This window comes from Thunnus albacares, chromosome 16, assembly GCF_914725855.1.
Source record: "Thunnus albacares chromosome 16, fThuAlb1.1, whole genome shotgun sequence".
Classification (NCBI taxonomy): Eukaryota; Metazoa; Chordata; class Actinopteri; order Scombriformes; family Scombridae; genus Thunnus; species Thunnus albacares.
Genome location: NC_058121.1, coordinates 985164 through 1057252, shown reverse-complemented (window position 1 = coordinate 1057252; position 72089 = coordinate 985164). Strand labels below are relative to the sequence as shown.

The 72089-nt window shown below is 39.9% G+C and overlaps 2 protein-coding genes across 3 annotated transcripts; both read right to left on the bottom strand.

Moving 5' to 3' along the window:
• Window positions 1-13569: 13569 nt before the first annotated feature.
• Window positions 13570-40996, bottom strand: LOC122965601 (potassium channel subfamily K member 10-like). The gene is made up of 7 exons (XM_044329755.1): window positions 40906-40996; window positions 28264-28340; window positions 27320-27491; window positions 26570-26730; window positions 25738-25930; window positions 19243-19385; window positions 13570-17700 (listed from the first exon to the last, which is right to left on the bottom strand). The coding sequence occupies exons 1-7, from the start codon at window positions 40994-40996 to the stop codon at window positions 17023-17025; spliced, it is 1515 nt and encodes a 504-aa protein (XP_044185690.1). The 3' UTR covers window positions 13570-17022.
• Window positions 40997-52411: 11415 nt separating this feature from the next.
• On the bottom strand, window positions 52412-71508 carry LOC122965762 (potassium channel subfamily K member 10-like). 2 transcript variants are annotated; one of them, XM_044329960.1, is made up of 3 exons: window positions 69872-71508; window positions 59258-59643; window positions 52412-53127 (listed from the first exon to the last, which is right to left on the bottom strand). In XM_044329960.1, exons 1-3 carry the CDS (start codon window positions 69924-69926, stop codon window positions 53119-53121), a joined length of 450 nt encoding a protein of 149 aa, XP_044185895.1. In that variant the 5' UTR covers window positions 69927-71508; the 3' UTR covers window positions 52412-53118. The 2 variants fall into 2 exon arrangements, with proteins under 2 accessions (XP_044185895.1, XP_044185894.1); XM_044329959.1 differs by lacking the exon at window positions 52412-53127 and having other exon boundaries at window positions 58775-59643.
• Between the last annotated feature and the right edge of the window lie 581 nt (window positions 71509-72089).

Here is a 72089-nt window from a genome sequence, read left to right as displayed (position 1 = left end):
GCTTAATGTTTATATAACGCCAAAATTTGGGATTTATATTGCAACTATGTGTCCACTAAGCTACACAGGATTAGTGTTACCATTACCACTGAAATTTCATTCACAAAGTGATGTCTGTTCTCTGCTTGCATAATCTTAAAATCTGTTAGTCATGGTTCAGACTTGGACAGCTCAGCTTCTCTGGCAGCTGGTTGGATGGATGGACTTTCCATGCCTCTCTCCGCTGGTCTGTTATGAACCTTTTCCATCCATCTTCCCATATCATTGCTATGGGCCAGTGGTTATTGGCTCTCATCCTAAACCTTCCCTCATCCTACTGACTGCATGCCTTTGAAGGTTTTTTTTAAAATGTCAATTCACTGACGGCTAAAACAGCTTACAACAAAGAGGAGCTCCTCTGTTTATCCCCAGAACAGAATGAACTATCCCCTCTCTTCATTCATCACTATTCATGGGAAGTGTGTCACATGCTTCCACTTCACGCTGCAGCTTCCCAGATCAAAGGGCTGCTGTACATCTTAGAACTCTATTCACATGCTCTTGTTGGGCTATTCGAGGGATTACACGGTATAAAGATGAAGTATGCAGGCTGTTTACATGTGGGGCATGGAGAGGGCCACTGGAATAATTATAGACTGTTCAAGTGGTCAGTTGTTAAATTAATTGATGCTGTAAAAAAAGGTATATAAGGTTAGATACTGTATGTCTTTTATAGCGAAAAGCAGCTGTGGTCAGTTTACATTTATGTGGTTACAATTGATCTCAGTAGTGATCAAGTAGTACTTCCTGCATGTGTATGCCCATAATGCTAATCATGTTTCAAACAGGTTTTTTTTTTGCCAAAAATGGCTCAATACACTGCTTCCATGCCACCTTTCATTCTCCTGGAGACAGAGCAAAGGCAGAAAAGGTCTAAGATTAACACTCTTGGCACCTCTTATCTGTTTCCCTTGTGAATAGAAAGATTGATTGTCTAGTGTAGTCAGTCCTCACTCCAAGTCTCCATGGTACAAGGTGACTTTGTGATAGCTCATAGCAGCTCATACCAAAGTCTTTTTATTTATAGAGCTACTTCATTCACTTTAACATTCTATTTGCAGCTCTTTTAACTTAATAAGCTCAAAGACATAACAACATATAATATATTTTGTCTATGTATTCTCTGTTACATGTGTCCATTTTTCTTTTTTTTTAGACGCCTTTAGCTTGAACATCTAAGGAGAGAGGGAGTTCTATGCTGAGTCTTCTGGGACAAATGTGTCTTGGGCTATATAAATAAACCTGACAAGGTGTGATGCAACTATTCATGCTGTCAAACAGATCTGAAATGTTTTACTATTTTTGTTTGTACTTGCTGTGGGCTTAGTGTGCATGTCTGCTTTATTATTTAGGAAAATATTAAATGTAAATTGTAACTAAAATGGTAGAATGTGGAGTTTTTTGTAAACAAATCAAAGTTATGGTTAAATTCAGTGTTTCACAGAAACACATTAGGTGTGTAATTGAGCTCTAATAAACATGTTAAATGGATTTCGTTCTTATAAAACATTTGCATCACCGATTTATGGAATATTTTAAATTGTGCATTGTTTACATCCAAGTTGCTTTCTTGCGGTGTTCTTTTTCACTGCCTTTGTTGGCACCTTAACACCACCAGCTGTCAATCAGCGGAATAGTGTGAAGTAGATTGCAAGATGTTTCATGCTGCCCCCGTACTTGTGTGTGTGTATGTGCAACAGAACAGGAACCCAAATATAAAAACACTGCTTCATAGCTTTTTGCTCCTGGTGGTCAAAAACACAATAGGGCACCTTAATTCCAGGCTGGAAATCAGTGTTTCACTGCCCTCTTCTAGTCGAATGTTTCAAGTATATTCTAACCTGCAATCACACCCTGCAGTGACGTCACGGTGTACTGACACACCCTGGAGTACACCTGTACATCACTGCAGCAAGGTAAGAAGTTAAACCACTGGAGGTCAGCAAACACAAGGTTTTCATCTGCCATAATAAGTAAGCATAAAGTCTTCATTATTATCAAAGCACACGACAGCCTAGTTCTGAAGAATAAATATGAGGTGATCTTTAAAAAATCCAGATGGGAGTTTGACAAATAATTAAATTAATTATTGTGACAGGTGAGGAAACAGGGCAACAGTTCTAAATGTATTTAATTAATTTAATCGAAAATAATTGCAAATATCGTTCCAATTTTCGGGCCTAGAAATGTGAAGTGTGTTACAATTTTTCTCATGAGAAAGGAGAAAAGAATGTTTTTCATGAAGATAGCCATTTGTCTTTATTATTATTCTGTTTAATTTGATACAGACAGTATTATCACCACATTAATATTTTTCTTCCAAAATTACGCTAATAAATAAAACAACCTCACATAGAAATTAATTTGTCCGAGTGATTCCAACTGTGAAAATAGTGTACTATCTTTCAGGCATCTTTTTCTGATCTGGAGAGTCTTATTCTCTCTTAAGTCTTATTAACTGACATCAATTTCATGACTAGATGGGACTGTGGATTCTGGAAATGCTTTCGGAATCAGGGTAAGTGTGGTAAAAACCCTGGAATCTGGATTTTTGAAATGTTGCCTTGTGTACTTCAGAAAAGGCTATGTTTAGCTCTGTGACTCAAATGTAATGTAATACATGAGAGACACAAACTGGGGCTAACTCCAGCCTTCACATTTACATAAACAATTTTCAGTTTTCAGTTTCTGGAAATTCTTAAAGATTACAGATTGTGCTTTAAAACTTTCCCATTGTATAATTAATTTATTCATTTATCTCATCTTCTCCATTTGAGACAGACATTCATTTAACAAAATAGTAAAATTTAGTTATCTGCATACTTTTGGTCTTTTGGCAATAAAATTAGACATGTTCATATCAGACATACATGATATCTCATTTCAGCATGGGAGGAAAGGGGGGGCAGTCCTGAATTTATTTAAACCCAGCATGGACTGACACTCAGCAGACCTAATTGGCTGAGATTAACATGAGGAGATATTACACAGATAAATGTTTCCATGGAAACTACACAGCACCTCATATCATGTCATTTGCTACATCTCCTTAAGGACTTGTTTGTGTGTATGAATTTGTGTGTGTATATGTCAATGTGTGTGTGTGTGTGTTTATGTGTGTCAACGAGGGTTCCTCATAAATTATAAACTTTAAAGAATATATACAGACATGGCTGAAATTATTGGTACCCTTTCATTTTATTAAAATAATGCACCAATTACCCCCTGAGCAGTGTTGAAATTAAAAGATATTTTATCATCAATGCATGTCTATGTTTGCTTTGCAGTGGAACAAAACACAAAAGTAGTGAAAATAACTGAATTCATGCTTATTCTACAGAGACATTGTAAAGTAGACTGGACAAAATTATTGTTACCCTTTAGAAGTTGTAAGAAATAATTGATTTGTAGTGATACTTTAAGCAGACTATTGTACTATTGTATTTAATTAGTATCGCACATTTTTTAAAAATCTTATAATCACTCATGCAACCAGTTTAAAAGGAGAAAATGACTCACTCTGTTGTTTTGTGCCACTGTGTGCATCACATTGAACATGGAAAACAGAAGGAAAATTAGGGAGTGGTCTGAAGACATTAGAAAAAAGGTAATAGCCATGCATGGTCAATGAAAAGGTTACAAGACCATCTCCAAAGAGCTTGATGTTCCTGTGACCACTGTTGCCAATATTATTAAGAGGTTTAAGGCCCATGGAACTGTAGCCAACATCTCTGGATGTGGTCACAAGAGGAAAATTGGCCCAAGATTGAACAGAAGGATTGCTTGAATGGTCCAGAAAGAACCAAGGAAAACTTCAATACAGATCCAAGCTGATCTTCAAGTTCAAGGTACAATAGTTTCAAGTCACACCATTCGTCACTGTCTGAGTAAAAATGGGCTCCATGGTAGAAGACCCAGGAAGTCCCACTTTTAATAGGGAGACACAAAAAAATGAAGCCTTCAAAGAAAAGAAAACCATGCCTACTGTGAAACATGGAGGAGGCTCAGTGATGTTTTGGGGTTGATTTGCTGCCTCAGGCACTGGGTGCCTTGAATCTGTGCAGCACAATGAAATCAGAAGACTATCAAAGCATTGTAGAATTGAAACATACATCCCAGTGTCAGAAAGCTGTGTCTTAGTCGCAGGTCATGGGTCTTCGAGCAGGAAAATGACCCAAAACACACATCAAAAAGCACCCGAGTGGATGAGAAGGAAACGTTGGACCGTTCTGAAGTGGCCTGCTATGAGTCCTGATCTGAATCCTATTGAACATCTGTGGAAAGAACTGAAATTTGCAGTTGGGAGATGGCACCCATCAAACCTGAGAGAACTGGAGCAGTTTGCTCAAGAAGAGTACCAGTGGAGAAGTGTAGAAACCTTATTCAGAGTTACAGAAAGTGCTTGACTGCAGTTATTACCTCCAAAGGCTGTGCTACAAAATATTAAGTTAAGGGTTTCAATATTTTTGGCCATGCCATTTTCATTTGTTTTATTGTATTAAATAATATGTTAAGTTGTAAATCAAAAGCAAAGTTTCAGTTATATTCACTGTGAAATAAAGAATGCTGGATACCATATACTTCTGTCAATTTCAACTTAATACATAGAAAATTTAGTTCTTTTTAAAACAAAAAAGGTGGAAGGGTACCAATATTTACGGCCACGTCTGTATGCAAAATATGGCATGTTCTTTGTTTAATACTACAAAAAAGGGTTTTTTAAAGTAAATAAACATTTTAAAATCTTTTCTTTTCTTGTTGTTTTAATTGGCTACAAGCTCGTCATCTGGCCCCGGCACCCTGGGTCCAGGCTGTAAACATGATGAATCATTGGTCATTGTAAAAACCTGAAGCGTCAGTGGAATCTGAGTCCTGTGGTGACCATATGGCTGAGTAGCCAATCACAGTAGGTCATCAGCCCGTCTGGACAGCTCCAGTCAGTGAGATGGATATAAGGAGGGTAGGCTGAAGGAAAAAGCCAAGGTTGGCTCCAAATCATCTTCTAACTGCAGCAGATCACACTGACAGGCTACACTTTCCTCTCACGTTACAGCACAGGAGAACAGTCTTTGGTGTTTCATCACCTCTGATGCTGTTAATTATGAGGCACACTGCACAACTTTACAGGTACCTGTCAAGCTGTCAGCTGAGACTAAAATGTGTTAATTTGATTCCTCTGGTTGTATCCTCAAAAGTTTTATCTTGTGAAACTTAAGTCAAAATAACAAACATTTTGCATCTGTAATACATGGATATGCATTTACACTATTTAATTTGAAACTCAAGAGGAAGTACACCTTCTATTTCTGCCATGCATGGTGTTATGTGTGGTGTAATGACTCAGGGGGTTTGGAGACATTGGATGACTGCAAACCACTCAGTGTTTACACTATGTGGGCACTTGTGTTGTTGTCTTTACTTCGAGGGAGGCTCTCCTGATGTGTGTGAGCACCAGTACATAGTCATACCCTGCTGTTCAGAGTAGTCAACTCAGCCCTAACGGTCAAGAGAAGCCCATGATATAACAACACAGGTACGTGTTTGTTTTTTACTCCCAGTAAAGAGAGATACACCTTTGTCCATATACAGTGGCATCTCTTCACCAGGCCTCTGTGGAGGTGTTTTACCAGCTATGAGCCTCAGGCCCATTTTTTCAAATTTGCAATATGCAAGCTGCAACTTGCAACATGAGATACTTTCAAAAATACATAAGCACGCTAGAGCTCTGTTGGATTCACTTGCTTTATCTGCAATATCCAATCATTGCAATTATTTGTGAAATGTGATGCTCAGGCAGTATTCATTGAATGCTGCCTGAGGATGAGCGCCAAGCTATCCAGAGTAGCTGCTGATCCAAGCCTTTTCTGTGTTCTTCATGCCATTCAGTGCCTGTATTCATGCACATATTGAGCATATTAATTTCTCTCAGTTTTTTACATCTGACAGCTCCCTTCCTTTTTTCCCCAAGTATTTTCACAAACCCATTATGTGCATGTGAGCAGCACCCACAGATTGCTTTTATGAAACTGGTCCCAGGCTGTTACCAGCTAACCAGAATAAATTAGTTTAAAAAGTAATTGGCAATGCCCTTCATCAGTCTGCTAAATACTAAGCATATCCCTGGACCCCCACAGTATATTTGACACACCCTGGAGCTGACTTTGGCATCTGACATTGATCATATTACAAACATTATTATTGGTGTAGTTTACAGTTCCACGCAATGTAACAATGCAGCTGTCTAATAATAACTCAGAACGAACTACAGTACTTTGCTACTGAACAATTTGGCAATCAGCTACAGTACAAAAATCAGTTCATATAATTGCAGTCTCACGGCCAACACAAACAAATGAGAGCTGTCACTAATTCAAGCTGTAAAAAAACAAACAAACAAAAAAAGACAATACAGGAATAAATAGAAACTTTGAGGACAGATGGTATCACCTGTACTTTAGTAGCACACATGGGAATTCAACATTTCCACAGCACTAATTCCAACAGAAAAACAACAGTCATAATCTCTCTTTTTAACACAAATGCATTTTTATTTATTAATTAATCTCAAATCGCGTCATCTGTTTTTACAATTGCTGCTAACTTACTGTCAATAAAGCTCAACGCTTCCTGCATAATTTTTAAATAAAAAGCCTACCAGAGAATGTAAGGGATTCATTACAACAGTTGTGTCAGGTAATAGTTTATTCAACTAAAAATGATATTAAGCCAAAGAAATTATTACATCGAATAAAATCAAAAACTCTAAGCTAGACGAGGACTTCATTTCACTACCTAAAGCACCACAGTTATTAGATTGCTGGGACCTATGTATATCTTTTATAAATATAAATATGAAATAGAATACTAATGAATCATTTATTTTTTATAAACAAACAGTCTTAAAGCTTTTATTTGTTGTTTTTTGAATTTCGCTTAATGAATGAAATAGTTCATGTATTAATCCTGTTTCATTCAAGCAGTAAATTCTCTTCGCCTAAGAGGAGATAACGCACTCTAATTTTGATCTATATCTAATTCAATTTTAATAGAGTGCAGTAAAGATGGGCTGCAGAGTCTATCTGCTGCTCACAGTTCAATAACACAAGCTGCTGCCAGCACAGATATTGGAGCTGTGTTTTGTTGTGGCCAAGTAACTGAACTGATGACGCCTGTCCCATTGACAACTGATAATGGCCATTTAATGGGCAGCCTGGTCGCCAGAATAAAACACCGGCAGTTTATGTTTCTGCAAACCACAGAAACATTGAATATCTATGTTTCAACACGTGTAATACGTAGCATATTAACATTTCAACAAAACGTATCATATCAACATTTCTATAAGACATATCATCTCAGCATTTCTACAAGACGTATCATATCAAAATGTCAACAAAACGTATCATTATATCAATATTTCCAAAATACATATCATCTCAACATTTCTAAAGTGACGTAGTTCACATATGATCTATATGAGTTGATCTTTCCTATTAGGAAGAGGAGGGGCAGGTGGATGGTTAGTAAGTTTCATGGCAGCAAGTTGGAAATCAGCAGAGAGTACGGTTCGAGACCACCTCAAAACCAATGTCCGATTCCCCTTTCAACCGACAAAAGCGTTTGTTTTTAGTGAGATGTCAGGACATTTGCAGCCATTTTTCTGGCGAGAAAACCTGGTGTTTTTAGTGATACATCGGTCGGTTTTATTTAATTTTTAATTTTTATTTTAACCCAAACCATGATCTTTGCCTAACCCTAACCAAGTGGTCTTTGGGCTTACACCTAACCAGACCTTAACCACAGCGTTGTCACACCATAAAACATTGTTATTCAATGGCTCGAAATGCTAATATGCTACCTTTGTAACTGCAAACGTTTTATTCTGGCGACCAGGCTGTGCTTTGTCTAAGTCAAACCATAGACTTCATTTTAAGGTAAGATTTCCATAGCTCAAATTATTTAATTAATTTCTATATGTTTAAACTTTTCACCATGCATGATCTTGTGAAGACCACACAAACAAATGTAATATTGTGTAACTACATTTAAATAGAGTCACAGTTCACTTTTCACTTCAGAAAGAGATTAATGATCATCTGACAAACTGAAGAGGCTAATGCACTGCATGTCATGTAACTAAAGTTATATTCTATTTCATGATTTATAAAGGTATCTTCATCATACATCTAGTTCAGCTGCAGTTCAGCTCAACCTGGGCTCATTTTGACACAGCAGTCAGGTTGAGCTTAACACACAGCCAGAGCCAGAATGTGTTCTTTTTGACCCCTGCTATTAATACTGCAGGTTGTGACATCAGCTATTAGTGCATTAATTATGCATTGCTGCATCGTGTTTTATCTAACTGCACTCTGTGTTGTATGTCGGTACAGTGTAACAGAAGGAACAAACTTAGGCGCAAATTAATGAATAGCCAGTCTTCAGCTAACTCAAGCACACACATGCATGTAATGCTGGTTTAGGCCCTCAAATGAAAAACACAGCAGCCTCCTTTTATGGCTAAACATATTTTTCCTATTATTACCACATTATCAAATGTAGTTATTGGTTTGTTATAGGAAGGCACCTGCTATTATTAATTAAGCTCTCTGCCGGCTGCTCCAGGAACAATTATTTGCTGCTGCTATTTACATAATAAACAAAAAGAATAAAAAGAATCGAGTCAGACCTTTTTTTTATCCATGCTGTAAGCTGGAAACAGTGGTAGTATAATGGTATAAAATTCAGTGTTGGGAAAATGTGAATGTGAATGATAAATGTTCTCCACTCAACTATTGCCAACTTTCCTTTATAGGGACAATCTGTGATAATAGTCACAATGGTACCCCCACCAAAAAATGTAGAACACAAGAAAGCAGCATATTTACTGACATGCCTTTTTATAATAAACTGACTCACACCAGACAAAGGTTACAATATCGTAACCCTCGTTCTATAAACACAGGCTAAGCCTTCTACTGGGCTCTATGGGTAATACTCCCCTCTAATCACGCGCAAGAAATCGCCAACTGAAATTTGCATGTATGTAGCTGGCCAATCACGACATGCCTACTGGTTACATGTGTCTCACACACTATATAAGCAGTGTTTCACTGCCATTCACTATCCAGAACCACTTCAGCAGACGGCGCAGGAGCAGCAGGGTCCACAGGTAGAAGGCATTGCCTGTGCTTATAGAACTAGAGTTACAATATCATAACCTTCGTTCTATCCCACACAGGCTCTGCCTTCTACTGGACTCTATGGGTACAGTAGGTGGAGCCCAATGAATGTTCGCCACAACATTTCATCAGACTGCCTCACTGAGCCTGACTGGCTGTAGGTTAGTCGCAGCGGCCCTCCTACTACTTTATAATCCCAGCCGCTTAATTGGAGCAGTAGGGGGCCCAACCCTGTCCAGTTAACATGGACATGAACTGGGTGAAGACATGGCCTAATCTCACAGGGGTCACAGGTCATATACCAGACACCCCATTCCCCAAGTCATCTTGGATCATCTTGGAGTATAATTACCCTGAGGTGGGGTCAGGTGTACGACAGCCATTGAACAAAGCCGGAGATGCTGCTACACCATGTGTGCAATGCACTCGGGTCACAGTGGGGGGGGTCCTTACCTGCCTGCCTGTAAGCTTAGGAGATGCACTCAAAAAGCCAACTAGCCAAGCAGCAAACAGCTGTGGTGAACCAACAGGGTGCACAATTCGCTCAGCTGTCGCAAAGCTGTCTTGAATGACAACACCTTCAGAGAGGAGTACTCAAGAGGGTTATAGGGATCGCTCACTAGGGCCTCAAGCACTGACAGTTCCCGGCCATTGTCTCCTAATCCCCTGTAAGAGACGTTTCACGAGGGGGTGGGGGAAGACAGGTCTGTCACCAAAGCCCTCATGACAGGAGGAAACAGCTGCTGCATACACTTTAACAGTGGAATGAGACAGCCCCTTTTCCACCAGATGTTGTAGAAAGGAGAGAATCTCTCCCACTGCACATGTCAGGGGGTCCAGTCTCCTTTCCTCACACCAGCGTTGGTATCCCAACCACTCTACTTTGTAGCTAGCAATGGTGGATCCTGCTCTCGCTGCTTGGATGGTCTGCACCACCTGTGCAGACAGTCCAGTCCTGTCACTTTCAGGAGCCAAGCCTCCTTGGCCATGGTGCAAATGTGGATCGTCCTGGGGCGTCAGGGAGAACTGGAATGGGCAGTGGGTGTTGTTTTGACTGCTGGTCCACTTCTGCTCTCCTAAACCAGTTCTAAATCTGATGCACCACCTTTGGGTGCAGCACCCATTTGTCTGCCAGAGGCCACCTCTTGACATGGGGCCGGTTCCCTTGTTCTCCAGACCCTGAATGTGGAGGGCTCTCAGAGACAGGAGGTGTTCTGAGGCCCATATCAACAGGTTGTCCGCCATCTTCAACAGGGTAGCGGACCGGACTCCACCCTACCTGTTGATGTAGGCAACTGTGGTGTGGTTGTCTGTTCTCACCAACATGTGTCTCCCCTGAGCCAGAGTAAGGAACTGTTGGAGAACCAAGAGCACTGCCTGAAATTTGAGGAGGTTGATGTGTCATTCATCCCCTAAAGGCCACACACCACCTATTGCTCTCCCCAGGCAGGTGCCCCCCCACCCCATCAGGGATGCATCTGTGAACAGCACTATGTAGGAGGTCTCTCAACCCAGTGGTGTCCCCATCAACAGACTCTTGGGATCCGAGCGCAGGCTGGTGAACCACCTTTGCAGGCAATGCATGTGCAGGAGCCCCAGTGGATCCACTGGATGGCCCGCCACCATGAATCCCAACACCTGCATGACAGTCAAAGCTGTCACAGCTGCTCCCCGCCGCAGTCTAAGAACTGCCTGCCATCTGTCTGAGGGGCCGTCTGTCTGATCCATTAGAATGGCCTGCAGACTGACCGAGTAAAACACGACTCCCAGATACTCTGCCTATTGGCTTGGCTGGGGAGTGCTCTTTTTCCAGTTGATGGTGAAACCTAAGTGGGTTAGATGTAACATCATCTTGGCTGTATGGAAAACTGCCCATTCCTTAGACCTGGCCGTAACAATCTGGTCGTCTAAGTAGAAGGATATCCTCATGCTCTGGTCGCACAGTGGTTGCAGAACCATGTTCACACACTTGCTGGATGTGCTGGGAGCCAGGGATTGCCAAATGGGTTAGCCTGTGTACTCGTAGGTTATCCCCTGAAAAGCGAAATGCAGGAAATAGCTGTGTTTTGGTGCCACCTCAACATGAAAATATGCATCTTTTAGGTTGATGGCACCCACTCTGTCAATACACACTCATGTCACCACATCTTGCAAACTTGCGTCAGGAAGCGAGCCAAGCCCATGGGGCTCCCCATACATGTTTGCTGCCCCTCCATATCTGCTTTTACAGATGAATTTATTAACCTCTTTGAGTCTTTTAATCTTAAACAGTCAGTTAATAGTCCAACTCATAATAAGGGACATACCCTTGACTGTGCTATCTTGTGGTGTTTTCTTTAAATAATATAAATTTGGTAGATTTTAATGTCTCTGATCACAAGGCTGACTTTCCATACTTTGCTCCTGCTTCTTGCCTATTAAAATTCTTTAATTCGCTCTTTGTCTTTTAATTCTAAGTCAGCCAGTAGTTTCTGTGATAGATTCTTTGCTGCCTCTGTACATAATACCTAGGGTTGGGCATCAAGAACCGGTTCCAAATTAGAACTGGTTCCAAAATTCCGATTCCAAAGGAATTGTTAAGAAATTTTAAGCAAGTTGCAAGTATGTTATTCAGTGCTGTTACATCGGGTGAGGTGTGCTTTCTGACAGCATCAGGTCGATCATAACATGTACGACCTGGCACAGCACCGTGATGTCTCTGGACATCACAGCCTAGGCTGGCACTAGTGTTGTCCAACAATGGTTAGCCATGACACGCTGTGTGATTTATTCAGTACCGTTATATTGGGTGTATTTACTAACAGCATCACACCGACCAGAATGGACATGCATCGGCACAGCGCTGTGATGTCTCTGGACATCATTGCCTAAACTAGCATGAGTGCCCCAGAACTCCACCTCGTTTGTGAGAGGCGGGGTGGGGGCAACATCTGTGTGTGTGCTGTACAACACTGGACAGACATAACACATGGAAATGGAATGAACCAAATTCACCTTGGCCACATGGAGAATTGAGGAGAGTGCTGAACTTGCTCTTATTTATTTAAACTCTTCAACTTTAATTCCAGTAAGTGACGAGCTGAGACAAAATACATCATGATGTTGGGTGCACTATCGTTAAGCGTGCATAATGCTGCCCAGTATCCCTAGAGATGACTTTCATATTGGCAAATGCTGCAGCACGCAATCATATCCTGTGTCGATGTTCAATGCCAATGTAAGTAGAAAGTTAAAGAGGTTGTTTTTTTTTAACTTTTCCTAACTTCAAAGTGACTATAATCAATATTTTATAATAAAATTTATAAACAGGGTTTAATGCAGTGGCTCGTAGTATTGAGAATTATCAGCGACTCTGCACCTCCCCTTGGCTTTATGGAGCTTTATTGCAAGTTTCAGCTCATTGTTTAGCTGTTCGACTGCAACTATACTGTTTTGGTTCACTCTCAGCACTCTCATAGCGTTATTTCAGCTGCAGCAGGCAGTTGTTTTCAGAAAAAACGCTCTAAAAAGACACAGTTAGCTGTAGACTAGCTGGTGAACATAGTGCAGCATTTATCAGTTGGTAGAGACCAAAAACTAAGCTAAAAGAGAATGAATATTGGACTCAAGGTTTTGATATTATCATGCAATATCAAAGTTCTGACAAGTGGAAGGGTCTGAATAATGCTACAGGCATAAAGCCGCATAACATATTTATACTGTGCTTTTTGGGGCTACAGTGCACACACAGTACATGTATATACATAAAGCACTTTTGTTTTAATAGCACAAAATGAATCTGCATAGATTTGTGCCATGCAACTTGAGCAAACAACATATGCTGTGGTTCATGATCAGGGCCATGCACAGGGCCATGTTCGTACGTCTCACCAATTTTGCAACTGCTCATACCAGATTAGATGATATTTAAATGCTTGGCTACACAAGACTCTTCAATCTACTACCTTGATGAGTCACCAAGGTACATGTAAAAAAAAAAAAAAGAACAAATGAAAAGCTCTTTTTCAAAGTTCAAACTGAATTCTGATACAATTTTGTTTCATAACCTTGCTCGTCTAAATGCTGTTGACCTGCTCCAAACATAGAGGTGTCTTAATTTGACACCGTCAGGAAGTACATCTGAAGATGATACAGTTCTTCAAATGGTGTCCCAGGAGTTTTCAGAGGTAGAAACATGAAAGAACAGCCAAAACCTGGAATTTATTACAATGCTGGAGAGGTCACAGGCAGTCACTGTGAAACTGATCCATCCTCTCTCCTTCCTGATAACAGCGGCTGATAGTAGGGGTAAATGAGACTGAAAACCACCCAGAAGACCTTGCAATGCACTGAACACACTCAGAAATAGCACTTCATTCAGTGATATTTATTTCTAAAAGGCAATCACTACATTTAATGTAATGGTTGCACAAGAGATACTGTGAGCAACGTCCAAGTACAGAGCACGGCTTGTGCCTCTTAACACAGGCAGTTGAAAAAAACAAAATGCTATGATAAGCATCATCCTCTTGAAGCATGTGGTGGTATACAATCAACACCATACACTGTACATTGTAATATAATTTTGCAATATAGCATGCCTTTTTTGTCTTGTCTTGGTTTTCTTTTTAAGCTTTGACATTTTTGTAGTTCTTAGAAGCGTTTTTGAAACACATGTAGTCCTTGCTTTTGCTGCATTCACACTAGCCTAGAGCTTCACTTAGTGACGTGAACAGTAGGATCAGACCAATAGTGTGCATACACAGTTAGTGAGTATGTTCACATAAGGCTGGGGAGTGTCTGTGAAAAAGACAATGTGAGCATTATAATATTAGTGTAGTACAGTCAGTGGCACAGATCACATTTTTTATGCATGTGGTGTCATTGCTCTCAAAGGTACACAGCGAGTATGAAAATGAACTTTGTCAGCATAATGTACACTCAAGAGGCCACCACCACGACTGACAGCTGCTGCAGCCGATGCAGTGATGTTTTAAAATGCAGTTCCACTAATGGCCACTAGATGCTGGCTGCAAAAAATATCCAGCTGCATAGAATTCCATAGAAGTCCCCACTTCTCTGTAGAGATGCAGTTTTTTTCCACATGACGTTTGGTTCTCTATAGCTAAAAACTTACTTAATGTCACTTTACATCATTGGGTTTGAGAGTCCGTCAAGGAAGTATTAAGGCTTCTAGAGAAGAATGTTTTGGAGCATGTTCGCTTGACTGACAGCTGTCTCAGCCTATCAAGGGTGTGTCAGCCGTGGTGGTTACCGCTTACTTGTCCCAGCTCAGTTCTATTCAGGATCCTTTGTTTAAATTTGGATTCTCCAAGCTGTGGCTGAAGCGTAAACCCAGATCCAAGCTCCAAAATGTCCCATCAGTTAGCTTATGGGTGAGATCATGAAGCGTACATCGCCTTTTGACAGTCTGTGGATATGCTTGAGCCAAAAACAACAAGTAGTACACAATGCACTCTCACAATAACAGCAGCGCGCTTTCTAATCTCAAACTTGCCCATCATTTCACGGTGTTCTGTGTATAGTATGAGTCAGTCCCTCCCCTTGCAGTATGGCTTATCTTCCATTCTGGTGTCATTCATTTTCAAAAAGCGCAGGTACAGTCAGTGTCCCTCATCTTTTTCAAAGTGTGAATGCAGCACTTGTCAGACAATGTCAACAACAAACATTAGGACAACAAGCCCTGAGATAGTGTTCAAAGAGGTCATGATTTAGGTAGCATTTTTGAACATTGCACTGAGACAACAGCTTAGCTTGGGGACCATGCACAGACGACATGTTCTGAATCATTTCCATTCACATTTAAATGCACATTTTTCATAATTTAGTTTCAATAGGCAACATGAAAAACAGCACAAACACATAGTGTAAGTGTTACATGTAAAATGAGCGTCTGTGATGTGTTACTATTCTACTGGTCCACAGCAGCTTTTTTGGCTGATTTTTGTTGTTGTTGTTGTTCATCATTGTTATTTTTGTGTATTCAATACTTATGTTCTAACTTGAGCCACACATTCAGTCACAGCACCTTGTTGGAGGTCCATGTGCACATGTTAGACCTCATTTAAAACATTTCAAATCATATCATAAGTGGCCATTAAAGCTGACACTTTAGGAAATAGGATTTTTGTCACATCAGCAGCAATATCTCTATCTGATTTCAATTCACTATACTAAGTTTTTGTTTTAAATGGATTTGCAAATTTCTTTTATTCTGCATTGTCTGCTATATTCAAGCCCTACACCTCAGACCAGTGTGAATCTGGTCTTTCCTAGCTGATAGTTACACATGTAACACATCTGATTTGGACTTGGATGTGACCATCAGCTTCCTTTTCCATGTTTAAGGATAATTTTGTTTCATTACAAGTAGTGTCTTACTGTCATAGTCATCATTCCTATTAGTGATTGCAACATTGTACTCACCAAGTTAATTTCTAAGATCTTGGAACACAGTGATATTGCTACAACATCAGGCCAGCTTGACTACTTCATCTGAAAGGAACCTGTTGCCTCACCCGTTAGTCATGCTCCTATTTGTATTCTGAAGTGCAGACATTTTGCCTGTAAGTTTTGCAAAACTGCTAACGTGAAAAAGTTATTCGTCTTGCAGGTGTCAAATAGCTTCAGGTGCATTACCCCCACCCATTTCCATGAAGCACAGGAAAACCAAGATAGACTGCAATCAGACTTGTGAACTGGCCAACAGAGATGTAGCTATATATGTAACTAAGTTTAAACAAAAGTGTATTAAGGACTTTATCCAGATACAAGACACCTGAAATGACAGTTGTAAATGGGGCCTAGAGCATGGATAGCAGACAAACATGCAGCTCTGCTGATACTACATCAGGTGTCTGCAAAGGCAGACATGTTCGTAAATGTTTGCCAACACGTACATTTTGGGCTACATGTAAGCAGTACCTGCAGGCTCTCATGGTCAGTGTACATGACAGATTTTATATCATGCAGATCCTTGTGGCTATGTGGACCTGGAAAGTATATTTTGTGCTAAAATTAACAATAGCAGTCACACTGGCAGGTTGATCGAGTAATACACATGTGACTCACTGGATAGTGTGACTCAAACAGACAGTCTCTTACTTGTGAATCAGAGATGAGTTCATGGCGCTCAGAGAATACAGAACTGACCCAAAACTTGGAGAGGGCTTGTGAGCCACCCACAGCTGTTATGTTCATGGTACATCGGTGTGTATGCTAACATGAAGCAGAAGGTGTTGATGTGAGTGCTACACATCCAGTATGGCTCAGAGTTGGGAACACTGAATACTGGGTGAATAAATATTGAGGCAACAAAGTAGCTTTCTTTCAGAAGTTGGAGGAACTAATGATGCCTGCTCAATTACAGTTATTTAGGGGGACAAATGTACATTTTTCATATATTAGGGGAGAAATGACTCATGGAGATTATGCACAAGTACTTTGGTTGAGTACAATGTTATCATAACTCATAGAAACGATGGCTAAAGCTACAAATATAGACCCAAGTTGTCGTCCTTCAACCACCTATTAGGAGACAACTTTGTTTTAATGTGACCATCATTTGGCATAGCAGAATAACAAAAACCCTAACAGGTCTTGCATCCATACAGTGGACAGTGATGAAGCCAACACAATGTGAGTCCATCAGATCCATTGGGCACAGTGAATATTATATGTGATCATTACAGTATATAGCACAGAGGGACAGGTGTTGCCCCAGCTTAAGCAAACACAGGAATAAGGGAGACCTAAGGCACTAATGGTGTTTTTTAAAAGCCCCTGTTTTAGGAGCACAGTCTGTCTATGGGCCCATCTCAATATGCAGCTCTTTTGTTTCAAGTGTTTTCTCACTCTCATTCTCTTTGGTTTTCTCTGGAATGAACCCATTCTGTGGCTTGCAAGCTTCCACAAACAATGGAAAATCAGACAAGCTAGTGTTGCACTCCTTGTCCTCATTCTCATCCTCTCCCTCATCCTTCCTCTTCCCTTCATCCATAGTGGGTGTCCTACAGTCAAAAGTGGGCGTGCTGCAGCCGTAGGCTTCACTGTGAGGCCGCCGAGCCTCGTCTGGGATGTTCTTCTTCAGGTCCCGATTCCTGTTGCGCTTGGCCAGCTTGGTGACGGAGCCCAGGCGGTTGAAAATGTTGTCCTCAGACGTGGTTTGGTGGTTGGAGCGACGGTCGCACTGTTCGGCCCCCCGCAGCCGAAGGTTATTCAGCTTTGTGTCAATGCTTTCCTGGGAGGAGGTTTTGTAGCTGTTGGTGTCCAGACTGTTGAACATGGCCCGTCGCTCTGGAGAAAGCATATCCAGGGACACTGCACGCTGGTCCAGGCCCAGCTGGCGTCTCTCCATACTGCGGATGGTGGCAGCTCGCTGCAGCTTGTCATGGACCTCGACACTCATACGCCGACGCGTCTCCCGGAGCTCTGCTCGCACATTAGCTTTCCACTCCGCTGCATGAGCCTTGATCTCTCCAACCTTGGCAAAACACAGTTATTACTTTAATCAGAGATGAAGGAGCACTCTAGTGATCTATAAAGTTTTCACCAAACAACAGTCAATGCACAACTGATAATAAGTTAAATCCATAAAAATAGTGGCTGTCAGAATGGGAAACTGACAAAACTGACCTCACATTGTTAATAGTGCTTAGACTGTTTCAGATACAAAGACATGAAATGTCTACTTTGGGTTATTAAGCCGGAGTTTGTTTTTTTTTTAAATCAACACACAGCATTTCTGTAGCCTAACTGGTTGCATATCTATGTTATATTATTCCAGAAGAATCAACCCAGGAACCATGTCTTCAGCCCACTTCGTCAGGACACAATAATGTTCTCTTAGACCCCATCTCCATTAACATTTGATCTGTATTGAGTTATGTTATCTGGATAATAATATCTGATTATAAGCCTTTGCTTCTAGTCTCTGCTATTAATACAAATTGTCATTATTTTCACTCCGCCTGCAGTGATGCAAGATTGTCTCCAGGGCTGCTATTATGTACAAGATGAGGGTAAGATGACAGACAGAGATAGCTGAAGACATCAGTAACAAACTACTACTTGCTAAGTAGGCTAATGTTACTTAAAACACCAGGGCAAATGGGGATAAATGTCAAAAAATTCCTGGAACTTTGGGGGTTGATAGTAGTCTGTTGATGATTTTGACATAAAAAGGCTAAATAATTAATTGGTTCATACAAGGTTGTCATTTCCACTGGGGATGGGAGGGACATTTATAGTGTCAGGTTGATTTTCTTACTGACTATCTATGTAAAGAATGTGCTCTCACTGTCCAGCCAACAAAATCCATATGAAAGAAGATCTAAAGAGTTTAAAAATTTAATATGCTCATCTGAGTCACCTTCAATTACTACCGTGCACACACAGCGAGAAAGTTAACAAGCAGCAGACTGTGGTGCAGTGAGTGCAAAGCAGACATTTTTTCCCTGAGTTTGACCTCTCAGGCTACATACAGTATATGCCCTTACTTATTGCTGGAGGTTGTTGGGGCTGTATGCAGCCTACAAAGGAAGAATGTAGACACTGCAGAGGGCTGAAAAAGTGTTGAACTTTCTCTGTATGTTTTTGGGATAAAAAACATTTTTGTTCAATATTTATTTATACCATTTAATATTTAACTAAAAAGACACAAGAATCAAGCATCAATCATACATTACCTCAGCTCTATGCTCTTTGTAGTAAAAATGCTATTGCCTCATTGGTTGGGGGTGCACTTCAGAAAACAAACCCTTGACTTCATTAACATCATAATCTATAAATGATGTGCAATGAAAATGATTACTGTAGTAGCCTTATTTGGTAAGTGATAAATCAGAAGATGCCAAGTGCTGCCAGTTTCATGAGTAATGTTATAATGTTCAGCCTGGTTCTAAATAATCTAAACAGACACAGTCTGGAATGAAGGCTGATTATCAGGTCATTATACAGTATATCTTATTTTTCATTATCAATATCAAATCAGCATTCACCCTTCCTTATGTATACAGGAGCATACCTCTTCTTTGGTCTTTTTGGAGAGAACCCTCAGCCAGTCGCCAATCATGTTCAGTACTGCAGCAAAGTAGGCCAGACCACCCAGGATCCAGAACCACACGAGTGGTCTGTACCACTTACGGTACTCAATCCTCCGATCTCCCCCTGAATGGAAAACAAAACACACATGAATGAATGAAGAAATGTGCATCTCTGTGCTGCTACTGGAATCTCAACCTGAACATTTCAAAGAATGAAGTTGGAGAGATTACACTGCGAGATGAGAGATTGTTTTTTGTTCCACAGTCACAGTCAGAGATCAATCAATCAATCAATGTGAAGACACTGTCGATGAGTTATGGAATAAACAAAGACTGCTTTTCACATTAACTGAATGTCACAACATCACGGGGAGGTCCTCATCCATCACACATAAACCTGTCCTCCATGGAGACATCTAATGAGAATGAAAGAGAGTACACACCATGCCTGAGATCAGCTGTTTTACTAAATGAGAGCATTGCTATTAGGTTGTTATCTTGCATTAGATCTGGAATAAACATTGTGTGTAGCAGCTGATATGCAGAGGAGAGTGATTCCAAACCACTGAGGTGATACTCTAGCAAGACTGGAATAGTTATTAACAGCACTATGGTCCAAATGATCTCAAACACAAATAGCTTAATTTCCATTGAATTTGCAATAGATGTTCATTGTAATCTGAAGATGAATCGTAAGGCTTTAGAATCCTCTGAGCGCCCGTGTCAGATTACATTTTCCATTTAAACAGTAAATGCAGCTTTGTGTTAGTTCAGGTAGGCATGCTCATTTATCAGTCACACTAATTCATGCTCAATGAGAGTGGGCAACATGGGTAAAATCCTCTATCATGGATATATAATCTTATAGTACATGTTTTGGAAAATCATTGAGGAACCTTTTATAACTTTTTTGGATAATATGTGACCAGACAGTCTGTTTTGGCTAATCCAGCAGAAATAAACACCTGACAAATAAAGCTACTTCACTTCACTGATGCAAAACTCCAATGTTACCATAAACCAGTGCTGCTCATTGATTTGTAAGCCCACAATGGTTTAATGTAACCACCGATATTAAAAGGGATGGATACCACATTATAAACAGTATGGCAACATCTCTGAGGTAGCAAATTTATATTGTCTCACAGTATATATAATCATATTGCAAAACCCTATTGCTCAGTATCACTGGCTTATTGTGCATCACCTGATTTGTTTACCAGGTACCTAGAAACATGAAAATCATATTCATATAATGTGCTGGGAAGCCTTTATAAGCTGTCAGCTCTCATTCTTACTCAGCTGGTTCCTTACACTCCCCCCCTCCTTCCATCTAACCCCATCACATCCCAACTTCATCCTTATGTGATTCCCCCCCCACCAGCTAAATTCTTTGCACTGTCCTTGCAAAGTAGTTGGCGTTGGTAGCTTGGTGACGTATTGACTATTTGCACTTTAATTCAGTATTTGCACTGTTCACTCTTATCTCACTGCTGCAGACCATGGCTCTTTTGTGCCATGGTTTATACTCTGGCAGAGCAGGGTTATATAAAACTGGATGGTGTGACAGCTAGTATGAGAGCTTTCTCGTCACACTTTACTTTAAAATCCCCCTATTTAGCATTAATGAGATGTATATAAATATTGGACCTCATACGCCATATGCTGGAGACAAAGGCAGGCCTGCCTGATGACAAAGAAAGGAGCAAAGTCAAACAAAAGGACTCTAAACAGACTTCAACTTCCATCATGCTCTGCTCAACTTACACCTAGATGTGAAATCTGGCAGAGTCAAACTCTCGGCTCTCATTGGATGAGACCTGCTGGAAATGCCCAAGGATTTCCTCTTCCTGGCCGTGACATCACCGAAGGTATAAACACTCCACTCGCTGAACTATGCTTCCCACGTCTCACAGGCTAATGTAAGGTATGTACTGTAATGTACATGACTGTAACTGTGCCAAACAATCTCAACCTCAGATGAGTGGAGATTTCTCTGTGTTCTTCTGAGCACTGATCCAAAGAAGACCGCTGTGCAAACCAGTGCTCTTCCACCTTTCCTGCAGAAAAAGGCGAAGGATAACTTCTATGCCCTGCTCACCTTTAACTGAGTCGACTCTGTTTTCTCTGCAATGCCACTGAGGATACGAATTCGAGGATACAAATACAAATAATTTTGCTGCCTCAACAAATATAGATACAAATTTATACAACACGTAGTTCCGACCAAGCAATCTGATTTGTCAACTAGACATTTAGAACGTGCTCAAATCAGCATGACAGCTCACCTAGCCATGCTCAAATGAAAAAACCCTCATCACTAAAAATATTATTCCACCATTCATTAGAACTACAGACTGTGACGTTGCGCTAACAACAACAGTCATTTCTGGGTAGACGACTGGTGGTTAATTTGAATTGCGGAGATATGTGAACTTGGCAACTTTTTCTGTTGTCATTTTCAGCCGTAACTGTAGTGTTTGAAAATATATAGTTAAACACGGTGGTCCGATCTATCAGACGTTTCTGTAGGCTTTATTTTATGTACTGTGTTGCTTTGCTAGTGTCTTTCCTTTGTTTCGTTTTGTTTTGTGGGGGGATCTGCGGTGGAAACCCGGTGCGGAGTTTTGAGTTGTCTTTCTTTTATGTTTGTGAAACTGGATTGAACTGAACTGATCAGGGGTTGTGGGGAAAACAAAACAGACCTTTTGCTGAGTGGATTGAACTCAGACTGTGGGACAAGTTACACACGCACACACTCACACACACATACACACACAAAACCCAAACCCTTCTTCCCTCTTCATCATTATCTGGCACTCGCATACACAGCAAAACTTAACCATTTTCCCTTCAGTTTAAAGTATATCTCAACTTCCACGCCAACATCCTCCATCAGCTGTGCTGGTGCTATGGCACTACTAGCTTAAAAATGTCTGTGAAGTTTGCGGACAAAGTAGCTAAATCTGTCCATGGAAAAAAAAAATTTCCTCAGCGGATATCTTAGTTACAACGAGATTGAGCTAGCAAAGGAGTTTTGTGTTTATATGTGAAGTATTTATTCAGTTTGGGAAATGTCGCGATCTCCAGAAAGCATTAGCTGAAGTTGGCTGGCTGAGTCAGCAGGGACTAGAAATCATCTCTGTTGCTAGGTCGTTATCAAGGGTCAACCTACTTTCTGGAGTAGTTAACTAGGTTTTATTACATAGGATTTTACTGACGTGAGTGATGGTTTTCCAGGTATTAGTCATACCCCGTGTATTTCGATGGAAATGGAGATAACACAAGCAAAAAGTTTTTTATTTTTAGAGCGAACTGCCTCACAATATGAATAAATTTTGTTTATATCTTTTATTTTGTTGGTAAATGTTGTATAATCACAATATCACAATATTGCTAAAATAAATACTGGTCTCTGCACATCCCCAGTTTGCACACCACATGTCTGAGTAAATAGAAGCAACCACCACTTCTCCTGGCAATCACTGAGATCTTTTGTTCTTTGGTATTTTCACCCTCTCCTCTTTACTAACCCACTTGCATGTACACTCATACGCATCTCGACACTCAGACACATGTTGCTAGGCAACACAGATGCTCAGCTCTGTCTGACACCATTATAGTAATCAGAGGCACGTCATTGAGTGGCGGTTGCCATTTAACCACAGCCTCTGTTCAAATCTTGTGGTCACATTCGCCATCTCGACCGGCACTCTCGCCTGACGTAACCCCAAGTTGTTCACATCCGTCATCTTGTTCCTCCTCCTTACTCTAACACTCTTCTCTTCCCCCTAATTAATCATTATCTTTGATAATGATTAATTGCCGATAGCCAAAAGTACTCCTACTAAGTCCCAACATAAACATTTAATGAATGTTTTTTATATGGACCTTTTTAAGTGTTTATTCATGTACAATATTTGTCAACAATTATAACTTCTATGAGGAAATATATTATTAAAACTGTGTTTTTGTCATTCATTATCTGTTTTTAAGCATCTACTTATGGGTACCCACAGGTGCAGTTATAGTGGTTGACACATGCTGTACATACACAAACACACTTATATCTTCTTACAACTACATTATAGAGTGTTATAGAGAGAACCAAGTTAAAAAAATGTGAAGTGTTAGCTTTTTGTATTTTGGACTTTATTGGGCCCCTTAACATCAGCACTTTGTGGCTTACAACTGGTACACACTAAACTCACCCAAAGTTCACCAGTCTTCACCTCTGCCAGTATACATACATACATACATATATATATAAACCCTCTCTCACCCCCCTCCCATGGGGGGTGGTGGTGTGTCTTCCTCAAGCTCAGGTCTCTCTACCAGAAGCCTGAGATTTTGAGGGTTCTATGCAGTATCTTAGCTGTTTCCAGGACTGCGCTCTTCTGGACAGAGACCTCAGATGTTGTACCTGGAATCTGTTTGTGGGTTACAGCCCCCAGTGCTCCAATACCACTGGCACCACTGTTGCCTTTACTCCCCACATCTTTTCTAGCTCCTCTTTCAGCCCTTGGTATTTTTCAAGCTTCTCGTGTTCCTTCTTCCTGATGTTGCTGTTGCTTGGGATTGCTACGTCTGTCACCCCTGCCTTCTTCTGTTGTTCGTCGATCAACACGATGTCCGGTTGGTTAGCCATAACCAGCTTGTCAGTCTGGATCAGGAAGCCCATAGGATCTTGGCTTGGTCATTCTCAACCACCTTAGGAGGTGTCTTCCATTCTGACCTTGGGACTTCCAACCCATATGTAGCATCTTACACCCTGCTATTATGTGCTGAACTGTCTCAGGAGCACCTTTGCACAGCCTGCACCTGCAGTCCTGTCTGGTGTGGTAGATCCCCGCCTCTATTAATCTTGTACTAAGTTCCTGTTCTTGTGCTGCCATGATTAGTGCTTCTGTGCTGTCTTTCAGACCAGCCTTTTACAGCCACTGGTAGGATTTCTTGATATCAGCCACTTCTTCTATCTGTCGTTGGTACATACTGTGTAGGGGCTTGTCTCTCCATGATGGTTCCTCCTCCTCCTCTGCATCATCGGGTTCTGCTGCCTGAGGTATTCACTTAGCAGTTCATCTTTAGGGGCCATCTTCCTGATGTATTCCTGGATCTTGGTTGTTTCATCCTGGACAGTGGCTCTGACGCTCACCAGTCCTCGGCCTCCCTCGTTCCACTTAGTGTACAGTCTCAGGGTGCTGGACTTGGGATGAAACCCTCCATGCATTGCGAGGAGCTTCCTTGTCTTGATATGAGTGGCCTCTATCTCCTCCTTTGGCCAGCTTATTATACCAGCGGGGTATCTAATGACTGGCAGGGCGTACGTGTTGATGGCTCGTATCTTGTTCTTCCCATTCAGCCGACTTTTCAGGACCTGCCTTACTCTGTGCAGGTATTTGGCTGTGGCTGACTTCCTTGCGGCCTCCTCATGGTTCCCATTTGCCTGGGGGATCCCAAGGTATTGCTGTCCTGAAAATCTGCAATGCTGCCTTCTTGTAGTTCAACCCCCTCGGTTCTGATTATCTTCCCTCTCTTCGATACCATCCGACCACACTTATCTAGTCCGAATGACATTCCGATGTCGTTGCTGTAGATCCTGGTGATGTGGATCAGTGAGTCGATGTCTCGCTCATTCCTGGCATACAGCTTGATGTCATCCATGTAGAGGAGGTATATATAAAAAAGAATCCCTCTCTCACCTACCTCCCATGGGGGTTAGTGGTGTGTCTTCCTCAAGATCAGGTCCTCTACCAGAGGCCTGGGAGTTTGAGTGTTCTGCGCAGTATCTTAGCTATTCCTGGGACTGCGCTCTTCTGGACAGAGTCCTCAGATGTTGTACCTGGAATCTGCTGGAGCCACTCTCCCAGTTTGTGGGTTACAGCCCCCAGTGCTCCAGTTGGTTAGCCATCACCAGCTTGTCAGTCTGGATCTGGAAGTCCCACGGGATCTTAGCTTGTTCATTCTCAACCACCTCAGGAGGTGTCTTCCATTCTGACCTTGGGACTTTCTGCCTGCATCTTACACCCTGCTATTATGTGCTGAACTGTCTCAGGAACACCTTTGCACAGCCTACACCTGGGGTCCTGTCTGGTGTGGTAAATCCCCACCTCTATTGATCTTGTACTAAGTGCCTGTTCTTGTGCTGCCATGATTAGTGCTTCTGTGCTGTCTTTCAGTCCAGCCTTTTCCAGCCACTGGTAGGATTTCTTGATATCAGCCACTTCTATCTGTCGGTGGTATACATACATATATATATATATATATATATATATATATATATATATATATATATATATATATACACACACACATATACAGAGAGAGCAAGCGATAGATAGATAGATAGATAGATAGATAGATAGATAGATAGATAGATAGATACAACCTTTGATAGTTGTTCTGCATGATTTATTTATTGGTGATTAATAATATTTAAGAAACAAATCAGATCAGGCATTCCTGTTTATCATTACCTGCCACATAGTCGCCTATTCCAACAGTTGTCAGAGTAATGACGACAAAATATGTTGACTCCAACGCTGTCCAGCCTTCAATGTGTTTGAAGATCACAGCTGGGATGGTGACAAACAGGATGCAGCCAGCCAGGATGAAGAGAAGGGTGGAGGCCACACGGATTTTAGTCTGACTGATCTGGTTGTGTTTATTCTGTGAGAGGAAGTCACACACACACACACACACACACACACACACACAGTGTAAGCCATAATACCCACGGTGGTTTCAGCAGAGTGCTGATTGTGTTTGGACTCGTTGGCAGCACCCCACAGAGTGTGAGAGAGGACTTTGATGACTCAGTCATGGAGGGGTTATTATCTCATCAGCGTTACCACTGATTATGATGAGCACAGAATACTCTATTCCCTATGTGGCGAGTGAAGTTGACCTGGAAGTTCGTTAGTTCAACAAGGTGCAGTCATCCCTGCAGTTTGTTTCCTTTCCCCTGTTCCCCAGGGGAAAATATACTGCGGGGGAAATATACTGTTTTCTGTTCAAGTTTTAGTTAGTCTTTATTCTCTCTTAAAAGAGCTTTAAATTTTTGTGTGAAAAACTGAACTAACATGTTTGCAGCTCTGCAGGATCACATCCCTTAAACACCTGAACCCTAAATAAAAACTCAAGACACTAAACCCAAAAATAGGATTATCACTTGCCTGCAAACATCTGTACACAGTTTGCCTATAGTGTATTTGCCTATTGACCACACTGAAAGCCAAATCATTTCATAACCACATCATTTCCAAAAAGCTGATTCATAGATGATAGGAAATTTACACTGTGACTCACCCGAAACATCTTCTCCACCTTGGCAATGCTTTTGACGAATATGGTACCAAGCTGGTCCCCGACACCTGCTAGGAGGAATCCAAACAGCGGGATGCCAAATATTGCATACAGGATGCAGAAAATCTTCCCTCCCTCAGTGCTTGGGGCAATGTTACCATACCCTGGAAGCGAAAAGAGACAAAATAGGTAATTCTACGGGTCTTAATGGGATTTAATTATACATTATAATTGATAACGTTTCAGGTCTGTTTCTGTTATCCTCAACAGGGTTTAGATCACTGTGTTGTTATCCTGCTCTGACTTTAAAGTGTGTTTTCTTAACACAGGGCTGTGATTTCTGTAGCCTTCGTCTTCGTAAAGCATGGCACCCTTGATAGAAATGTTCATGACATGTACTGTATGTTTCAAAAGTATAAATTAGATTGGGCCAGGCAACTCTGTCTCCTATAAATTATGTTTATATACCACTATATTGTTTTCCTAATTACGTTGAATAGGCAAATGTAATTGCCACCAGTGATGTAGTTACTAGCAAAGGGTATTGTCCTGCAAGATTTTGGTACACAAACAACAATAAAAAAAACAACAACAACAACAACAAAAACAAACAAACAAACAACAACAACAACAACAAAACACCAGAGAAAAATACAATGTCTTGAAAAGGCAAATCTCTTTTTCAGAAACAGATTAATACACACTAAATTATATTAACCTATTCAGTGTTCAGTCATGCAATAATCACAGTACCTATGGTTGTGATGACAGTTCCAGCGAAGAAGAAGGCACTACCAAGATCCCAGTGGCTGGAGTTATAGGAGGTATCACCAATGGGATTCACACCAGCATTCACAGCCTCCACAGAGTGCTGGGCAGAGAAGCAGAGTGAGAGAGAGGCACATGAGAAAAGATAGGTCTTACTCTTGTTGTTGTAGATTCAGTCCAGAATCCAATCACCAACTCTCCCCTCTGCAGTGTCTGGTGGACCTTTAGGAGCTAGTTTCCTTTCCTAACTGGTATCAAATGCTCTGTTTGCTGCTGATGTTGCCACTGGTGTTGATACTGCTGTAGTTGTTATTGCTGCTGCTCTTGTGTGGGTGTGCATGGATAGGGTTAAGATGGACATCATGAGGTGTGATGTCACCTGTTGGTTTGCACTGGAGCCCAGAGTTGCAGCTTAGCTCCATCTTTTTTGTTTGGAGCTAGGACCCTCCAAATAAGGAGTGAGGGGTGTTGCCTTTCACACTCTGGAAACTTTCCCTGCTAACTTGGACCCAAGCTAACGTTAGCTTACTGGGAACACTGAGCGCTGCACACTTGGGCTAATGTTAGCTACTTTTGCTAAATTGTGCTAACAGGGCAGGTAATCAAGTAACATTAAACTTAGTGAAATATTGCAACAATAGTCCGACTCAGTGCGAGTCCCTGAGCCAGGGAGAGCAGCGGTGAGCAACTGTCAATCACAGCTGTCAATCAGTGCCCACATGGCAAACATCAAAGCTAGTATAAGTCTTCAAATCTTATCAGAGCAATAACTTCCAAAATGACCACCTGCACACTTATTAGAGGGCATGAATTTAGCAACTGAGACCATTATAACTAGTCGAAAAAATGATTTACTTATTATTTTTAGAGAGAAGTTGAGGTTTTTTGAATGGGAGTCATTTGGAGCAGCTCGCAGTTGTTGTTGGCACTTTACGGTACTCCCTCATTGGCTTCAGCCTCAAGCCGTGGTAGCTGCCACTTGTGCCAGACACATTAGCCACTGCAGCTACATGTGGGGGACAAAACATCAGAACACCCCGTGATACAGTTTAGTTGAAAGATTTGTAGTCACTAACATAGCTGCTTTTTTTCTAAGGTGACGCAATACACAGCTCAGCAGTATAACAGGGTTTTCTCTTTAGCTCTTTAGTTTGTTCTGTAGCTTTTGCAGTCTGTACCTAAACATGTATGCTCTATAGAAAAGTTAAGCTGACAATGGTATTTTTAGTCACTAGAGAGGGGAGCTCCACGGCTAAAAGATACTGATTCAGTAAGTGACTCCAATGATTCAGTATAGTCAGATCAGTTTAAAGATACAGTGTTCAAGATTTGTTCATTTGCCTTTATTTCAATATCTGACAGCAGATAGGTGAAAGGAAATGATGACAGAGTGAAGGGGGATGATATGAAAAGTTGTATTTTCAGTTTTCTAGTTCACCATTATTGAATATTGGGCATATTTCATGATGAATTTTGCAAAACATTACATAATGACTGACTACTGACAATGATTATCCTGTATGTTACTTCATGTTGCCTCGGACACTTAGAGTTACTTATTGCAACCTCAAAGTTGAACTATTACCTTTAATGTTACTGTAGTATCACTTCACTGGAAGTTGGTTCACTCAAAATAAAATTAAATTTTGTGTGCTGCCAGACATGCAGCTGCTCAACAATGTATGTTATGGGTTTGAAGACTTTTTTGGGTTACTTCACACTTTTTTTCAGTTTCTAAACTCACCATGACTCATAGTTCCTAGCTCTGTGGTTAAACAAACTGCAAACTCAAACCATCTGAAAACTAAAATAATCTTGGCCCATAGACACACAGTGGGTGTAATGGCACCTCTCCACTGTGCAATAACAATAACCTTGCAAATGTATTGATTGTCACACTGTGTAAGAAGGGTCTAATAAAATCTTGGTTCCATTCTGTGTCAGACTTTGATATAATGGGGACATGTCAGTTGGTGCAATCTGACATGTCGTCAATTTGCATCAGCCATCTGCACTGTTGTAGTGTTTTGAAAATGTAGGACAATAAACAAGTTTCGCTGGTATCTCTGTGCAGCGAATACTTCAAAAGAAGAAGAGGAAGGAAGAAATGGTATGAACTTTTACCTTCAGGGTGAAGGTATAGCATGCCCAAGATGTGGACTAAAACAGGTATCACATCCTTTGTCCCATGCAGCATTCAGCTGCTTAACAAGCTTTGATCTCATGGTCTGAATTGGGCACTTTCTTGAACTTGCACTTTATGTCTTTTATCGATTTCCCCAAATTATACTTTTTATGATGATTATATGCTTATGTTTTATGTTATATTATGTGCTGTCATGCATGGTTCTTGATGTTTTTTGATGTTCTTTTGAGCTCTGTGCAAAGTAAATTGCCCTAGGGGCAATAAAGGTTTAATTCATTCAAGAGTATGAAGCTGTATGGCCGGGGGTAACCAAGGAGTAACAGGAAATGTCGACTGTAATCACTGTAATCAGCTCGGGTGGAACCAGGCATGAGACGGAAGTCCCACGCTGAGTCTCCCTCTGCCTGAACTTCATCACATCATTCCCCCTCCTGCCTAACTGACAACATCCTCCTTCCACCCCACACCCTGCTTTTTCATCCACTCAACCATCATCCTCAACATCCAATTCTTTATCATTTCCATTAGAATCTTTAATCACATATTGTTGTGGCATGGTCCTTGCTAGTGAAGCAGCCTGTGTTTGGTCTCCAAAATTCTAAATTGGCAGTCAATGTATTTGTCTCAGTATGATCTATCTATACCAAAGATTTCAGCATGTTTCTCTTATGATTGTCAACTTTCCTCAATGACAGCCCAAGACTATTCAGGGGCTTAAAGATTACCTTAACCACAAGAGTGCCATTTGTCCTGCTGATGCTCTTTACAACCTTTGTGTCCCAGGCAGCCCACAGTGTCCACCTGCATGAGTTTCTCTGTGATCATGCTTTCTCTGCTTTGATGTCTTCCTACACACGCTCATCTTTAAATCAGACTTCAATGGAAGTGATGCAAACAGAGCCTAAATATGTACCAATATTTCAGTCTGAATGAAATGTTATTATTTACACCAGTCATAAGCCTGGAGGGGAACACAGTTTGGCTGTGTGTGCACGTGTGTCAGGGAAGTAGCAGGAGATAAACCCTAATTCAGGACAAAAGCAGCCAGTACAAACTGAAGAATACCTCTTTAATAAACTCAGGCGCGCAGACACAAAAAATGGAACAAGACAGAACAAACAGAACAGAGGATCCAACAAGATTGAAACTAAACTGACAAGGAGATGAGGTGCAGGTGGAACAGGAGAACAGGAAAGGAGCTGATTGGCTGGGGAAGACACAGGGAGCAGGGCAGGGCTAACGAGGATGATGCAGGGCAGGTGTGGAGGGAAAGTGTGGAGGGAAAAGCAAAATACAGACACAGGAGGAAAAACTCAGAGCAGCAGAAAAACAAAAAACCAGAGGTGTGCACTACGAAGCAAGTTGAACATACCCAGGCTTTCTTTGTGTGAGCTGGCTCGACAAACCCTAAACGCGCAATCAGAGATAAGTGGTTTCTGCTTCAGGATCTGTGTGCGTTGCAAGGGGGTGTTTTTGGCGCGTCATTTGACTCTTTTTCCGCACAAAATGGACCGATCTCGTGCCGCCTGCTTCAATCAGAAGGAACAGGTCATTATAACAGAGAGCTATGAAGAATATAAATACATTATTAAAGCAAAAAGCAACGCTGTTGCTGCAAATAAGGTGAGAGAAGAATGCTGCCAGAAAATTGCTGATTGTGTAAATTTGTTAATTAAAAACTAATTTGTAATTAGTTAACATATTTATTTTACCATATCCAGAGCTCTTAAACTTTAAACTTGACGCTGCAGATTTAAACATTATACTCAAGAAGTGCACTTAGGTCTGACTCTGTCCCATAATGAAGGATAAGTGGAAATCACTTTAGATTCTGGCCAAATAAAAGTTGATATTATAGATTGAATATTTATCTGTGATAAATACCAATGGACTAGTCAATTTTATTTATTGATTTATTTTTTTGTTCAAAGTATTCAACAAAATCCCATCCCGCAAGTAACCCTAACCTCTTGCACCATTACAAATTTACAACATGACATATCAAATCAATGGTAAGTATGATAAAAGATTGATCAATTTTCTAATCAGTGTTCTAATACCTGCAGTACCAGCAGTGTTAAATGGACTTGGCAGCAAATCAGTTAGTTAGTAAAAGGGTGGCGCTTTTTATTGCCGATTTAAGCCAAAACTCGGAACATAACCTGCTCCGGACCAGGTTAAGTTTGCAGCATAAGTTACTATGGTGATGTAGCCAGGTTAAAAGAGAGCCACCTTCTTGACATTGAAAACCCTGGCTTTAGGCTCAACACACTTCGCTAACCCACTAATCTTGCTTTGTAGTACACCCCTCAGAAAACACAATCGTCATCATAATCAACTGACATAAACCTGTTCAAGAATACACATGAATAAAACTTAAACACACACCACAACCTGCACACTCTCTCATCTACACTCTCACGATGATGCAGCTCCTCAAACATGGCACACAGAGGCTGCAAACGCAAATCACTTAAATCTACAGAAACAAATGCCAAACTCCTCACATTTCACAAATAGTGGGAAAGCAAACTTCAATGTCCTTTACATGGGCCTTCTCCCACTCAGTCCTGTATAACACACAGGGAAAAAGTCTGAGGGCATTTGGTGGACTGGTGGTTAAGGCAACTAAGGAACATAGAGCCAGACTGTGACAGGATCATGACAGCATGTGTCTGTGTATCTGTCTGCAGCTAATCTCACATACTACTGGACCCATCAGCCTAATATTTTTTGTGCACGTTTATGACAGTATGCTCAAGGACCTCTCGTGTTTGCAGTGACTCATAATTCATATAATTCAAAATCATAATTTTTTGACGCCATTCCTTATGAGCCTATCATAAAGCTTAGACTTTTGTCTTTTCAGCAGTCCTCGCCATTTTACAATATGAGTTACGACATAGCAAAGGCATTTTCGGCAATTGTCAAGGCTAAAAACAAGGTTTACCTAGTCTGTTGCAGGCCACATTTTGGCCTTTGTGTGGCTCAAAAACTGACATTCATAGAAATGTTTGGTCTCATCTTGTACCGCAGCATCTGCAGATTAAATCCATACCTGATATATCATGATCCACTAAAGTTAGGCATGATACAAGATGAATAAATCCCCATTTCTGTTATCTTTGCCGCCATCTTGACTGTACCAGTGTTTCCCCTTCATGCAGCAGCGCCGCTGCAGAATTATGAGCACTGGTGCTAAATTTCACATGATCATTAATATAAATGATCCTAATGATTTTCACTCACATACTGTGCAAGTATGATAACACCCTACATTGTCATGGAATTGTTTTGAGTCATCAACTAGTACATCAAATCCCAGAATCCTCCCTCTCCTCATTGTTCAAAGGACATCTACATGAAAGGTACTGTTATTAGAGTAGATTTCCGTTAAGGAATAGGGCAGTGCGTGGGAGCGCGTCGTTGAGCGGGTGTGAGAGAGCGAGCAGCAGAAAAGTGAAGGTGAATGCGAGTGGAGCAGAAGAAAAGGTTAGCAGTTTGTTGTCAATCTGGCACTAAATGTAATGTATGTATAAGCAACAGTGTGTCAGTTAATAAATGCTGCAGCTTCTAAAGACCAAGACCAAGACCCCCCCCCACCCCCCGCTGCACAGACCTGGTGGAGATCTGCATTCTACTGAGTGCACTCTTCTTGTACAATCACCATCTGATTAGCTGTACAGCTGTGTCATCATCACTCTGCCAGGTCTGTTACACCTCTCAGGGGACAGTGAAAAGAAAATAACTCCGACTTCTCCGATCCATCATCCTGTGCATCCTGTTACATAACACTTCGCTTCTCTGCGGTGTGTGCCTCCTCACAGTGAATAAGTCTGGCTGAGGTGCAGGGAGAGGGCACAGAGACCAGGTTGATACTAGGAGCAGGCGTCACACTCAGTGCCAGTCTGCTCTGCAAGAGTCTGTCCTGGCAGATGGAGTCTCAGTGTAATGAGCCACACTCAGGGTGTGACAGATAGCTGTGTGGCCAGCTGAAGGGCAAAGACACAAGGACACAATTGATCCACAACTGACTCTGATGAAAAGTTAAAGTTTGTCACAGACTTCAACCTGTAATTTTAAACTTGTTCATAATACATTTCCCTGTAAACAACACGGTTTGAAATGATCTGTTTTCGATACAGTATTCAGTATAATGCAGTAAATTACTGCAATCAAATAAACTCCCTGTTCAGTGCAATAGAAAGTAACAAATGTATTACAGCTTTAATATAAAATGTGAAAAAGAAAAAAACATTGGTAATACTGACTAACATCCCAGTATGACATTGAAAAAAAGATCAAATCATTTCAAATGTACTGTAGTCATATCTATATGACAAACTAGGTTGTTTGTTATGAGAGTGTAGAGTTTGAAAGATGAGGTGTCTCTGTCTCTAATTGCAGTGACAGAAGAAGTGATGCATGCTGGGAAATGTTGTTTTTTCAGAGGCTGGATGACATTGATTAATATATAAAATGTGCTACAATTGTGTTTGATTAATCAAGCAACCACTTGTAACATTGTATAACTTCGATTCAACTGGTTTAATGTTCAAGTGACGTATTTTGGCCCACCTTTGTGAACATTTTCAGTCACAGCAGGGCTGCTTGTATTCATTGTCAATTGTGTTGGCCAATCAAGCCCTTCTAATTGCAAGATGAAAAATATTCATTCAAACAACACAAATCAGCAATGGTCATCTATGCCTACATGCAGACTCCCAACTTTTATGTCATTGAAAAACTGTAACCTTATGTTTTTTTGGAAATTAAATTTTTCGTTCTAATCAGTAGTGCCTCAAATATGTTGATGTCATTGTATGCAATAAACCGTTCTCATTCTCAGGTCATCAAATACTGCCGCTTTGTCACGCCCCTTGGTGTATGATACTGTCAATTCCCGTGTTAAGGTTTTCTTTTAATGATATCCTCATGATTTCTCAACACAAAAACAAAAAAGTGTCCTTGATAACTCAACAATACCATAGGTTAATATTATGGCCATCCGTTTGAATTATTTCTCCTTCAATTCTGAGAAATCAAATTCAGTTGTGGATAGCAGAAGGGTACATTACCTATGATGCTCAGGCACCGTTGCTCTAGAGACAAAGACAGTCCACTTTGTTACCTGTTAGAAAAATTGCATTTAATATTTTATCTACTCTTTACATTTAATTACTGAATTTATTCCAAACTGATTAAGATTTTGTGTGTGCTCATGGTGTGAAATGTGGTGTGGTGGTGTGATTGCTGCCGGTCATCACAACATTTCATTCATTTGAAATGGAATGAAGCCCATCTACGGCAGACAACTCAAAACAGGAGTTGAACGCGCCAAGCCCACCCGCAACACAATGGCCTTCCCTAAACCTAATCCACCTTTGCACTAAATTGCATCAAATCTTGTACCATGGCTGTATAAACAGGATGAAGACGGGGTTATCAAACTGGACTTTACAGTTCACATCCCTCATTAATTCCCTGCTCTTGTCACTTTCATATATTTCATCAAACTGGACTTTACATTGTGCATTGCATTCAACCTCCACTGTTTGATTGATTTTATTTGATACTTTGAAAAGAAAACATACAGAACATAACTGTTACTAATTTAATTTTTACATGATTTATTTATTTATGCATGTCACTCATCATCATTATTACAGTGGAAACCACATTTAGTGATCATGGTTACAGTGATCAACCGCTCATGTGGATCAAAAAGTTCCGGACAGAATCATTCCTATACAAATGCAGTTTAAATAATTCACTCATAGTAATCAAGTAGTCAGCTTGCAGTGTTCATTTTGGGTCTTTTCATACGTGAAAACATATGGAAAAAAAATTAAACTATGGTAATTCTATTTTCTTTTTACCTTACTCCCATAGTTCACATATGATATGTACTTAGTGGCCGTGGCACCATTATCGGGTGTTGCACCTCCACACGGTTGTGTGGAGGAGCAGGGTGTGGAAATGTTTATTTGTGACTGCTGGAAACAATCAGAAAATAACATTTTATTCCTCTCATTCACCAGCTTTTTCACTACCCTGCTCACTCTCCTTGTCCACTCTCTAGCTTGCTTGACCACTGCTTCTCTCTCTCTCTCTCTCTCTGTCTCTCTCTCTGTCTCTTTAAAATGAGTGGGAAGCCATCAGCAAAGCCTTACTTTACTTTTAACATTATCAAAGGAAGAGACATGTCCTCCCCTCTTCCTAGTAATGTTTTTGTCTTCCCTCATGGCAGGGTTGTACAGCCTAACAGGTTGTGTTTCTCTAAAAGTTGATTCTGGTTCAACTTTCTCACTGTGGTGCCCCTGCTGCCCTAAACCCCGCAGGCTTAACGCACAACACACAACCCATCTGTTTTGGGGCTGGTGCTGCGTGCACACTGACACATTCTTTGTATGCTTGCATTGGCTAATAAAAGAGATTCTGACTGAATGGGCTGTCATGATGACATAAAATCCCAAAACCAAGAATCATAAAGATACAAAAAAATTCCTGGGCTGTGTAAGTAGTAGCCTATGCATTCTGTCAGAAGCCTACAGAATATGCTTATATGTTTAGGCATCTTTGCAGCTTTCTTCCTTTATCATATTTGATAACATTTCATGTAAATGATGGCCAACACATGGTAAAGCGGGATAATAAAGTTCATAATAATAAATAGTAAAAGTAAAGTTCATGCACAAATCATTCAGTCATACTGCTTGCTTTTGTTTATTTGCACACGATTATCGGTCCCACAAAGAGAAAAATCATATATAAATATAATGCCTGTGGATCCTCGCGTGTTGCAGGATTACAGATAAATGTAGTATGTTGGAACAAGTTGTAAGAGATACATTTGTATCTTAATTGCACTTATTGTGTTCCAGATAACCTCACAACCGAAGGTCCTCAGCCAACAAAGTGATGGCAGCTAGTTAAGTTGTTTGTAATTTGTTGTTTATACCCTGTGTTCTCTGAGGTCACCGGAGCCAGAGGGTCAAAAGGGCTTCCAAGCATGCAGTATCCTGACATAAACAGAAAGGTTTGCTTATTGTGTGCATATACTAAACATTATTATTCTCATTATTTTAATTATCATTATTTCCATGTGAAAACAATTAATACACAATTACTTGATGAGGGAGTTTGCTTAAATCACGATTTAAGAATAAATGGTGTACAACAAAAAAATCTCAAAATGAAACCCCTGGACGTATTACAAACAAACAAACAAACAAACAAACAGTAAGACCCAGCAAGCATCACCTCTTCTATCACTGCAATTAGAGACAGAGAAATATAAGCCTATTAAAAACATGTCATTTTGCCTCACTGCCTAGGCTTAAGACAAACCCTATTTTTAAATTATATAATTGATTATGTTCATTTGTCTCTGGGATGAAAAGGCCTAGGCTATATGCGATCTTGTCCCTGAGTCCCTGTGATTATTTTGAAGACACTGTATGCAGTAAAAAAAGAGTAAACAGTGCAGAAACATTCTTTCTTTAAAATGACAGTGCCCCTGCCTTTTTCCCTGCAGTACTTTCCCCTTCCTTTGTTAAAGCTGACCTCTTGTGAGTCACAGCTGATGTAGTGACATGTCTGAGTAAATGTTGTCCTCTTCTGTTTCAAAAACAGCAACATTCATCCAGTCTTGCTTTTATCTTCTTGCAGTGAACTTCTCCACTATCTTCAATTTCAAACATTCGGAGATAAACTTCTCTTATATTGATATTGTTAGCGTCAATCTGGGACAGAGACACAGATATGAACTTCCTCAGGAAACAGAACAAGCCTTTCTGGATTAAATATAATACCAGCTGATGGCATTTGTTCCTTCCTCTGTGGTGGACAGTGTGCTAATCATCTTCATTCATGTAGTGTTTGACATGAATGAAAACCTATGTTTTCTTCAGTGGTAATAACTGGAAATCACTGACATTTGGTACAGATGAATACAATAAAAAGTGCATTTTAATGCTTATAAACATTTTTTTATAATCTTAATGTGCTTTTGAGGCAATGTCTGTTGTGCACAAACAGCAAGGGCTATCATTATTCATGTGTGAGAGAGACACTGCCAGAGACACTACTCTACCTGTTAGCAATCTGTCTGGGCTTGATGACCCAGCTGTTTGTTGGCTTTCCCTCAAACCAAAGTCACTCAACATTTTTTTTTTTATTCTTAGCTGTGTAAGTGATGTGCTAATGTTGGTTGGTCGGTCCACCACTTTGGTCAAGACTGAAATGCCTTGACAGCTATTGGATAGATTGCCATGAAATTGTGTACAAACATTCATGTTCCCCTCAGGATGAATTTTAATAACTTCAGAGATCCTCTGACTTTTCATCTAGCACCACCATCAGGTCAAAATTTTTATTTTTCCAATACCATTTGTCTATATGTTTATGACCAAATAACTGCAAAACTAATGACATTCCCATCAGCCTCAGCTGTACTTTGTGTTTAATACTATTTAGTCAATTAGCTAATTAATTATCATGTCCGCAAATGCTAATACGCTAAACTATGAGGTTGTTAATGGCAAACATTATTCCTGCTACACATCATCATGTTATCATGATGAGCATGAACAACTACCATACCAGCTTTCCATTTTTTTACACTTGCTTTTACTGTTTTCTCACATTTTCCTGACAATATGCATAACAGCCTCACAGACTCTTGGGGTTCTATCTTTGTGGAAGTACTACGACCTGCACAAGCAGCGCTCTGAAAGCTTGGTGTTTTCCTGACCTTGAAACTGGCTTGACCCTCTGTCTGTGTGGTATTTGGGTGCAAGGTGCATTTTTATCAAAAGTGGCGTTTATTCTTCAAATACATTAGGGAGGAAATGCTGTGGTGCCACTTGAGTTATAATTTCTTCAAGAAGCATCTTTCTATTTGTTGAGCTATTCACTGTGATTGGCACAACTGTTTCAGTGCTATGAGACAAGTGATTTGACTGGCTGAGAGTATTCAATAATCACCACACCCTCTGGTCTATATTCACCTTCACCCATCCCTTTTGCAGTTTGCACTGCTACACCAAGATTTGCACTGTTTCAATTACAAAGAAAACAGGCAGTTGTGGTGGAAGTTGACCAACTAAGTGAGACTAACAAAGAAAAATTTGTCTTTGTATATTTATTTAGCTTTTGCGCAAAAGGATGAAAACCAACTAAGTGATAGTTGGCAGCGACTGCCGAGGAACCAATCCTGAGTGCATCCTCACCAGGGTTTTTATATGCATAAGAACAAAGAGTCAATAGTTACATTCAATGAAAGGATAGACATCAATGATTAATTAAGGCATTTCCCTAATAAAGGCACACTCTTGTCTCAAAAAAGGTTAATGTGCAGGCAAGGCTATACTTCAACCTTACATCATTTAGCACGTAAATGTGGTATACAGATCAGGCATTGTGTCAAGAAAGACAGTTCATTTATAGTATCAGGGGTTCGAGTAAAGTTCAGCGGAAAGGGAGCCAGTCATGCTTTTTACAAAATAGTATAACACAGAGAGTCACACTTAATACAAAGGTTATTCACTAAATGATGATTTTTCCTCTACAGCAGTTTTTCAATTATCCCTTCTTGCAAACCCTCAACTTAGTGACAGACTGCACCAAAACATACATGTCATTTCCCCATGAGCTGTGCAGATTCAGATAGCAATTTGGAGGCAAAGCCTCAGCACAGAGTTTGGTTCAGCCTCTCTACTCACAAATAGATCAAAGGAAAGCGAGGTCTGGAAATGTCACCAGAGGAAGCTGTCACCTGCTCCCTCCTAGAACAGACCAAGAGGGCTGAAGTGATGCTCATCTGGTCCTGGATCCTTGACTGTGGCTGTGGCCTACCTGTCCTATGGCTAAACCTCTGGGCTGAGATGATGGAGCAGCTGGCACTTTTCTGAGCTGTGCTTATCAGCTGTCCTTTCTCTCTTGCTACCATGAAATCACTTTCATGTTCTATTCGAGCAGTACTCTGCAGTTCTCTGGGTAAAGGGGCAGAAAGTCCACAGCTCAGGCTCCTCCAGTGTGGGATGCTCAATCAATTGATCGATATCATCTGTATATCTACAGATGATACAGATGTACTCTATGTGTTTATAGTGTGACATTTTCTGCCAGAAGAAAAACTCCTGGAACATTCAGATTGTATGATACTAAAACTAAAAAAAACAACTAAAAAAAAAACTAAAAACTAAAAAAAAGTCAGTATTTACATACATAAATCCACTATGTGTCTTATTTTTAATTAAATATCTATTACAGATCTCTTGTTAATTCAGAACACTTTGCTGTTCAAAACATGGCACCGTTAGTTGATGAATTCATCAAAATTATCAGGTTTTTAGAAAGTGTAATCTTTATCTTTAGCTCACTGTTAGCGGAGCACACAACAGAAGTTAAAGCATCTTTGTACCTTTACAAATTTCAACCCTATTTCCTAAAAGTTATGTTTGTAGATGTTTTTTTTATTTTTCAGAGGAAATGTAATTCCTACCTGGATTATGTTCACTGGCCACAATTTTGCTTTTCCAGGAAGTATTACAGACCACATAGAAGTTGTAGCAAGATGGTCAGGGCTGATGGTGGACATACAAAGAGCTGCTTTATCCTGCCCACTGCAATGCAGTTTGAGCAGCTTCAGTCACCAGCCTCTGATTCACAGCTCCTGGTAGCTGGTTATGTCATAGACTGCAGACTCCATGTGTTTCACTAGTCCCTCACAACCAAAAGTCAATCTGTAAGAAGTTACAGGTGCACCTGTGTGGGGCATTATAGAGAGTGTAAATTAACAGGTACACTATGAGACACTCTCACCTTGAGCAGGAAACATCTGTCACCATGTCTCTGTGCTGTAAATATTAACCGTGTTGTGTGTAAGGTGCAACTAAAGTTGAGTTGAGGAAATCATAATGTCTGGATGGAGCAGAGTGACACCACAAATGTGCAACCAGATGCAGATGGTGTGGTATTATCAGTTAATTACTACAATGACCATTAGATGTGGAATAAGTACTGAGATCTTTTATTTCCAAGTAGAAATAGCAATATCACAATGAAAAAAATACTCCATTACAAATAAAAGTCCTTACATTCAGAATCTTACTTAGGTAAAAGTACATAATGATTGGCAGCTAAATCTAATTATAAGTTTCAAAAGTAAAAGTACTCATTATGCAAAATGGTCCCATTTAGAGTTTTAAATCATCCTATTGTTGGAATATTAATACTGCTTCACTGATGTCTAAAATCTATGTTGTTGCCTTGTACCCCATGCACCCAAAGAAAGGGTAATGCTAGCAGTACTGCTACTAACCAAGCAGTTAACAGTTTTGAAGAGTGTTACAGTGTTTACATCCTGCCTATCATCCTCGTCACTATACCTGCATGTCTGATTATGCTTTGCTAAACTCACAGTCCAAACAAGTCCAGCTCTGAATCACCATCTGTCCCTCAGTGAAGGTGGACACTCCTGGAGGACTGGAGTCACTGTCACTGCTTTCCATGATCTCGGACATGAGGCTGGATTAAAAAATGCACAAAGCCATCAACAACCTGTCCCCAAGGCCCACAAATTCACTGTGTGGCAATTATTAAACTATAATGTTGAAGATGTGTCCTCTAGATGGGCAGTGGTTCAAAATCTAGTTTTAATACCTGCATTAATTTAGTTACACATTCATGTTACATGGTCTTAAATTGGTGTTCAATCAAAACTAACTGACACATGAGAGCAGGGAGCATAAAGGTGTCTAGAGGTAAAAGTCCCATTCACTTTTCCTACAGTCAATGTTAGGTGACTCATAGTTGGAATATTTCTACAGCTTGGATTGGCATGAAACTCTCCTGCTTGAATCACCAGTACAACAGAAACAAACTTCCTGGATCATATTCCATCTCACTGGTACCTGAAACGACATATCCACAGCTACACCGCTGCTTGAGTTTTTTGACAGAAGCCTGTTTTTGATCTGAAGTCCTGGTAACACAGCTGAATTGTGTCAGTATATGATGCAGAAAAGGTCTGACAGAGCTGTGAGTGAGATGGCCTGTCTGCAGTCATGGGGTGTGCTCTGAAATTGGATGTCATTTTTTAATGTGTTCAAACTATAATGGTGTGCTAAGTTTCTTTTAAAATAATATTCATATCATATCGTTTTCCTAAGAAAATCACTCCTAGCTTTTTATCCAGTTTCTTTCCTCAACACTTTGCTTTCTTTACTGGGAGACAATGTCCCAAGGACCTGATATCTAAATTTTGGAATGGCAAAATTACATTCACTGAGCACTTTTATTAGTTACACCTGTGCAATCTAATGCAATCCAACAACAGCTCTGCCATAAATTCCACTTTTACAAAGCTAATACATTTTCAGTTTGTGTTAACATTGTCGGAAAAGTTATAATTCTACTTTATGTTTATTATTGAGGTCATAGAGGGTGGTGGTGGTGTACTGGAGGACATTATATTGAAAAGTGTTCCTAATATTTTGCCCCCCTCATGTATGGGGTGGACCATTCTGACAATGTCAACAATGTTTCAATCACTGGCCAGAGAATTATTGAGTTAGATTATTTTTATAATAACAAGGTAACATTTGCTAAAAACACAAAGATACACTGCACATCCAGGGGTGCTACAAGAAATAACTGACACAATATCTATGTTTCCGGCCCCTGACAAGCTCTCAGCTCTCTGAGTCATGCAGAATCCTAATCTCTTGTAAATACAGATGCTAAGAAAACGCTATTCCAAATCCACGTTTTGGTAAGAATGATGACATCACCATCACCACACACTCTCTTACCTCATGCATTATTTTCTACTCTAACATTTTGCCTATTTGTATCCAAACACCTTACAGTGCCTGGAGTGAATCTTTCAGCATAGATGTCCTGGAGTTAGAAACCTCATTTAACAGCAGCTCACATTGTGTTATGCAGGAACACACACCGCACTCTACTGTGCCTCTCTGTTGTATTGCCTACAGCATGAAAGCAGCTAATATTCATTACAACGACTCAGGAGGATTCAACTGGTTGCATCTTATCAGCATCTATTGTAAATACAGACTCTCTGTGATAAGGGCTCATCTGTTATGCAGGTCTCAGGAGGATATAACATGAATTAATTCATTAACTTCAATTCTTGGAACTTGTATGGTCTCAAGGGATACAGTGAACATTAAAACCAAGCAACAATAATCACAGCAGGGACTCACAAAGCTGTGTCCCTTTTAAGTCCATTATGAACTCAAGAACATTACCTGCATTTTCTGGAAAGAGGACCCAGTGTCTTGTAAGAAGATACAGCAGCGCATTTACTTTCTTCATAGATTCAGATCTTTTGTAGACAGATTATTTTTCAGTTTTTTTAAATCACTTACTCAGTATGAGTGTCATGCTGTACTGCAGTATGGCCTGGTTCAGCAGCGTATCTGTGAAACTTAAAACTAAATAATTGAATCTGAATCTGTTTGGAGATTATTGTCCAACTTGTGGCATACTCCTTATAAGTAGCTCACAACAAGAGCAGCTCAGACTTGTTAACAGTATCTCTTCTGACTCCTTGTATGTTTTAAACAGAGAATACCAACTTCTGCCCCCTAACAGGCAATTTAGAGTCCCTCAATTTAAATGCAACAAGCTGAAGAATTCTTTTATATATAAGTCTATCCTGTTGCTTAACCAAGTGGGGGTGCTGCTAATTGAAATCTGAATCCAGATGATATGATGTGTCAAGAATGATTGTTATGACTGTTGTGAATGTTATGTTTGATGTGTGATGTACGTCAATGAAGAATGTCGTATAACTGTGTGTTCAATCTGTGTCCATCTCTTAAACAGAACTGCCTAAGGATGCAAAATGAATTTCAGTGTAAGCTGACACAGTAATATTGTATCATATAATCTCTCAGGGTGGAGTTTGTTCAGTGCTAAACGTCATGGGTTAATCACACTTAACAAATGAATTGATTTCTCCAGGAAATCATACTGTTAGCGCAGAGTGGCACAATGTGAACACAGTACCAAGATGTGTCTGGTTTGTAACAGTTAGTTGATACAATTAAAATATAAATGAATAATGACAAAATATTTTGGTGAAGCTGTTTACATGATCACATCAATCTGATGTTATTCCAGTCATAATTTTGCTGTATCTCACGTCATAAATGGTCCCATCATATTGTAAAACATGACACAACAGTGTTTGCACTGAATGCATTTCAAGAATAAAACATGAAACACCACTTTTGATTAGAAATTAAGTTGGGAAAGAGATGCACAGGTTGAATGAGGCCCAGTTATCAGTCATTTCCCAAATAAACAGGCAGAATAAAGAGTTATTACGACCATACTGATGTGTATAGAGGTTTGTGATTTATTGAAGGTAAACACAGTGGACAACTGTGGTTAACATTGGTTGACACACTGCTTTTTCAAATGGCATTGTGCACCTTTGTATATTGCTCTCCCATCCTCTCATCTTCTTTCTCTCATACTCTCTGAAAATACTTGGAAAGTGTCAGCATTTGTATGAGTATTTCAACTAAAAACTTAGTCTCCTCCTCTCCCCATGTGCTTTCTGTGGTTGTAACAATCGCTTGCCAGAACTTCCTGTAAGCGGTCTGAAAGTCCAAACCATCCAAAAAATGTTTTCATACTAGAAATGAAGTGAACCATGGTTGACTTTGATCCAGACTGAAACCACCTATTTTTGTCAGACCAAGTTTCAGCTGTTTGGTCCAGACTGTGGTGCAGGGAAGGTTTCACACATATAATTTTGGTTCGGCTAAGACTGAGAAGTCCAAAAGTCCGGATCAAATGAGGTAGGTGTGGAAGGGCCCTCAGACTCAGAATGTCCCATCAACATGGTTCTTGTATTCCTGAAGCCCTGACGATCTCCTCTATCCATTTATATATGGATATCTGTGTTGTATTGAATACTTACAAAAAAGTACCAACTTCCAATTTACTTCACCTAGTCAACTAGAGCATGCAGTACTACTCACATGCAAACTGATGACATTCCTGAACAGCCTAACTTGTCCTGAAAACAAGAATATATGCCTGGGTGACAGATATATTGACTATGCCAGAAGGAAATTAAAAATACCACCCAGAGTTCAAAGGATTCATGGAATGAATGAAGTTTTCATATATCCTCACACAGCTGTGGACAACAGATACTGTAAGAATCAGAGTAGTTTAAATGCAGACTGTTTTACCAACATTCCTGCTTTAACCAGATTAAATGTTATATTTTTATGCCAATTTAATGCTTTGCATTTTAAGCATTAGTCTGTTAATGCTGCATGTGTTGAAAGTATTAGCTTTTGTTGACACATATCAAATCAGCAACAATTAAACATCAAAACCCAGTTTCCACCAAAATACCAACAACTGGCTTTGCATTGCCTCACTTGAAAGAACCTCCCATCTGTTTGTGTCTCTCCTCTAACCTGTGCACCAATGCTCTGCAGCATAATACCACACAGACGGGCAAAGAGAGTTTCAAGGTCTGGAAAATACCAAACTATTGGCACGCCACCTGCGCTGGTTGTTGCGCTGCCACCAAAATGGGCCCACAGAGATTTTTAAGGAGAGATCTGAGAGACACTGAGTGGCCTCCCTCTACCGTTCAGAACAGCAACACTTTCTTTTCTTAAGTCAACATCTCATACAAATGTGTTTCAAGTTACTGAAAGCCTTATATTTTCCCAAGTTAATCCTGCCTCTATTGGTCCAAGTGCTTGTGCTTTTGAGACTGTTTCTGCTGTTGTCACCACTGCCGGACCAAAGAATGAATAAATAATTCAATGTCAGAAGCTTTTAAGACCCAAAGACTTTACTTAACCTCTTTGAGCTAAAATGTGTGCAGTGTGCATATATCAGCTGCAGTGTTAGCAAATCCAAGGCGTGGCAGCAAACTGAAAATGCTCTTTCTAGGCTTGAGATAAGAGTTGTGCACAAGAACACAGAGAATCCTGGGATCTCAGAGATACAGTATGTGTAGAAAAAACACAACCTCTGCACTGCAGCACCGCACGGCGGCTAATGGCCATTTAAAAAGGGTGAGAAAGATTTTTCGGAGCCATGAGGTGTCTATAGCCCCACACATGCACTGCAACCCATTTTCTGGACATTACCCAGAGAAGCTGTATGTATGAACGCAAATGTCCAAATCAGTCGAGTGGGCAACAACTGCTCACTGCTGTAAATGCAACAAAGTCCAGCAGTGAGGGAGACGGTAAGAGCAATTAATCAAACAACTGTTGAACAAATAGAGCATAAACTTAAATACGATGTCTTTAACTTCCAGCAGTCTATTCCACTCTCATCCACAGCCACTATTTTACACATGTGATTGGCACTGGATAAATGAAGCAAGCCAGCTAACCTGCATTGTTTCGACTAGACCTGAATGCTCTGCTGTGAAGCTAGCACTTATGGGATAGAGGACTTCCTGTGATTTCTCGTAAAATAAAAGCTGCTTTATTTCCGATGAAAAGCTTTAAAATGCTGAATTACAACCGCAGTGTACTTTTTGCATCATGTCCTGCCTCCTGCACCCCTCACCCAAACCAAACCAGTATTAGGTGAGGATGCATCTGTCATGGACAATCTCCTGCTGTGTGCTACATGCATGATAGGGCATCTTCAGAAAATGTCCAGACCTGATTCTTCGGACATTGTCCGGAGTTCATGTGTGAAAGTGGCTTATGTCTGTTCTGTAGAGGCCATTAAAGTTAGTGCACAGATAGTTGTTTTAATATCATTTCACTGCAAGAGAATTGGATGTAGCGGCATCACAGGTCCCAGAATGATCATCTGAGGTCGGTGAGCCTTAGCAGCTGCACTTAGCCTGCCTCCCTGCAGGCTGCAGCTTTCAGCAACTTCTACAGCAAGTCTTTTCCAGAACAGGAATGCTGTGATAACTGATAGCTCCCTTGTTTAAGACAATTTCCCCACTTTGCCAAAACAACGTTAATGACCAGGATCCCCCCCTGAAACCTGGTTCTGAACCAGTTCTAAGAAAGCAGGGTATTTTTAAGGTTGGTTCTTTTAATGGTACTTTTTTACATTTTGGTGTAATTTGTTATCACGCTGCAGCTGCTCCTTTCTGTCCTCTCCTCTGCTCTCTGTGTCAAGGGTCAGTTCCTCCACACACATATGCACGCACAAAAAAGAAAAACAGAAAAGGTTTTAAAGGTTTATTCTGCCTACATACTACTTTCTGTCTAACTACTTATAGTTTTAAAGGTTTATTCCACCCTAATACCACTTTCTGTCCGAGTACTTATAGTTAAAAGGTTTATTCCATCCAAATACTACTTTCTGTCCTGCAATTCAACTTGGTTGCTAAGAGTTGCATGTTGTATGATTTCTGTAATTAGAAACAACACATTAAACAGATTCAACAAGCATAACACAAAATCCTCCCTCATCTTGACTGTCTTCATCCCCTGTTAATGTTGCTGTACTCAGGCATTCCACCTCCTCAGTGCTCTGAACTTCCCTGAACAGTTCACAATGTGCCTGATCAAGTGCCATTTCGCTATATATTTGTGCAAGTATGATCTCTTTGTCCTTAAACAAGGACAGTGCCAAGAATTCTTTGTTGTGTCGTACAACACCATGACTTTTCCCAATTGAGTGTAGTATGAAACTGTGGGATAATAAATGGAGATGTATTTCTTTGACTGAGGGGTTCCAATTTTGGAGTACACAGACAGAGGTGCATGGTTGCCTTTGGCAAGGTTTTGCCAATTGATGCAGTCCCTCTTTTTATCCTTCTTCATGAAGTACCGGAGAGGAGGCATAGGATGTACAGTATGTTATTGTTTGGGGAGTATGCATTGATATGCTTTCAATCCACTCCTCCATGCCAATTCCATGTTCACCTCTCTCAGTGGATTCACAGAAATATGTAGATATTCCCCCCATACTTTAGTTTGAACATGCAGAGGAGTGCTGGTACCATGACAACATTTGTGGACGGCACAGACTCCATTCTCGGGATCTATACATTTACTCTAAAGGTGAGAACTTGTTATGCCCTAATGTTCGCCCGTGTGTTTCCTTTCTATGTGCCTTTTTAAGTTTTTTTGTTCATGAGAACCTAGCATATGGGACATTTTTTCTGTAGGACTGACTTCACACAGACATCTGTTCACTTGGGGTGGTTGGCACAATGCAGGTTGTTGGAGCTGGGATGGTGGTGATTGTTGGAGCTGGGATGGTGGGGGGTATGGCAGGGTGCTTCTCCTTGTACAAAGACAGGTGTTTAATGAAGTCTGGTTTACGTGACAGCATTGACTGGCAGTGGATGCAGTGGTAATGCCATTGTGGTTGACAATCTAACCCACATCTGTGAATGGTACACCCTAAAACATAAGAAGAAGTAGAATTGTAGTAATATTATTTTATGATCATATTATTAAAAAGTGTAAATTATGAATACCCAAAATCTGAATCAAGGATCTGGTCACCACTTACAAATCAGAGAGGGACTTATTTTGAGTCATTGCTCAAATAGAATTGATCATAACATTTAGGGTGCTTTTAAAGCATAGACACATTGTAACTCCATTTGAATTTCCCAAGAGAATGTTTACTTTACCTTTATGGGGAACTGCATGGTTGAAATCGCTCTCTAAATAGGTTCTGACCTTGCTCAACTTTGTTGGGTTGAACAAAGTTGAGCATGTGATGCATCTTTTCAATTTGGGCAAGGATCTCCCTTCTTGGATTGCTAATGCATGTTGAAAAAGAGAACCTGATTGGTCAGATTGGACATTTTGAGATCATTTCACAGACATAAATTAGGCTTAAGGCTAGACATTTTGAATGGGGAGTAGGAATTGGGATCCAGCGACACAGGGGTAAGCAGATGATGATTCTGGGATGCAAGAAATGCAGGTTAGTACACAAAACATGAAGAAACTGAATCACTAAGAATATAAGGAAAGTTGGCTACTTGAAGTGTAACTACCACTGTGGTTGAAACAACAATCTGGCAAAGAAGCAATGAGGCAAAGAGGCAATGATGAGAGGCAGATGAGAAGACTGGGAGAGGTGATGAGCTGATTGCAGACAAGTGTGCAGGATAAGCAGAGCCACATCCATGCCAACACACACACAAACAAAGCATAGGGTACATCTCAAATCTCTTATTTGATCTTTCCTTGTTCCTCGCTTAACACAGAAGTTATTCTGGTCTGCCATCATGAAGGCCGTCTCAAAGGTCTTATTTCTGCTCTGAGGAGTAAAGACTGCAGTTTCATACTGGAGTGAAGACAGATAATAGAGTAAATTCAAGTGTATCACTCCCAAGTTTTATGTTTTGTTTTCTGATGCACCATCTAGTTGAAAGTCTGTTTAAATTGTTGGTCTGATCAACAAAAGAACCATAAACAATTTTCATTTATTGGAAATATTCTTCTTGTCATTATCTGTTATTTCCCCCATTAACTTTTATTATGGATAAAATTAGTAAGTAAGGGAGAGTCTGTCAGCAAGAAACACATTTTAGACACATTTATATTTTACATAATTTATCGTCATTTCCATTCAGTCACATGTGAGGCTGAAAATTGATGAGTGTCGGGTTTGATATGAGTTAAATAATTTCCTTTTCCCCCAGAAACATTTAGCCCAATAAATAATTTCCAATGTTCAAAAGACACAAAAATTATATTCTGGGTTATTAATAAATGAATTCACTATCAGGATATCAATAAATAATTTATAAATAATATAAATGCATTCTGCCAGTAGAAATGGTTCATGTGCCTCTGAGCAGGACACAGTATATAGAACGCAGGTTTTTATTCATGTGCAGGTGTTTGTCAAACAGGTAACAGGCACAGTGCATGAGTGCAAACACAAAGTCCATCAGAAGTTACTGCAGCTGTTAAAGCTGATGGACACCAAACCAGCTGTGATCAGCTGCCACTGTCATCAGAAACACTTCACATGACACTTCAGAGGAAAGGACGTCTCTTTTCTCTAAAAACATATTTCACAGTTAATTCTCTCCTCGCATGGTTTCCTCGGTGGGAGGGACTAAGACGCAAGGAAAAGATGCAAGTGAGGGAAACGTGGATGCAATTAAGAGACTTGAGATGTACCCATAGACAGAGAGAGACAGACATGGGGGCATTGTGAACACAGGAGAAGAAGAAACACAAGGAAACACTAGGGAATCTTCCGTGGATACAGCTGTTGCTGTCCAATTCAAGACACCAGAATTGTTTTAATGTTCAACAAAAATAACTTGATTCACATTCAGTAGTCAGAGTCTGATTGTTGTCCGTCTTGTCCATGTGTTCTAGAAATTAGGTCCTTAGTTATCCAATTTGAAACTGGAGTCCTAGACATGCTGTCCTGACACTGCAGCCTCCTCTATTGCAGGAACACGCTACTCTTGGTACCTCCAGGCAGGTGTTCTCTCTAATCTTCACTTAGTATTTTGATGTCAGGAATATTATTTATGTTATTGACATTTTAAATTAGTTTCCAGTGAAATATTATTGATTTTTAGTTATATTTATAATATAAATCAATTCTAATCCTGTTCTGAATTTATTTGTTTTAAAAATCAATTCTTTAGAAATGAAAAAGAACTGATAAAAGTATTGATAAAGAACCGAACCAATAAGGAGAATCAATAAGAGAAGTAGTATCAATAAAATCCTATATGATACAAATCTCTAGCAAGCAATTACAGCAGTCATTTCCTATTGTGGCATATGTGAGAGGAGGGGTTTACTACACAGATCTGAGTTTATTTGCTTCTCTTGTGTAGCTACTGTTGGATGTGTTAGGTAGTGAAACAGCAATGGCACAGATCCATAACAGCTTTTCGGGCTCAGCTGCAGCGGCTGTGCTCTCCATTATCCTGTCCATTATCATACAGGTTTTCACTGCTGCTGAGGTCAATAACCGTCCAGGCCAAATAACTGGGTGTTACTACATTGCTTTACGAGTGGCTGGGAGCATTTGGCTGTGAAAAGCCCTGGTGTTAGCAAAAGTCAGAGGGCTGCACCACAAGTCAAATTAAGATCCGTTTATGAGATGGGGCTTTTCATGCATAGCCTTGATTCATGTGCTCTGGCATTAATCATCAACGTGTGCCCTCTGGTAGTTTGTAGAAATGTTTCTAAGCCATTTTCTCAAATGATGTATGAGAGGTTGGACACCTAAACCTAAAATATGGCCAGACAGTGCTACATATAAAAACCTATACTCAATCAATCAGTCTTATTCATATTATTTCTGAGCAGATATATGGATGTTTATTTGCAATGCTCACACCTACGTCTCTTCTTCCCTCCTTCTCGTTCCCCCCTTCAGCTCCCACCTTACAGTTTAAAAACCACTGCATAAATGTGATGGCAGTTGAAGATGATGCACCTTTTTTCACTGCAGGAAATTAACAAAGCTTTACATATATCTATTTTTGTGTTCTCCTTTTGTGTCCACTGTTTTCCTAGAACTAAATTTGGCCACTGCTCAGGAGGTGATACATCTATAAGCAGGGGTGGATTTAGTGATTTGGGGGCCCTTGGCAAACTCAGTCCTGGGCCTCCTTGGTGCTTTATTTTCACCCTTTATTTAATTAAGAATGTTGGTATTGGCAGTAGTAGAAGAAGTAGCCTACTCAAAACTTTAAACTATTAATACCACACTAAACATGGTCTGTTAAAAGTAAAAGCCCTGCTTTTACCGCTTGTGCGATGGTGCGCTTGTTAACTGCTTTACATACCATTGGATAGTTTAATCTATAATAACGCATCATATTTTATTTGTTGATACATATTTTATGTGTAAAGTTTTAATCTGTAAAGTAACCAGTTAAATGGGGATGGGGATCGAACCACTGATCTTCTAATCAGTGGATGACCTGCTCTATCTCCTGAGCCACAGCCACTTATATAGTGAAGCAGAAGTATACAATTGCATAAAATGGAAATATTATAGCAGATTTTCCCCCAGAAAAGTTGTTAAGCTTGGTGGCAAGTATCTCTTGATGGTATCTTACTTGAGGACAGGAAGACGCTTACTAAAATAAAACGAAATTTAATATAGACTGATCTGTTCGTTTTAATACATTAATATTCATGTAAATGCAGTGATATCTGTACATATAGAGCCCCAGAGGCGGCGCTGCTATTCTGTCCAGAAAGAAAATGAAGCTTCACTGTAACTTACATTCAGACAAACTAATGTGGCAGCTACAATTAATCTGTGACTCCAACATTTATCTTCGAAGAGGATTATATCGCGTATCAAAAATGCTATGGAGATATTAGAGCTAGCGGTATATCACCAAAGATCATTTTCTCCCCGGGATGACGACGCAGGACTTGGGCTGCTAGCAGCTGAGATGACTGGCTGCTTTCTCCCGGCCGGCGGCTCATCACATCTCCGAAAACGTTGCAACAGATTTACAAACGGGTGTTATTTGGATAAACTGACCACATATTTGGAATCTACATGGTTACTTTCTTGCCTGAAAAAATATTTAATCTTAATAAAGTGAGATATTAACAGTCCTAGAGTGAAAATTACAACAATCTGACTCAAAATCTCCACCATGACACAGCGCTCTGGGATATCCAATCTGCGTCGCATCGCAAGACACACTGGGTAATGTAGGCCCAGCAAGGGCCCACCTCCATACACCAAAACGGTGACAGAAAGTTGAAACTGAAAAAGAGAAAGCTGAAACTGAAAACCGGTGACACTGAAAAAATACTGATAGCGTAAAAAAAAACCTGTCACTGAAAAAAGACAGACATGAAGAAAAAATCTTAAGATTGACATTGAAAAACACATCATCATGCAAAAAATATCAAAATAAAATACGATAATAAGATTGAAAGATTGTATTTTTTTAAAATGCCTGTGTTTTATTTTTCAGTGCAACTTTTTTCAGTGCCAATACTTGTTTCAGTGCTAATACATGTTTCTTTCTTCAGTGCAGATTTGATTTCAATGCCAAATTTTATTTTCAATGCCAAAGTGTAAATGTCACTGTTCTGGCCCCATACATTTCAACAACAACAAAATTAATTAAAACAAATAATATCAAAGTTTATACCATAGCAACTGTTGCTTATAAGGTCATGTGTCTGTAATAATACAAGTTACATTTAACATAATATATCACAAGTAAAATTTTAAATTTGACTTGGAATTAAGGATCTGAGTACTTCTTCCATCACTGGGAGCAGCATTTTGCTCCACTCTTCTCTCCCTCTGTCCTGACAGCACTTTTTTTCTCATAGGCTACTAGTTGACCCTCAATCTCTTCATTGAATACAGTTTTTCTTATATTATCATCATTCTCTTGGGTCAGTGCTTCCATCATCTAACAAGTGAGTGGATGCAACAGGAAAACATTAGTAACTGTGTGTAACTCTGTTTCACTGTTTGATGTTGTGTTGACTTGCTCAAGGAGTTTCTGTGTCCTTAGCAACATGAGTTGAAAGCTTGGTCAAGAAGTGCGTAGCGGTCACTGCTGCTTGTCCAGTGTAGTGCACGGCTATGGGGCCCTTTTGTACGCCCTTTGGTCCAGCAGATGCCTCATCAAATCGCAAACACAGTAACCACCATTTTACTACTGCATCTGTATGGGGCAGGACAACCAAAAGGTTAACCAGAAGATTTCTCAGCATCTGACAACATATTCTAATGCCCTAAAAGTGCAGGAAAAACTTAAAAAGAGGAAACATGATCATAAGAAAATAAAGGATCATATTGCACACAGTAGAGCAAACCAAACAGAGGGGTTTGACAGGCAAAGAGGAACCTTGTATCTGTATCTTTAAAGAGTATGGTCTTGACCTGTTCTATGTGAAAGTGCCCTGAGCTAACTTTTGTTAATATTTGGCGCTACATAAATAAAACTGAATTGAATTGAATTGAATCAAAGCTTCACAAGCTTCTATGAAGTTCAGATTCTGGGAAGCCCCAGGTTACAGGCTAATAGACTCATGTTTGAATAATGTTCCCTTTATTCCATCTCAGCACAATAAGACAGGAGGAAAACCTCTCCTGCTTGGGAGTGCTCATGCATTATTCCAAAATGGTTACCCATGATTCTACCTTTGTAGTCACACAGACAAATTTAAATTAATTCTAAACTATTTTTATTGCATTACATATTTATAGAACAAGTGAAAAATGACAGAAACAATTAGTGTTAATACTGATTTCATTTAGATGTGATTGCCACTGGTGGTGTGCGGCCATTTTGCCAATGGTTTGTTTGTTGACACTTTTGCATGGGAGATATCATGGGAGATATTAAATTCCGAATATCTCCTAATTACAACATGGAGGTTTGATTGTCTTTCCCACTTGTAACTAATTTCCTACTTTGCTCGTAATGAAGGTTTGTGCAATATAACTTACTCTTTTGGAAGTCACAACAGCAGTTGTACTAGGTTGAACATTTCTACTACACTATTTGAAACACAAGCTCTGGTCCGTTTTCATTGCTTTTCTCCCTCAAGGTTTGTGGCAAAATATGAGATAAACCCATAGAAAACCAAAATATTCATCAGGCATTTAGCCTACCTCTCTAAATTTGATTTATTTATTTATTGAATGGGAGAGTGTGCAGTTTGAAACATTACAGATGCACTGCACCAGAGTTAGCTTGAAGCTAATTTGATTCTATAGTCCCCGACAAAAAACATACAACAGCACAACAAACAGTAAAAAGCAAAAAAAAAAAAACCCAAAAAACAAACAAACAAACAAAAAACAAAAACAAACCAAACAAACAAAAAAAACCCCACACAGAACACACCATACAAAATACAAAGCCACATACAGCACATCACATACACCCACAATGTCAATTAGAAATAATGTTAACTAAACTCAGCTGTGTGACTCAATGGTCACACAGCTGATTGGTCTTTAGTACATGTTTCAGTCTGGTCTTGAATGCATTGATAGAACTACAGTTCTTCATATCATCAGGTAGGGCATTCCACTGGGTTGTGGATTTCACAGGGAAAGCTGACTGCTCAAATGCAGTGCAACAAAATGGTATGGTACAATCTTGTATAGAGAATATTCTGGAGGATCTAATAGAACTAACTGAGCGCAGGTACACAAAGTCACATAGTAGATAGAGGGGCCAAACCATTAAAAAATTTATAAACTAGGCACAAATTTGAGAATAATCTAAAATTCTCAAGGCTCAGTAAATTGTGTTTCTCCAGTACCCTACAGTAATGGAAATGCATTGGCTTTCTGTCCAGAGTTTTTAGAGTTTGTTTATATAAGGACTCAAGAGGTTTTATGGCTGTTACTCCAGCCTGCCCCCAACATGTGATGCAATAAGACATATGGGAAAGAATCATAGCATGCATTAATATCTAATATGTCTAAAATTCCATAAGTTGTACCTCATGGTTTTAACCATTTTTTTAAACATGTTTCTTAAAGTTCAAATTTGGATCTAGTGTCACGCCAAGATATTTAAAATTAGTAACTATGTCAATTTTTTCACATTTTATGAAAATATCTGCATTAGGAGGTTGTACCATAGTCTTAGAGAAAAACATACCCTTTGTCTTGTTTACATTTAGACTCAGATGTGATTGATCAAGTCAATGTGTGATCCTTTCCAATGCAATTGTTAGCTTTGCAGCAGCTAACTCGCTTTTTTTGCATGTGTGTACACAATGGTGTCATCTGCATACATTTGTAGTTCTGCATCATGACATTGTTGAGGGAGCTCATTCATATACAGGCTAAATAATAGGGGACCTAACACTGACCCTTGTGGAACACCAATTGTGCACTTCATGTTACTGGACAGTGTGTCACCAACTTTAACACATTGCTCCATATGAGAAGTTAAATTTAGAGAGTTTCAATATTAAAACATCATGATTGACTGTGTCAAATGCTTTACGCAGATCTAAAAATACAGCACCAACTACTCCTCCTTTGTCAAGTCTTGATTTAATTTGCTCTATTAAGTGCAAGGTAGCAGTTTTGGTGGAGTGATTTGCTCTTAAGCCAAATTGCATACAATGTAGACCAAAATTGTTTGTATTAAGAAATGTTGTCAGTTGTTTAATGACAACTTTCTCAGCAACCTTTGAGAGTACTGGCAGTATACTTATTGGTCTGTAGTTACTGGCTTCAAGGTGCTCTCCAGATTTAAAAATAGTTGTGATGATGGCACATTTCCAGTCATCAGGGAACGAGCTGTGTTTAAAAGACAAGTTAATTAAATGAGCAATAGGGAGAGTTAAAATATTTTTGTGTGATATGACAAACATAGTGTCAAATTGGAAAGCATCTCTACTTTTGGAGCTTTTTAAGGAGCTGATGATTTTGTTTTCTTGTAACTCATTAGACAGAAGCAACAGTAAGATGATCTTCAATTAACTTTCCCTGTACTTTGAGTTTAAAATCTCCTAAATATTTTGGGTCCCTCCTTGTGAGATTATCAATGTTTTTCCAGATCAATTTACTGTTGCCTTTTGCCTCATTCAAAATATTGAGATAAAAATTAGATTGAACTTCTCTTAGCTCTTGGATAACTTTGTTCCTTAAACCTTTATAAATCAGCATGTCAGTGTCCCTTCTAGCTTCAATTGCCTTCCTTAGTGCGGCATCTCTAGATTTCATTAGTTTCCACAAATTTTCATTAAACCACAGTAAATTGTTTTTATTTTTAGATTTTTATCTGTATCCTCTCATTAAATCTTTCCCTCACAGAGTTGATTCTGTGAGTAAATTATCACAGCCATAGTCCAGATCATCAGAGGACAGTACATCATCCCAGTTCAAGCTGTTAATTTCATTGATAAATTCTTCTTGCTTAGCTCTGGGTATGCATTGAAGGATCATTGTCTTAGTTGCTGTGGTCTTAAATCTACTTTCAGTCAGTTTTTTTGCACATAGGGTTAGGTTATGATCTGATAAGCCAGTGATTAAATTATAACTTTTAGTTATTCTTTCTGGTTTGTTAGTAAATATCAGATCGATTTGTGTACTGGAGCATTTTGCAATCCTAGTTGGGCCTTTTACTAGTTGTTCTAGTTGGAATTTCTCTGTGATCATTTTTAGTTTTTTCCTCTTAGTTTTATCCTCCCAGTTCACATTAATATCACCCATAAGTAATAATTCTTTGTTGAGATTGCACTCTTTCAAGACCTCTGTGAGTTGACCATAGAAAGTGTCATCTGCAGAAGGGGGCCTATAGACACCTATGATGTTAAAAGACATTTGTTGGGATAACATTATTTTATCCCAACATATTCTAACGTGTTACCCGCATTATAAACCACACATTCACATTTGATGTTGTCTCTCACATAAAAAAGCACCCCTCCTACTCTTCCATCAGGTCTGTCTCTTCTGAAACATTGGTATCCGGGTACTGTGAACACACTCGCAGCAGTTGTGTTCACAGTACCCAGTTCTGAGTTGTGTAATGTTCAACGTCTTACAATATGAACATACAGCAAAATACTACACAATAAATCATAAGCTTTGAAATCCATCACTGATGCAGCCTGGGAGGGAACAGAGAATGCTCTTCTTTGTTGGTAACATTATTTTCCAACTCACAACCGTTCTCCTGCAATGACAACACTAACATGGATAACATGACCGATATCGCACAAGGATTGCAGCTATATCTATATTGGTCCTGTCACGTCGGAATAAAGCCATCATAAACATTTACACAACAGACATGTCTGAATAACAGAAAGCCATTACTGTAACAGATAGAAACCAGTGATGTCACAGATTCCAGGTCTGAGAGGGGCTTACTGTATGAATGCATGAAAAGCTGTAAAAGGAAGAATCACAGAGCTCCAGGGGTTTTCCAGCCACAGACGACAGGAAGGAAGATCAGTGGGAAGTTACACAGACATTGCTCTTTTTTTACTGATGATTACAAGGCTATGACTCATATAAAAGAAAACTGAATAGCATTTTTCCTTTTCCATCGTGAGAATCCTGGATGGATTGTGAGACGACGGGCCCCTAAGCGAGGTTTTAATTCAACACACGTTTACAGTGACAATGAGTGATAATGTCTGTCATGTCACCCTGGCATGTATACTGAAGGACAGAGCCGACACAATAAGTACCCAGGTTATTATCATTCAGACAGAACACCACGACACATAGGGCAGCAGTGACAGACACCCAAAGGCAAACAGAGTGGCATCGCCATTTTCTTCTTAGACTTAGACACATTGTTATCAGAATGTGATCAGATCAGCCAGACCATATCTTAGGGTGTTCTGGCTAGCATTGTGATCAGATCTCAATTTGACCACATTCTTAAGAACAAGTTGAAAGGTCACTTAACAGTGTCTCTTCCTGTTAGCTCAAGCTGCTCATCAAAACAGGTAATAGTTACTGTATTTTCCCTCACAAGAAGTTACTTAAATGCTTAAATATGGATAACAGGACGATGATTTCCAAGCCCCAAAAGCAGCATGGCTTCTCTCCACGTGAATCCTTATATTTGTTTAATTTGCAGATTATAAGAATACTTATTAATAACAGGTGTAAATGCAAAGGCTTGTGATCAGATGTCATTATTCAGATACAGATCACGTTATTACCAGGTTGAGATGAGTGAAACATTGAAAACCCAGGAGACCATGTTTTTAATGACTGCACCCTTACATCAAATAGAACTATTCTAAATTTTTGATGTTTGATATCTTTGCAAACTCTGAGATGTCCTCTAAAGTTCTGGATTTGGTTGTTCCAGCAATTTGTTGATCCATTACATACAAGTTTAAGTGTAAATTCTTCTCCAGGTTCTTTCTTAGTAACAACTAGCTAGTGTCAAACAGGTGATTTGCTTAATCTGGTTGCAACATTAAACTTAGTAAAGTAAAATCATTTGTGGTGCAACTGGCTTTAAGTTATCAATGTGTACATCTCCATTGTAAACACTGTATGGTATAACAAGGCTAAGTGTGAACATACAAACAGCTGGTACATCTGGCTCCTGCAGGTTTGAACTAAACTGGTAAAGACGAACTCACTTTGGGCTACACCTACATATTATTTTTTTGATTATTATTTAACTTAATTATTCAATTAAAATGTCAGGGAAGTGACAGTGAAAAATACTTATTACACTAAATTACAAAGAGACATCTCAATAATAAATAGCATTTTTGTCCAACCAACAGAAAAAACCCTAAAGAGATTCAATGTCTAATGATACAGAGAAAAGAAGTAAATCCTCACATTTCAGCAGCTGGAAGCAGAGAATATTTATTGTTTGCTTGACAAATGACAATTCATTGTCCATTATTCATATTGTTATTGATTAGTTTTCTTTCAATTGAAAAATCTCTTAACTAGTCATGTCAGTCCTAGTCTCAGCTGTGTTGAAGTTAAGGCCTTCCACCTGAACGAAATCATCTCAGAGAAATACTATTGTAAGATTCATATAATTTCAAGTTATGTGAATAACATAATAACAAAAGATATGCGAATCTGAAGTTCAACTTCATAGTTTCAAGGATTTGTGGGAGCCCTTCAGACATCTACACTTTTGTATGTACTAGACTGTTTAGTATGGTTTATATCCAATTCCAGGGTGGCTGGTGGAGTCTGGAGTATGTGAGGAGCTTGAATGGCGTCAGATCAATATGAAGCTCAGGTTTCAGTAGACCTGAGGCCCCACTGGGGACCACATCCAGGGCTGAGGTAAAGCTGAAGTATCGACCAGCGGCTGGTCTTACCTTGATGATAGCCTCTAGCTCGTCTGGGGACACACAGGGGTGTTTCTGCAGGAAGGCTGCCTTCTCTGCGGTGATGGTGATCTTCTGGTTGTTTTCGAAGGGCTGCTCCAATGCTTGGAACACCAGGCCCCCCGCTACCAGATAGGCCACAACCACTACAAACACCGCCAGCACAGTCTTCAACTTCATCATGGTGAAGGGGGCTGAGCCGTCGGCCACTGCCTCCATGCTGGCCACCATGCTGGCAGGGCGGGTGGAGACAGAGAGGCGCGGCAGAGAGCAGCCCATAGGGTTCTGCATGGTGGCCACACTGGCCTGCACCAGGCTGGACTGAAGCATGCCTGACTGCACCTTCTTGGGGGGGACCAGGTTGGTCTGGACTGCCACTGAAACAAAGGAAAAATGAACAACTGTTGGGTGCTGTGTATCTGCAGAAAAGAAGAGGAGTTGAGCATAAAAATCTAATAAAAATGAACACCACCACTGCAATAATACAACAAAATAGGAGAATTAAACATGGACTCTTAAACATTTGATCTCTGTCATCTATTGTGTTTATTTATTGGGACAGTGTGCAGTTTTTATCATAAATGATGCACTGCACCAGAATTAAATCAAAGCTAATTTACATCTGTGGTCCACCACAATCAAAACATATAATAGCACAACAACAAACAGTATAAAGCAAAAAACACAAAACACAATATACAAAATACAAAGCTACACACAATAGCACATCACATCCACCCAAAATGTCACAAGAAATCAACAATTCAAGCATGTCAAACCAAAAGCAAGATTATTTGAGAGGACCATGAGATCAAATCCAGACTCAGTGGTCACAGAGCTAGGCAGCCTTCAGCAGATTCTTCAACCTGGTTCTGAATGCACTAATTGAACTGCAGCTCTTCATATCATCAGGTAGGACATTCCACTGAGATGTGGCTTTCACAGAGAAAGCTGACTGTTCAAATGCAGTGCGAAGAAATGGTATGGTACAATCTTGTATAGAGGATATTCTGGATCTAATAGAACTTACTGAGCAAGTGTACACAAAGTCACATAGTGGCGGGGGGGTCAAACCATTTAAAAATTTATAAACAAATTTGTGAATAATCTAAAATTCTCAATGCTGATTTATTTTGTCTTACCGAAACCTGGCTGTGTCATGAAGAATATGTCAGCCTAAATGAATCCACTCTTCCCAGTCATATTAATACTCACACTCCTTGACACAGGAGATGGAGTTGCAGCCATTTTCAACTCAAGCCTAATAATCAACCCTAGACCTAAACTCATTCGAAAGCCTTGTTCTTAGTCTTTCACACCCAAACCGGAAAAGCCAGCTCTATTTGTTATTGTGTACTGCCCTCCTGGCCCGTACTCTGAATTTTTATGGGTTTTTTATTGAGTTTTTTTTTATCAAGTTTAGTCTTTGGTACAGATAAAGTAAATATAGTGGGTGACTTTAATATTCATGTGGACATTGATAATGATAGCCTTAGCACTGTGTTTATCTCATTATTAGACTCCACTGGTTTCTCTCAGAGCATAAATAAACCCACTCACTGTCTTAACCACATCCTCGACCTTGTTCTGAAATATGGCATCAAAATTGAACATTTAGTAGCCTTTCCACAGAATCCTCTTTTATTTATTAGCTCCAAAGTTAGGAACAATGGATTAGCCCAACCTAACGACACTAAACAGAGAACAGAGAAATATGTGGCTGCTGAGTCTCTCACGAGATTTGCTCAGCGCACCCAAAACCCCCAAACACAGGAACCTAAGAAACAGTTGTAAAACCTGATATATATCTAGACTGTTTTTCTCCAATCGATCTTCCTGAACTAATTCCAACTATTTCTTCTAAACCATCAACCTGTCTCTTAGACCCCATCCCAACTAGGCTGCTTAAGGATGTCTTACCCTTAGCTAGCACTTCTTCACTAGATATTATCACTCTGTCTTTAGTAACAGGCTATGTACCACAGTCCCTTAAAGCAGCTGTAATTAAACCTCTTCTTAAAAAGCCTACTATTGATTCAGGCATTTTAGCCAACTATAGACTTACATCTAACCTTCCCTTTCTCTCTAAGATCCTTGAAAAAGCAGTCGCCGATCAGTTATGTGACTTTCTCCATAATAATAGTTTATTTGAGGATTTTCAGTCAGGATTTAGAGTGCATCATAGCACAGAGACAGCACTGGTGAAAGTTACAAATGACCTCTTAATTGCATCGGACAAAGGACTTCTCTTTGTACTTGTCTTGTTAGACCTTAGTGCTACATATGACACAATTGATCATCAAATCCTATTACAGAGACTGGAACATTTCATTGACATTAAAGGCATTAAGCTATTTAAGTCCTATTTATCAGATTGATTTCAGTCTGTACATGTTAATGATGAATCTTCCATGCACACAAAAGTCAGACACGGAGTTCCACAAGTTTCTGTGCTTGGACCAATATTATTCACCTCATATATGCTTCCTTTAGGTAATATTATTAGGAAACACTCCATAAATTTTCATTGTTATGCAGATGATACCCAATTATATTTATCAATAAAGCCAGATGAAACCAATCAGTTAACTAAACTCCAAGCATGCCTTAAGGACATAAAGACCTACTAAACTCAGACAAAACTGAAGTTACCGTGCTTGGCCCTAAACACCTCAGAAACACATTATCTAATTATATAACTACACTGGACAGCATTGCCCTGGCCTCCAGCACCACCATAGGAATCTAGGAGGTATCTTTGATCAGGATATGTCCTTCGACTTCCACATAAAACAAGTTTCAAGGACAACCTTTTTTTACCTAAGTAACATTGCAAAAAGGCACATCAGGCACATCTTGTCCTCAATAAGATGCAGAAAAGCTAGTCCACATATGTTTTACTTCTAAGCTAGGTTGTTGCAATTCCTTATTATCAGGCTGCTCCAACAAGTCTCTATAAACTGCTGGTCCAGAATGCAGCTGCACATGTACTGATAAAAACTAGGAAAAGAGATCCTTTGTCTCCAATTTTAGCTTCTCTGCACTGGCTTCTTGTGAAATCTAGAAGAGAATTTAAATTCGTTCTCCTCACCTTCAAAGCCCTGAATGGTCAGGCACCATCAGTGGTGAACAGTCAGGGCCTTCAAGGTATTCAGAGAAGGACCTGGAATCCTCAGTTAAAAAAATAAAAAATGTATATGATAAATAAAATAAATAAAATTTAAATTAAATTAATAAATAAAATCAATAAAAGTTGTCTGTGGGTTGTTTATCTGTACTATTACAGTTATGTTGACTTGTTCTGTTGTTTTCTGTCAATACACTGCACATTTGAATGGTTCTGTGAAAAAAATGCAATCAATCAGTTGTTTTTCTATGCAGTCTCTGAGGAGAATATCCTCCATCCAAGGTATTCTATATCCTTGATAGAAAACCCTGACCATTAAACTGAATGGGAGCGTACTTTTGGATTGACAGTTTGATCTACCAATCATATTTGGATTTGTACCCAATGGGCGTATTCTTTCAGATTTTCCCACTACTCCAGGGTATAAGCCTAAATTGTCTGGGACTGCCCATGATGCACTGATCTCCTCTCTCCTCCTCCCTCTCTCCATCTATATTTCTCTCAACTCAACCGGTCAAGGCAGATGGCCGCCCACCTAGAGCACTGTTCTGCTCAAGGTTTCTTCCCGTTAAAGGGGAGTTTTCCTTGCCGCTGTCACCAAGTGCTTGCCCATGGGGGAATGTTGGGTTTCTGTGAATTAAAGGGTACAGTCTAGACCTGCTCTATGTGAAAAGTGCCCTGAGACAACTTCTGTTGTGATTTGGCGCTATGTAAATAAAATTGACTTGACTTGACTTGAATGATTAAGTGATGTTTCCTGCTGGTGAACGCTCTGACATGCAACAGGTAAACAGCATGAATGACCTTTCGTATGAGCACTGGCAAGGACAATTTGTTTGTTTTCAAAATGTCTGCTAATACCTTTATAAAAAAAGAGCTGGAGGGAGACAGAAAGACTGACAGAAAGAAAGTCCTCAGGGCGAATAAATTATAGTCCATATGGTAAATGGTAAAAGGTAAATGGACTGTACTCATATAGTGTTTTTCTAGTATTCCAACCACTCAAAGTGCTTTTACACTACGAGTCACATTCACCCATTCACACACATTCATATGCTGAATGGGTACAGGGGTACCATACAAGGTCCCACCTTACAGTAACATAACGTTACGAGTGCAGTTGTCATCAAGAGTACTTCACCTGGTTCATCGTCCCTCCTGTGTGTGTAGCACACACAAGGAGGGCTCAGCCCTGCCTGTGGTGCACCATAGAGAGCAGAGAAGAGAAGTGTGACCATAAATGACAGCAAATCACAGCTAAGACTCTCACACTGAGCTGAAATTAAATGAGTGCACATAAATTTGGTACATAGCAAAAATAAAGTCATTTCATGTCATGTCATTTATGGTTGCCATCTCACCTCCTCTCTCCTCTTTTCTGCTCTTTCTCAGCGCGGGCAAAGCTGCACGCTTGTGTGTGCAGCACAGCAGAGGAGAGACAGACAGTGGTGGAAAGTTGGAGAGCTGACGACAACTACACTCGTTACGTTACTGTAAGTGCAATAAAATGACTCCAATGACGAAAAATATTGCCGTAAAGAGTGTGATTTATGTCACAATGAAATAAACGATAGCGCATAATATGAAACGATAGATGTTTTTTCTCTTTTCACACAATATATATCGTCATATCACACAGCTCAAATGTAATCAGGGTCATCTCAGCTTGTAGACATTTACAGCTGAAAGCCTGCATTGGAAACCGGAGGTGGCATTTCAAAGGCGTGGGGATTCACCTGACAGGGAAGGTCAAATAAGTTGCATTATGGGAAATGTAGGATGCAGTGCTTTTGGAGCATGACCCTGGTGACTAAAAGGTAAGATGCAAGTCAAAACAAAGCCATGTCTTAACTTGCTTCCTAATGGGTTGGCACTAGTCAGAAAAGCAGCATGCATATATGATGCGTTCACTGTGTGCTGGCTGCAGGTTTCTATGTTGTGATGCACGATGAAACGGCCATTGCATGTCGCACTCACTCAAAGTCAGGATATCTACGCCTCTGCTGCAACGATTTTGACCAATTAATAACATCCTCTATAAATTACCCTAAAGTCCCCTAACTTTATGGATGTATACTAAATCTACTCTGGAGTAACACTTTAATACACTGCATCACCATGAAAAAATTGGGCCTCATGCATGAATGTATTCTTATTTTTCTCTTATATTTGTTCTTGCACAAAGCAATAAGAGGAAAATAAGAAAATCCTAAGTGAGATTCAACAAACTCTCTTAACTGCCTGAACTGATCATAAATCGCTTGTTTCAGCCTGAAGAATGCCACCTTTTCATAAGGAGGTGCGCGTTCGTGAGAATTGATCATTAGTATAATCCACGCCCCTAAAACTGCCTTATAAGGCTCCATGTTCCACTCTGTTTGTGATCGAGTTTTTTTCACAAAAAAGTTACAGAAGAGTAAAAACATTACGTAACTTCAATTCCTGCTTTCAGAAATCATCAGAAGACAAACACATAACAAATTTAGGACATGCAGTAGGAGACCCGAAAACAATTAGAAAATATGAATCCAGCTAACATGTCATCAGCCCAGCTCTGCACTGTGACAGAAATGAAGAGGGAATGCTTTGACATGGAATTAGATGCTAAAAGAAATCTTTCTAAAGCAAAGCATTCCATGATGGGAGGCGGTCATGCGACAGTCACAGAGATACAGATGGGTGACAAATTAAAGGAAAAACTGGTACAGGTCTGAATGCTTGACCCCTACAGTGAGGGGATCCGGTGGCTCTGTTATCCTTTGGGGGCCATTCTGCTGGCATGGTTTGGGTCCACTTGTCCCCTTAGAGGGAAGGGTTACTGCAAATCAATACAATGTTGTTCTGAGGGATAACCTTTAACCTATGATGAAACATTTCTATCCAACTTCAACTTCAACTTCAGTTTATTTAAAGTGCACATCGCCCAGAGAGTTTCTGTACACTGTAAACAACAACAGAAAAAAGAGGCACATGATAATACATGTAAAAGTACACACACATACACACACACTCACACACATGTATACTGGTATAAATGTTAATATTACAACACAAGGTTGAGATTATTGATTTTAAAACTGGGATCATATAACCCTAACAGGGTACAGGAGGAAAACAATTAGTGATTAGGGTTCCCAGTCAGTGAAATTAGAAATCATAGTAAACAGAAAAAAGATGTGTTTTCAGCCTGCATTTGAAAGTATCAACAGAGCTTGCCTCCTGAATGTGCAGTGGTAGATTATTCCAGAGAAATAGAGCTCAACGGGGCTCAACCACCAAAAGTGTTCTTATTGAATCGAGGAACAATTAAGTATCCAGCACCAAGGGAGGGGACGTGATGGACTATACGGAGCAATAAGGCTGGAGATATATGAAGGAGCCAATCCATTTAAAGCCTTAAAGGTAAGAAAGAGGATTTTAAAATCTGCTCTTGTGTGAACTGGTAGCCAATGCAAAGACATCTGTACCATTGTTACATGATTGAGTTTTTTAGACTTTGTGAGAACTCTGGCAGCTGTGTTCTGAACCAATTGAAGACCTTTTGTTGCTGTTTTAGGTAGGCCAGAGAAAAATGCATTACAGTAGTCTATTCCAGATTTTATACAGGCATGTATGAGGATTTCAATATCTGAATTTGATAACATTTGGCATATTTAGGCTATTTTATGCAGGTGGAAGAAGGCAGTTTATGTTATATACTTAATATGTGGCTCAAATGTAAGGGATAGATCAAATACTATTCGCAGATCCTTGATTGCATGGGTCTGAGAAATTGTGAAACCACTGAGATTGATGTATAAGTCTGTAAAAACAGATGTGAATCTAGCTGGACCAACAAGCAGCATTTCGGTCTTGTGTGCATTAAAATGCAGGAAATTATTGCACATCTAGTGATGGACTTCTGACAAACATGTCTCTAATTTAACTTGCTGGGAGGAGTCACTGATTGTTACAGGAAGATAGATTTGTGTGTCATCAGCATAGCAGTGATATTGTGTTATGTTCTGTTTTTTGAAAACGTGACCCATGGACAGCAAGTAAACACAAAACAGAAGTGGACTGAGCACTAATTCTTCAAAAAGATACTCCCTCATTCGGTGTTTTGATGATGGTGGTGGAGTAAGAGAAAATTCTAGGTATGATAAAATTGATGAAATCATTCATACGTGCATTTTAAGAACTAATCTGTTCGTTCGGGTGCTTCTTGCATGAGGCCCATTGTTCTTACCCACATAAATGTTTTGGTACACAGTAGGGGGAGGTTTTGGTTATTAGCAATAATTAATAATTATCAAAGTAATTATTAATTATTAAAAATCAACAAAGTTATTAATGTAAATTAATAACAATGGGGCCCACCCTGAGATCAGGGACCAATAACCAAAACAGTGAAAACAGTCTCAAAAAGGGTATTCACTTTAAAAATGTCAATATCTGAGAGACATTAACATCGTTAAGGTGAACAGTGAGGGTTTGAATTTGAGCACTGACCCCGTCAACAAGCCTTTATCACAGTATGTATACAAACAATCACAGGAAGCTTCTCTTTAAATGCACAACAGAGTTTATTAACATCAGCAGTACCAATTATAAATCAATAACGCCTCAATTAACAAACATCTATCATACTACTACTGGGGATAACTCTGTTGCCGAGTTATTTGCTCACCACGTATGTCGGACAAAGCTGAGCGTCTCTGTTGCTTAGCAACACATATCTGACTACAGTGTAGTGTGTGTGAGTGTCTACACACGTGTGCGTACATGCAAGTGGGATACTAGAGAGGAGAGGGTGAAGACACCAAAGAACAAAAGATCTCAGCGATCATGAGAAGAGAGAGACATGGCGTGCGACAGTACTTATTCACCGGTCTGATTTCAACAAATTAAATGCAACCCACGGTCTTGCACACAATGGCAGGCTAACATAAAGCAGTCCAAGCAGTTGGACAGACACAAATCAGTTTGGCATGGTAAACACAACCAAAATGAGCAGCAGACACAACAATACTTCACAGTATCCTCAGCAGCAGCAAAACCGGACTTCCAATTGGTTAACTTCACAACAAAATAATACACTCAAATATCCTAACTCTGCCCAGACTTAAGCCTCTTACTTGTGTTGCTTAAGGAAGTGAGTAGAGTGTGCTTCAGTCTGTCTTTTGGGTCCAGCTCGGTTCCTCAGCACGGATGCTGACGGAACTGTCCTTGCACTCTGCTGATCTGCTGATCCTTGGCGGCATTGCGGGGGAAATAGCAGAGTTGACTTACTTAAAGATGAGCGGGGCACAGAGGTTATCCTTCGCTTTCTTCTGAAGAAAAGGTGGAAGAGTGATGGGTTGCAAAGCGGTCTCCTGTGTGCTCGGTTGAACAGAGAGGAATCTCCACTTGTCCAGCGAGGTTGAGATCGTATGGCCTAGTTACAGTCAAGTACTTACAGGAGTTACTTCCTTTCATTAGCTGGCGAGCAGCTCGGAAGCACTGGTCCAAGGAGGGAGTGGAGTGTTTATAATCTCAGTGACATCACGGCTGTGTGTTTCCGGCGGGTCTCATCCAATGGGAGCCGAGAGTTTGACTCTGCTGGATTTCACACCCAGGTGTGAGTTAAGCAGAGCATGATGGGAGTTGAAGTCCATTTGACGTCATTTTGTTTGACTTGGTGCCTTTCCTTGTTATAAGGCTTTGTGACTACGTGCAGCCCTGCCTATGTCTCATGCCAGTGGCATATGAGGCCCAACAAGTGTATTTCAAATTCTAGACAAGATGTCAAAGCTTCCAAAGATATCCAACAAGGCAGGCTGGATTTTGGAGAAATATCTCAAAAAAGATAGATTGTTTGTACGGGAAAATTCTAAAGATTAAATTATTTAGTCGAGTGATCAATCGACAGAAAATTAATCTGCAACTATTTTATAATTGTTTTATTTTTAAAGATAAATTAGTAGTTCCAGCTCCTAAAATGTGGTAATAAATGCAATATCTCTAGGTTTTGTACTGTTGGTTGGACAAAAGAAGCAACCTGAAGATTTAAAATCTTTTGAAAACTAGTTTTTGACATTGTATAGACCAAGGAATCAATGAATTAATCAAGCGAAATAGAGAGTCCATTCTTGACTCTAGATTTAGTAGTTTGATAAGAAAACTCTACCTCAAGGTCTACTTACTATCTTTCTCCAGAGCTTTCAACTTCATATCACAATCATCATCAACAGATGAGTTTGCAGATGCAGTGGATGAATCACTACCTACTACCTAAAGAGCTGAAGATGACTGTGAGATGTGGATGAAAGTGCTGGTAAAATGATTAAATGAAAATGGCATTACCTAATTTTTTAGGTAATATCTCATTAAAGATGTTCTGTGTCAATAAAGACACAACTTGTTGCTAAATGTCACACCATCTGTTAGAGCAACACAGGCTGTTGGCTGTGGTTGGAGTGTAGATTAACTCCCAGTGTGACAGACAGCGTCAAGAAAACAAAAGAGGTGGATTTTTACATTTTACCATCTATTCACTAAATAATGTTATGTAACAGTGGTCTGGGGAATCGTGACCACTGTGCCACATTTCACCAACACTGAGCATACTTGTGAAAACCAATGGAATCGACTCCTTTGATTTATGTAACCAATCAGCTGCAATGTGCAGAGAAAATTGCTTTCCATGCACAGTTCACATACAGGTGCACTGATGAACGGACTGCATGTTCCACAAATAATGAAATTGATGGTGTGGGACCAATACTTGGAAATGAAAGGGAGCTGTCATATGTCCTTAGAAGGCTGTGTGCTGAACAGATAAATCACCTGCACAGGCTGTAATGGCTGGGTAAACATGCCGATGCTGTGAAGGGACGTGACACACATGCAGGATGTGGGGGGATCTACCCAGTAGTGGATGAGGTAATGTTTTAACCAAAACCCTGTGTAGATCTCTCCACTGCATCACACTGAAGCTTTTGTTGACTGGCAGCTTCTGTCACATTTTCCTACAAAGCATAATCTACTCATCTGAATCTCTTCCTTTCCTCCCTCTGAGTCATTTCTTCCCAGGTATCAACACATGCCCCCCCCCCTCTCTTTTTGAGATGCCACAGTGAAGAAGCGGCTGCAGTATTCTCCCATAGTAAACTTAAGCATGCAGAATCAGCCTCTACTGCTGTATTTCTCTGGAAAGAGTCATTTCATGGTCACCATTAATCTTTAATTGACAAAGCCTGCTGGCGCTGCATGGTAGAAACAACCACAGTGGCTGCAGGTTGTGGAGACCAAATAAAGGCAGTAAAGACTGTATAAAGGAACATCCTCACAGACTGCAGCATGTCATTTAAAACAGCTTGTAGTGAGATGAACTTAAGAGGAACTTTCACCAATTTGGGAATTTGGGAAAATGCAGTTTGAATAGCCTTTTTTTGACTTAAAACATCCTGCAGCCTGTGCAGCCAAAATTAAACAAAACGACTAACTGACAGTCTAACCTGGTGGAGGGTTCACGTTCCCTGGTTTTCTTGGATTCTCAGTCGGAAATTTCATCTTGATTCTCCTGGCTCCTGATGCTGCTGTTGAAGGAAATCGATTTATTTAATCTCTCGGTGTCCTTTCGGTCGATTCCGTCGACTTTAACCGAGAGAGGATGGAGAACGGCAGGGAGTAAAAACACATCATCCGCGGCGTATGGTTCTGCTTTAGTGGCTGAGAGGCTGGTTGGGTACAGCGCCTCTTCTCTCTTCACACACGGCGGTCCTCAGGAGCGCACACCCACTGCTCGCCGCATCACCGTCTGCATTGTATTGTAGAAGCTAAGCACCGTGGACGCGCGCAGTGGGAGACGATGCTCCATTGAGGAATGTAACGCTTACATTGTGATGTTTTTTTTTTTTTCCTACAATGTGTTTACGTCAGGATGCAGTGGTACAGCGAGTCTGCACAGCGAGTTGTCAGCATACACCTCTCTCCGACGCAAAGCTGTCTCTGGTGCGTTGTGGCTGTGTCTCCACGTCGCGGCGCACCGGCATGCCAGGCGGCTGCGTAGCCTACTGCAAGACACGACGTCAGTTACTGAAAGACAACAGTTTGCCTGTAGGAGGGGGGGAGAGGAGAGGGTTAGAAAGACAACATGAGAGGGAAAGAAACAAAGGTAAAGAATGCAAAAGGAAGGGAGAAAAAAATTAAGAAGTGATTAAGATAGAGAAGAGTTGAAGGTATAAGAGGAGGGGAGATGAAAAAGAGAAAGGAGAGCGATAGAAAGGAAAGGGGAATGGGATGTAATGAATACGAAGATAGAGATAAGAGAAAATGAAATTGGAGAGAAGGAAAAGAAGAGGAGAGGAAAGGTGATAAGAGGACACAATAGATGAGCAGTGAGCAATGGAATGGAAAAACAGCAAAAAGGAGGAAAAAATAGAGAGTGAGAGAAGGAAAAGGACAATGGAAAGGTGAGGAAATGGCAGTCTAGAAAAAGGGGTAATTAGGGGTAGGGGAGAAAACTTATGAAAAGAAAAATACAGGAAAGGAAAGGAAAGAGGCAAAAAGAGGAGAGGAGAAAAAGAAAACAAGTAAAAGGGCAGAGGGCACAATGGGAGATGAAAAAGAGGTGTAGAGGAAGGAAGCTTGGTGGGAAGAGTAGGAGAATGGGAGGCAGGAAGGACAGAAGAAAGGAGATGTATGGGGATGTGAGAGTGGACAAGGGGCAAAGATGAGGAGAGAATGAAAGGAAAAGGGTCAGAGGGGAAATGTTTCACTTTTACTCTTACAGAAAGAAATGAATCTTGTAAATGGACATGAGAAGCTGAATGCTGCAGCAAACATCATTAAGTCTGTCAGCATTACACCAGAAAAAGCGTTGTCCAATTGAGTGTCCACAAAATGCTTTGTTCGACAGTTCTGTGTGATGGAACCAGTCAGTTTAAGAGAGGATGATACAGACTGAGTTACACAGAGAGAACTAAGAACATTCTCAGCTTATTCTTATTGTTCAGATCTGGATCCAAAATTAAAATCATCCAAAGCACTGTCATCATTCAAGTCCCTGGCAAGAAAAGGTTATCTACACAGTATTGTAATTAGTTGTCTCATTAATAGATTTAATATTGTTTTTTGTTTAAAATACTTTATTTTGGACTTTACGGCTTCTCTGTTTCCTTATTGTTTCCTATCATTATAAAACATTGTCAGATTATTACCCTACTAATATCTGAATATTTATATGTATAAAAATGACCCAAACAATATCTTGGGTTAAAAAAAAGTGTATATATATATTGTATACGGATATTTGGATCACTTGATTTTATTTCAGCACTGTGGACAGCTATGTCATTAATTAATGATCAATTGATGCCTGTTTAGCAGTGATGGAAGAACTTTTGAGAGTTTTTACTTTAAGTAGAAATACCACAGTACAGAATCATTTGCAAGTGAGAGTCCTTTATTTTAAATCTTCCTTAAGAAAAATGCGTAAGTATTAGTTATGAAATTTGCTTTTATATTTAATTGTAATTATAGTTGCAACTGCTCTATTGTTGTTTTATTTCTTCCAAGAGGTGTTATTGAGTCTTTTTCATCATGTTGCAATAACTGAGTTTGCCCATAGACTTTATGTTACATAATCAGTGCTTTCAGGAATCCTGTTGTAAACATTAATCATTATGAATATTATTTAAGGTAAGACTGTTGAATAGTATTTCGTGTTTGTGT

Excerpts from the sequence above, each read along its gene's own strand:
- LOC122965762 (XM_044329959.1), bottom strand. The coding sequence starts at position 69,926 with ATGAAATTTCCGACTGAGAATCCAAGAAAACCAGGGAACGTGAACCCT. Across the intron at positions 59,644-69,871 it reads GAACGTGAACCCTCCACCAG|TGGCAGTCCAGACCAACCTG; the intron begins GTTAGACTGTCA and ends CCTTTGTTTCAG.
- LOC122965601 (XM_044329755.1), bottom strand. The coding sequence starts at position 40,996 with ATGGAAAGCAGTGACAGTGACTCCAGTCCTCCAGGAGTGTCCACCTTC. Across the intron at positions 27,492-28,263 it reads CAATGAGGGAGTACCGTAAA|AGTAAGACCTATCTTTTCTC; the intron begins GTGCCAACAACA and ends TACAACAACAAG. Across the intron at positions 19,386-25,737 it reads AATAGGCGACTATGTGGCAG|GGGGAGATCGGAGGATTGAG; the intron begins GTAATGATAAAC and ends TTTTCCATTCAG.